At 41.9% G+C, this 72089-nt stretch overlaps 3 protein-coding genes across 4 annotated transcripts; 1 reads left to right on the top strand and 2 right to left on the bottom strand.

Annotated features, from left to right (window-relative positions):
- Window positions 1–14057: 14057 nt before the first annotated feature.
- On the bottom strand, window positions 14058–17450 carry LOC131218247 (uncharacterized). 2 transcript variants are annotated; one of them, XM_058212926.1, is made up of 3 exons: window positions 17178–17450; window positions 15800–15902; window positions 14058–14791 (listed from the first exon to the last, which is right to left on the bottom strand). In XM_058212926.1, the coding sequence occupies exons 1-3, from the start codon at window positions 17391–17393 to the stop codon at window positions 14754–14756; spliced, it is 357 nt and encodes a 118-aa protein (XP_058068909.1). In that variant the 5' UTR covers window positions 17394–17450; the 3' UTR covers window positions 14058–14753. The 2 variants fall into 2 exon arrangements, with proteins under 2 accessions (XP_058068909.1, XP_058068908.1); XM_058212925.1 differs by lacking the exon at window positions 14058–14791 and having other exon boundaries at window positions 15676–15902.
- Window positions 17451–25110: 7660 nt separating this feature from the next.
- Window positions 25111–26274, top strand: LOC131218618 (dof zinc finger protein DOF3.4-like). The gene has a single exon (XM_058213265.1). It carries the CDS (start codon window positions 25170–25172, stop codon window positions 25821–25823), a length of 654 nt encoding a protein of 217 aa, XP_058069248.1. The 5' UTR covers window positions 25111–25169; the 3' UTR covers window positions 25824–26274.
- A 13372-nt stretch (window positions 26275–39646) lies between these two features.
- On the bottom strand, window positions 39647–53053 carry LOC131218619 (lysine histidine transporter-like 8). Its single transcript, XM_058213266.1, has 5 exons — window positions 52607–53053; window positions 45933–46066; window positions 44340–44767; window positions 43908–44039; window positions 39647–40578 (listed from the first exon to the last, which is right to left on the bottom strand). The coding sequence occupies exons 1-5, from the start codon at window positions 52981–52983 to the stop codon at window positions 40093–40095; spliced, it is 1557 nt and encodes a 518-aa protein (XP_058069249.1). The 5' UTR covers window positions 52984–53053; the 3' UTR covers window positions 39647–40092.
- Window positions 53054–72089: the final 19036 nt, after the last annotated feature.

The raw sequence follows: 72089 nt of genomic DNA on the forward strand, positions 1-72089 counted from the left end.
ATCAAGCCTTGCGATTAGACTGTTCACCCATTCGTCCAACTTTGATCAGTTTTGTTTATCCTCGCATCATCATCATGCAACATTCATTCCCTTCTCCATCTCCTTGCTTACTTCATCCATCAGTATTACATATTACATGCATCACATCTGAGCACCTAGTCGGTTTGAATGTATGCTATATGACTTACCGAAAAATTGAATTATGTCCATCAAAAACTCGGATTGACTGGTTATTTAACTGCTTCATCAAGTGGGTGAGTCGGGGTAGAATTATCTGACCCAAGCCATCGCTTGTCGCGGGCATCTATTATCACACTGCATTATGCACACTTCCATCATTTGTGTGCAAGAACTACTTTGTTCCCTAAAAGTCTGTTTAGCCCATTAAAGCAAAGATTGTATAATTGTACATATAGAGAGGGTGTGTAAGACCCGTGTCTTAGCTCGTACCGTTTCGTAGGATTCTGCGGTCTTTTCGGTCGAATTCCGGCGACCCGTGATCTTTTACCGGCAGTTGCGTGCGACCCCGAATCGTATTTTGTATTCCAGAGTCGGCTCGACCCGAGACTTGTACCAGTGCGACCGCGCCGTCGTCACGGTTCCGACGTCGCGTCTCGCGCGCCGAGGCGATACCCGGGCCAGGAGATGTAGGCTCACGTTCAGTACGAGGAAAACGCCGCGCGTTGCAATCCCAAGATAATGTCCCATCAATCATATCAAAAGTCAAGTACTTCATCCCATCAAGTCAAGTACAAGCAACATCCCTTTCTTACATCACCCTTACCTAAAGTCAACTTTCCTATCACCTCACCATCTCTCTCCCATCACTTCTCTTACATCATTTCCTCTCTCATCTCCTTTCCTCTAAGCAATCCCTCCATGGAGCAACTCTCGTCCATGGCTCCCATGAGAGAGCTAGTGTGGCCCACCTCCCCATCTCCCATCTCCACCACCCAATGATCATCTCCACCATTGAAGTTGTTTCTTTGGGACTCTATCACGCATTGGCGGAAGAAGGAAGAAGAGATCTCGAGGTGGGTGATTTATTTTCTTGATTTGTGATTTAAGGGCCCACATATGTGGGACCCATCCTGATGTATGTGTTGTAGAGGGACCCATAGTGGCGGGGTCCCTCCGCTACTCCGATCTCCATCTCTCTCTTTCTCCCTCTCTCTCTATCTCTCTCCTTTGTGATGGCCTATGGCCTACCTAATATTTGATCTAGATCATCTACCCGTGGATCCCACCTTGCTGGATGTGATATATTCACACCGTCCAGACGGTGGAACCCACTTAATGTATGTGTATCTACACGGCCCAGGTGCGGCACCTCCGTGGGCTGCTCCATAGCAAGCAGCAGGACCGTCCATCCGCTGACCTGCTGGACGCAGGAAACCACAAATGTCAGCTTGATTCTATCTGGTGGGTCACTGATGTGGACCCCACCTTGATGTACGTGCCTTATATCTACACTATCCATCATCTGCCCACCGTCATCTTCAGCCGAACCAGCTGCTATCTTGCAGCTGGCACTGATGAAGAGGAAAACACAAATATCATCTAGATCTATGTGGGGTGGCCCACCATGTGGGACCCACCCCGCTATATGTGCTCCATCCATACCGTCCGGACCACGCCGTGTGTCCCACGTGAGGTATGTGTTGTACCCAGACGGTCCAGGCCATGGTGCCACATGATGTATCTGCTTTATCCAGTTGGTGGGGCCAGCTGCAATGTATACGACCGTCCACACTCACGTGAGCCCACCATGTCGTACGTGATTCATCCACACCGTCAGCGTCTGGATGGTGGGAACCACCTGGGATATGGATTTCATCCAGGCCCTCCAACCATGGGACCCCACGTGATGTATGGGAATTATCCTCACCGTCCGTCCCATTTCCAGATCATTTCAGGGCTAGGCCCATGAGATCCAGCAGGCTTGGACGGGCCAGCTGCTGGCACCGTCCAGCAGCCCTGGACAAAAAGGGAAAACGCAAATATTACTTGGTCTACGGGACCCACCCTATGTACATGTTGTATATCCAGTCCGTCCATCAAATGGACGTCCCTGGAATCACCGTGATTTATGTGTTTATCCCAACCGTCCATTTGGACGGTGGGGACCGCTCAGATATTCAGCTGATGTATTTACGTCAGCAAGTTCCTGTGGGTCCTACCGGCTGCACAACTAATGTATTGACGTCAGCAATTTCTGTGGGCTGACCTTGATGGCATGTGTGGTCCACACATACGTGGGCCCACCTTGATGGCACGTGTGGCCAATACATACGTGGGACCCACCTTGAATGTATGTGCATTGCATCCACCGTCAGTCCAGCACATCCAGAAGATCTGGACGCTGGACTGGATGGTGTAATATTATATTATATATATATATATTAATAATATAATATATATTTGGGTGGGCCACTTCCACGTGGACCCACCATGATTTATGTATTTCATCCACTGTCCATTCCAAGACAGTGGGACCTACCCTGATGTATCTGTTCAGTCCTCGCCGTCCATTGCATGGACGTGGGACTGTTTTATTCATGCCATCCGGTCCACGTGCGTGGGCCCCACACCATTGTGGGATGCATCCACACCGCCCATACAGTTTTCCAAATCATTTTAGGGCCAGGACTCACGGCAAGCGTGTGGGTCAGCGGACGGCAGGCCCACCACTGATGTATGTTTCATCCATGACCATCTATTTGTGCATGCTACTGGAGTGCCGTCCAACATCTGCAGGGCCACCTGATATGTGTTTTGATCGACCACCGTCCAGTGGAAGGACTGTGGGATCTACCATGATTTATGTATTTTATCTGGGCTGTCCAGATTGTATGTGACCCACTGCAATATATGTGTTTCATCACACCGTCCATCTCTGGACGGTGCAGAGAGGGGCCGACTTTGATGCATGTGTTTTATGCAAACCGTCCATCTGTCTTGGACATGGGACGTGTGGGACCCACATGTCGTATGGTTTGTATCCACACCTTTCGTCCATATCGTCCCACCTTGATGATGTGTTAATCCACCATCCAGCCCATGGACGGTGGGTCCCAACCTTGGCGTATGTATTCTATTCTCACCGTCCACCTGGAGTGGACGGTGATATGCAGGGCTTACCGTGATGAATTTTTTTTCAGACATGCCGCCCGTCCATCTGGTGGGACCCACCTCTGCTGTCTAAACCGTCCATGTGGACGGCGGGCCTAGCCAACTCACCAGCTACATAGTTGTGTTTTAACATCAGCAGGTCTGTAGGACCCCTGACCATGATGTATGTGTTTTTTTTATACGTCGTCCATCTGTTTTTGTTAAACCATGGGCGGCCCCATTAGGCCCGTGTAATGTATTTATGACCTTTGAATCAGGCCCATTATGATGTATATTCAAGGCCCATGGGATGCGGCCCACTTGATATGTATATACGCCCATTAGTGCGGCCCATTGATATGGCCCACTTGATGTATATGAGGCCTAATGGTGCGGCCCAATGATGTGGCCGACTTAATATATATGAGGCCCACCTGTTGTATGAGGCCCATGCGATATATTGGAGGCCCGTGTGATGAGGCCCACCTGTTTTATATTTGAGTCTCATGTGCGGGGCCCACTTATTGTGTATTTGAAGCCTATGGGTTGTGGCCCATTGTGATGTATTCGAGGCCCATGGTTAAGGCCCAATGCGATGTATGTAGGGCCCGTTATGTTGTGTATGAATCCTTTGTAGGGGCCACTTCTTGGGAGCAATGTTGGTTAAATGTCCACATTGATGGGCAATGATGGTTGGATGTCCCCATTGTGACCTTCCCTTAGGCCTTGTTAGGCCCATTCCGATTTCGATTGACTTGACCGATTTGCCGATTCTGATTATCTATTGATCCCGATTGCCGTAGCCGATTGCCGATTCCGATTGGCGTGACCGATTTGCCGGCTCTGATTATCAACCGATCTCGATTGTCGTGACCGATATGCTGACTCTGATTATCGATCGATCCCGATTGTCGTGACCGATATGCTGACTCTGATTATCGATCGATCCCGATTGTCGTGACCGATCTGCCGACTCTGATTATCGATCGATCCCGATTGTCGTGACCGATATGCTGACTCTGATTATCGATCGATCCCGATTGTCGTGACCGATCTGCCGACTCTGATTATCGATCGATCCCGATTGTCGTGACCGATATGCTGACTCTGATTATCGATCGATCCCGATTGTCGTGACCGATCTGCCGACTCTGATTTTCGATCGATCCCGATTGTCGTGACCGATTTGCCGACTCTGATTATCGATCGATCTCGATTGTCGTGACCGATTTGCCGATTCTGATTATCGATTGATCCCGATTGCCGTAGCCGATTGCCGATTCCGATTGGCGTGACCGATTTGCCGGCTCTGATCATCAACCGATCTCGATTGTCGTGACCGATTTACCGACTCTGATTATCGGTCGATCCCGATTATCGTGACCGATTTGCCGATTCTGATCGATCCTGATTGTCGTGACCGATTTACCGATTCCGATTGACGTGACCGATTTACCGATTCTGATTGTCGAGGTCGAGTATCGACTTCGATTTGTCAAGGCCGATTGTATAGGCCGATTCCGATTGTTGAGGCCAATTGTATAGGTCGATTCCGATTGCTGAGGCCGATTTCGATGGCCGAGGCCGATTGTCGAGACCTATATGAGGCCCATCGTGATGTGTATTAGGCCCTTGTGTGAGGCCACGGGTCCACTATATGTTAGGCTCTATGTGGGCCATTCCTTAGAGGCAATGTTGGTTAAATGTCCTTATTTTAGAGGTTGATTGTCGATGCCGGGTATTGATATCGATTATGAGTATTTGACAGCATAGCATCATGATACATGCCCATACGCATCATCTGCATGTTTGTTATGAGATGTGGTTGACCATTGCATATGTCATTGGGCAGGTTGTTATGAGACTCCCTGATAGGCAGAGATTGTCTCACCTGAGCGCATGGTATGCGTAGGAGTGATGCATGATTGGATTGTATGACTCATGCATTTTGCATTGTGATCACTATACGCCCTAGCGACATCAGGGTCGTAGCCTCTACATGTATTTTGTGGATGGCCAGATGGAACACCGGAAATCTGTTCTACATGGGGTGCTATAGATATCCCTGGGTGAAAGTCCCTAAACCCTCTTGGTTCCAGAGGTTGCTCCAACGTCTAGACCGAGTGGATGCATGAGCGCATGAGGGCCGTATACCGTTAGGCCGCGTCTCCCACTGTGTCGTGGTCGGTTGGAAGGGGGTACGGCCTTACCTGCCCGAGAGGAGGGGGCAATGCCAGGCTGAGTCTGACCAGCTCGAGGAATGAGTCCGCTATCGACGAGCCGGGCCCGATATTGGCAGGCGGATAGTGAGGTCTCTTCCACTCACCTTGTTGCGCGCGATGGGGCGGCAATTTGGTTTAGAGTGTAATAGACCCCGGTGATTTCCCAGAGAGGAATCGTACTGATATGTGGACTTATTGAGCAGGCGTTGCATACTCATTCATTCATTCATTCACTATCCACTCGGGCTGGTAGTGCGCAACTATTTGTTACGTGTACATTCGCATGACTAGGATTTCGGTTGGGCGCGCGACTAACCTGAGATCAGGAGTTTACCACATTGAGTCTGACTATCCAAATTTAGGTATGGGACTGGTTTGGATAGAAGTCCCTTGTGATGGACCCCGTGACCTGCGATACTACGTACTATCATCCCGACTTCACACTCCAGCATGGTCATTCCATTCGCACCACATATCGCATTACATCCGCCGCATATGGCATTTCGGGTTACTATGTTTATGCATTTATATGACCTAAATACAATTGACGGTATTCGTAGACTCATCAGGATTTGTATATTGCATTGTATCAGCGGCATCTGATATTTGGCTTATTGTCTCCGCATTGCATAGTTGATCTACATTGCTTCATCCGTATATGATATTGTTTTTATTATATTTCTGCGTCGCATAGCCTGGATAAGACTGATGGTATTTATGGGCCTATTAGTATGTCTTCGTATTACTCTGATTTCGTATGATTTATGGTCTTGCTAGTGTTTCTGATATTGTATGATTATGGGTTTTTCAGTATTTCCGCTTACTCTGATTACTTTGATATTGCTTACTTGGCACTTACGTTTTGCACACACTCTCACCACCCACTAAGCTTTCTATAAGCTTATGCACGATAGATGCGTGCAGGTGATGTTAGGTTGCAGCAGCCTTGAGCCTGGAGCGTGCAGCGGTCGTCTGGAGCCTTGATTTATTTTATATATGTATTCCCCTTTCAGTATTGTACTCAAACGATTATATTAGTGGATATGTGATGATGATGCTGCTTTTTGTGATTTTGGTGATCTTGTGGTTATGCTCATTACGAGATAAATATACGTTGGAAAATCCTCCTTGTAGGATCCCAGGATCGGAATCTGGCGTATATACGCTGGGAGCCGAGAATGGGGTACTACGGAGGCTGTCAGCACCGGATTCGGCGATTGAGAATTTTGTGAGCCCGGTTTCCGAGTTTGGGGCGTGACAGGGTGCCTAATACCTTCCCTATTTGTAACCAAGGTCCCTTACTTAGAATTTTCGATCGCAAATCAATGAGTCATTTTAGGACAAGTAATACAATGATTCATTCTCCAAAGTTTTCTATAGGGTTTACCTGACTGTGAAAATTTGAGTATTTGGCTACTGGCGACTCTGGTTAAATATAAAATCCCCACGCCTCAAATACACTGATGAAAGCCCTTAAAAAAAGACACCCGTGAGTGTGATCCGCCTACGATCGAGCATCCACAGTGTGTTGGTATTGTTGATGCTTAGGATATAGCAGAGCCGAGTACGACATGATTTGAGATGTGAAAGAGAAAATAGGAAATCATACACCCTTTTTTGAAAATAAAAATAAAAATGGATGGTCAAATATCTCAAATTCTAACCAAACTCATTGACTTCAATATTTTCTCGGCTTTAAGCTTCAACTAGATAGAGTAGCACTGCAGGGAAAATTCTTCAGAGATGGCAAAGGATCAAGTACATGCTACTTTAATAGTAGGGAGAGTATGTTGTGGCCAAAACTGACTTCAACATTAAACTAAGTCATTCTCTCGTGACAATCAAACCCTTGATAGCCTGTCTCATCCTCTGTTTTTTTCTTTTGTTTTCCATTCGTAGCAAGCTGCTTAAATAGACAATAGGGATCCTAATTATTGCCCTTTAAGGGCCGTATCTGGTAATATTTCTACCAATTGTGAATCAGAATAAAGTTATAAAGGGGTTAGAGCACCCGATTGGGACGTCTGTAGGCTATACGCAGAAATTGCAGTATATGGGCTATTGTTACTCCGTAATGACCATTCCCAGGCCGATCCTACGCAGAAACGAAGCTTGGCATGTTGTTTTATCTAGAAATAGACCTTTGTGGTCAGTTTTTAAGTAGATCATTGAAATAGGCTTTAGGTTTGGTGCTCCATGGGTGCTCTTAGGGACTGTACTCCTCTTTTGTTTTGCCACCTATGTGTTCCATAGGCAGCCAATTTGACCCGATACTTGTCTTCAAGGCTTGTCCTGTGCCATATGAATGTTTTGATTGGAGCTCAATTGAATTCACGTGGAATCCATATATGTAGAGTGCCAAACAACACAACGGATTCTAATTCACATAAATTTCGTGGTAATTGTGATTTGAATTCTAATTCACATAAAAGCCATGATGTCAAGCAACCCCCAAGTCACATCACCACATAGTTGCAAGAGCAAATATTCACTATCTATTTATAGTTTTTTGCAACTACAATTGGAAAACCAAATAAGCCCTTAAATTAGAACTTATTATTTTTAACTTTATTTTTATTTTTAGGGTTTTCATGACTATACTCCATCTTATATAACTCATTTAATGGTTGTCTATGAGATTGGGTATGTCTTTTAATAGTACTTTTTCATATTTTAAAAAAGTATCACATTTTAAGTTAAATTTGGAACGTAGGGCATCTCCATTCATGTAAACACAATAAAATACATTATAATCATTACTTTTATTTTTATTAATAATATTAATTTTATTTACTGTTTTTGTAAACTATATGCAGAATTGTAACGAACCGTGTTATGCATCAAATATAGAGATCAAATGAACTAAATAACGTACATGATTGGGACGCCATTGTTGTAAGCTTGATGCCATAGTATTTCGCACCTTACACCCTTAGAAAAACATTGGGATGGGAATGGAAGCTTATGTTGTTATGTATGTTTGGGGACCCATTCCTATTTATATAGGATAGAGGGTTGAGAAGTTTGAAACCGAACTCCTCTACCTAAGGCTCCACACCAATTTAGTAATCCCAATTCAACTAAAATATTGTGTGTGTCACAGTTGTAGCGCACTACCCCTTACACGATTTTAGATGTATCACAAATCTATTAGTACTCCCAATCACACTATCCAACCTTTAGGACGATATAAATTGTTAATCAATAAAGCCCACCTTATAGAATTATTAGTTTTTAGATATTTCTTTCCTTTGTTCCTTCGTAGATTCAAGAATTATTTTTAGAAAAAAAAAAATAGAATTATTTCTTTTCTTTTATCTATACATGCGTCATGTAATTTATGTGCACCGAAAATTTACCATATATGCACATAGTTGTGATTGGAGTTGCCATCATTCACATCACATAAGTCGTCCATCCATTAGATCTAATATAATCTTCTTTCATTATTATAAAAATAAAAAAATGCAATCGAATAGTCCTAAACATCATTGACTAGACCCATCGATAGTGAACCATATCGCCCATCAATTTTCATAAGCCACTGATCAGACGGTTTCAATACATTCAGACCGGACGTAATGGATGGTCAAGATAAGTGATGCAGATGTATACAAGTCAAAATGCAATTATATACAAGGTAAGGTAAGGTAAGGTTCTTGTTACCCTCAGACCACTCCATCATTGCTCCCCACATGGACAGATTACCGTTCAGAACGTGATATGCAATCAGGACTGTCCAATCTGTGGGCCAAATGCAGCCTAAAGAAGCAATCCCAATAATGTAAAAGGTGAGAAAATTGTCAGCCGTCTAAATTAAGGCCTTTAAAAATGGGCCCACAAATAGGAAGGTCCTAAATATACTTGATGAATCCACTAAAAAGTTATGTGGGGTCTAGTAATGTGAGACTGGCATCCAACCCCATCCCTTCATTTTTCGCCAGCTCATGTCAGGACTTGACCGGTGGTGGGAAACCTACCATATGAAAAGTAGTGAAGGAGGCACCTACCATTCAAACCTATCGGTGCCAAAGGAAGCTTTGGTGAGGTTGATATTTGGTTTTTTCCCTTCATCCTAATTAGACTAATCTAACGAACGTTTCTGATGGTATATAAACATCACGGTGGGCCCTGAGGAATGTTTCGCTGGATTGGAATGATTTCTGGGATGAAATCCTAAGGTGACTAAGCTGATGGACGGAGCGGATTTCACGTACTCCTCATGGTGGCCCCACAGAGCCTTCTCCAGCTGGGAACGGGCAGGAGCTTTGAGTGGCTGCCGTGATGTGTATGGGTATTATCCACACCGTCCATCCATTTTTTCCTATCATTTTAAGATATAAGCCCAAAATTGAGGCAGATCCCAGATAGATGTGGGCTACATAATGGGGATTAAACTCTTACCGTTGAAAACTTCTCTAGGGCCACGGAAGTTTTGGATGGAGCTTATATTTGTGTTTTTATTTTCATCCAGGTCTATCTAACTCTATGAATAGGTTGGATGGCAAATAAAAATCAAGTTGGGCCCTAGAAAAGTTTTGACGGTGAGAATCATTATCACCGCTGCTTCATGTAGTGTGGTCCACTTGAGCCTTGGATATTCCTCAGTTTTTTTATTTTTTCCCTAAAATGATACGAAAAAATGGATGGACGGTGTGGATAAGACCCATACATCACGGTGGCCACTCAAACCTCCGGACCGTTCCCAGCTGGAGACGGACGGGGGTAGGACGCAATCCGCGTCCCTTTTATTTTCTTGCGTTGCACGGGCTTCCTGCAATAGTTGTCGCAGGAAATTCGCGTGCGGAGGAAATTCAATGCTGGCATTTCCGAAATTATTTTGAAATGGGAGGGCGGTTCCAGGAACCACCGTCAAACCCAAAGACCGGAATTCAAACCCAAAGGTCGGTTGTGCGGCCTCAGAAAGCGACGGATGAGAGTCGCTGCTCCCTTCCCGCGCGTGCCAGTCGAATCCCACCCAAATCCATCCGTTCACCCATACATGATCGCCACGTGTCTCTGCATCGTCGGGCAGCAGATCCGAATCATCAGCAGCTGCCAGCCCTACCCTCTCTCTCTCCCTCTTCCGGTCAGGTCGGGCAGCCGGGCAGCAGCAGAGCCCCCTTCTCTCTCTCTCTCTTCCCCTCTGCTCATTGCCGCAGTTCACGGCGACCGAGAAAACCGGCTACGATTGTACGGACAAGGGAATCAGATGCGGACTATACGCGTTCTCACCGAGCGGGGGCAGCCCAATTATTGCCCCCCACGCTGCCCGACATAAATGATGCTGTCGGTACACTCTCTCTCCTCCCACTGACATTCCGGTTCGACTCGGCTCTCTTGACTCGTTACTGGGTCTCTCGACCCGGTCACCCGGTCAGAGAATTAATCTACGTACAACGTTGTATGTGAAATGGGTACCATGTTCGCCCGTCAGGTGGACCACATGCATACTTCGAGTCAGACCGTGTTTCTTTGGTGGGGCCCTTGTGATGAATGGACCATTCTGGTGCTATGGCCCATCTTTTGAACGGCTTACATATTATAGAGAAGTGACACGTGGCAGAGAATTGAGACGTTGTGCATGAGTTGTCTGATGAGAGAAATTTTGATACTCTGGCAGTGTGTGATGATAGACTAGGCACTGGGAAATTATTCAGGAATTGCATACATGCACACAATTTCTCAAATTTAACTGTACAAATTATAGGTACCAAGTTGGATGCATCATCAACGGATGCAGATTGCCTGCCATCCTTTTTCCCGGCCTAACCTAGGCATAGTTATCATGATGTTTGGGAGAAATCCATCCATTGATTATTTTGCAGCTCTTGTGGGACAACCAAAATATTAGTATGGTATGGGAAAAATTAAATTAGTCTGCTGGTGGTGCATAAATATGATCAACTCTCATTGTATATCCTGTGCTCACGAAGAAGACAAATGAGACCTAGCTAGCCATAGTAAGGGACCCTCTGATGCATATGTTAGAATCAAGCAAAACTTCGTCCAGTAGAGATGATGGCTCACTGGTGTATAAACTGGTGTATGTGTGCATATATTTCATCATTAGAGGAGTTTTTATTTATAACTTCACGTAATCAATTACGTGAGTAGAAACGCTCCTTAATCACGGGCGTGCATTCAAGGCCCTGTTTGGCCAACTGCATTAAGTGGGATTAAGGTGGATGAAATTGTAAAAGTAATGATAAATGTATATGTAAGGTATTGTTCCTGAATTGGGTGTATCCCATGTTTGGAATGTACGTAATTAAAAGTAAATTCTGGGATTTACTTTCAAATTACACCTGGGTAAAGGAAAAATTCTTCATCCATGGGATTTGGAAATCCCATTTCACACTTTCCAACACAAGGCTCATTTTCCAAAGCCTATAAAGTTAATTTTAATCCCATCTCACACTCCTTCCAAACATGCCATTCTCAATCTCAAAGTGGGATTAGCAATGCAATCCCATTTAATACAACTTAATACCACTAGCCAAACAGGCTTTCAATGTACGTTTCTCAACCGTTTCACGAGATCTCCGATGTAAATACGGTTAAGTAACCGAGATATGAAATCATGCGGTGGAAAACTAAGGCCGAGGCCGACCAGTTAAGTTGACCTGTGCAGTCGTTCTAGGGAGAAGATTTCCTACCCAGGCTTGTTGGTAGGTTGTAGTCTAGCTTTGAGAACATATAGTACGAGGTCGAGGTTGATCAGCCGAGCTCATCTTCACGGCCGTCCTGAGGAAGAGCTCCCAGTGTTGGGCCCTTTGGTTGACTATGATTGATCATGACTCCATTCCTTGGTGAAACAAGCGACATCTCGGATGACCATCCTCTTCATCTTATCATTCGAGATAGGACATCGGGAACGGCCGTGGAAGAGCTTGGTGCTCACACTCTTCAAAAGAAGGTAGAGGCACTTCATTTCTTGACAAACATGGTCGTCGGGTGGACAAATCACACATAGTAGATTACCGTTCTCTGGTCGTTGAGAAGCTCCTTGGTCATGACTGGCACTAACCGACCACGCGGGTGCTTAGATATTCGAGCCGACCTCATTCTTCTGACCAGTTTATTTTTACCCATAATATTTCTCATATGGGGAAGAGCAACAATTATCTACAAAGTTAAGGTATACCGACCAAATTCCAAGCAGAAAGGTCATCGATACATGACAAGTAGTTCCTCTGATGTAGAGATAAGTTATTATGTTGAACTGTCGAAGGATAGATCTCGGTGGGAGAGGACTCGCCTCAACATGAATGTTTGTTGTTGATGCAGAAATCTGGTTAACCCTCTTTTCACCCGTGTACCTGCACAAGGAACGAACAAGGAAGACCCATGACTAAAGCAGGGGACCCTCTGATGCCTAAGTCAAGAAAGGAACCTAAGTCTAATTGAGTGTTGAGAGTTTAGGACTAAAGATTATACATACGTTTCACCATTAGAGGTACCTTGTTTATAGCTTTAGAAGAGGCGGTGGCGTAGAGGGAATCTTCCTATTTAGTAAGTGTGTATTGGAGATGGATTTAGATCCCAGATTAGTAGGAGGATCTTCCGAGATTCAGGGGTCCGAGCGTATCACAGATATCCTCTGAGATCCTTAGAGAAAGCCTCGGACGGATCTCTCTTGGGGTAAGATCTGATTATCTTAAATTAGAGAAGATGTGCAATAGGAGGTCGAGGTGGCCTTGGCCGACCTGACCTGGGAGTGGCGTGCCGCTTTGAGTAATGCGGACCTGGGTCACGCTGACCTAGGTCATACCGATCTGGGCTAAGCCGACCCTCTCCTTAGACGAGTAGTGGGGCATGATGTTACTAATGAACTCAGGACACCACCAGAAATCTGGGTAAAGGCTACGGATAAAAGCCGTAGCTAAAGACCTATAACAATAGCTACAAATACAATTCGTAGCAATCATTTCTGTAGCTAAAAGTACTACAGCTACGGGTAGTATTTGTAGCTAAAAGTAGTGTTGGATCCATAACAATAGATTTGTCAGATTCCTAGCTACGTTCAATATCCGTAGCTATTGCCTACACTTAAATAAATTTATAATCATTCATTCATTCAATTACCACCTGCATAATCATTCATTCATTCAATTACAACCATTTATTCATTCATTCAATAATGAATCAATTACAATCTTTCATTCAATCAATTACAATTACAATTACAATAATGCTGAAAATACAAATCTTAGCAAGTCTATGTGCACTCGGATATAGTACCATAGTGAATTAATCACCTAGTGAGGATTTCGGTCTATGATCGACTGCTCCTTGAATTTTAGCTTACATAAATATTCAGAATTTCCTTCTATTCGCATGGTACCATAGTGATCACAGTAGAGCTTTCCCATAATAAGGTTATAAATGGAAGTTGTGACCTAAAGGAATAAAAAAGAAATACACATTTCAGCTTGAACCCTATGAGGAAACAAATGTGGCTATTTTCATTCATGATTTTCATAGCTTGCTCCACTGAAAAACTTCACCATCATCAAACTCGGGAGTTAGAAGACCAACAGGATCAAGCTGGATTGAACAACCCCAAAATTTGCTTTTCAGATCATTGTCTTCCCAAAATTTCCATCCTCTACCTTCACAGTGGCATGCAACAATCATTGGATGATGACTGGCCTGTCTCAAAGTAAAATATCAAGTTACCTCCTTGACTCAAACCAAGTCAACAATGTGCAGATACCTTGCACCTGAGTGTACAGAGAATGACATAGTTTCTGTAAGGACATGTTTAATTCATTTGGAATTGTTCTGTTGCAACTGATATCAGGACGCAATGTGATCAATGAAAATCAAGAAGAGCAAAGCCAGTCTCTACTTCAATGGGTATGAAATTTATGGATATTTGTTGGTCACAAACTCTAGATAACATAAGAAATGCATTCCCAATAAAAACTAATTGCAGATAACATAAAGTTCACACATTAATTCTTTGTTGTTCGACCTCTGTTCAGTCCCGGGTTCACACATTAACATTCATTCTCATTTGAAGAAGAGATACGCACAAGTTGAAGAAATATGCATGAGTTCAAATATGTAGCCGACCACTAAAACTTACACCATATTCATCTGCTCAGCTACATCCACACAAAACATTCTTTGTTTAGCCATTTCATCAAACAGTTAGCATGCATGAAATACAATAAGTATACACAAGGGGTTTTTTAGTTTTTATGAAAGGGGCCATTGTAGAAATGATGATATTATGGTCCATGCACCAAAAATCTGAAAGGGGGGCTAAAACTTCCCTCTGCTTAGTTACATCCACACAAGCGTGGCCAATTTTTAGTGACCTAAAATGATGATTGAAAAAAGAAAAGAAAAGAGCGTACCTTTCTCTTCTCATTAATACCACGGACAACCTTGATGGCTACCATCTCTTTTTTACCTGTCCCAGCATTCCAAAACCTGACCAAATGTCCCTGAAATCAATTATACAAAAGACGAAGCAGAATCAGGAAGATGACATTAGCATTTCTCAATCAGAAGGAAATAAAAAATAAACAAGTGAAACATCTGTAATGAAAGCCTTTGGGGAATCTTTAAAAAGAAAAAAAAAAAAAAAAAAAAGTGAAATATCTGTAGAAACTTTAAGCCATCTATGACACATATTTTTCTCCCATGACACAGATTATTTCCATTGAAGGGTAGCTTCTCTAATAGTACAAGTCCTCTTTCTCCTGATAACCATTGAAAGCTTGCATTGCAACCTATAGAGTATCAAGATTGATCATGCGCCCTAACTCAACAGGGATCCACCCTTTGAAATTGTTCGATAAGAAATTTCTACAGTTTAAAAGAAAATGCAGATCGGTAAAAATATAACTATACTAACGAAAACATGTGCACTTAATAACTGCAAGCCTTTCTACAAAGATAAAATTTCAGCACTCTTTGCATGTGCTGGTCATCGCACTCTCTGCTATGAGAAAAATGTCTGGAAATGAAAATTGTGATTAAAAAAATGAAAGTTATATATGCTAGAATTTGCTTGCTCAAAATTTATAAAAGAATCCAAAGCATATACTTATTAAGTTCCTAGGGCATTCGGTCCAAGTGTCTTAGATTAGTATCCTATAGATATGGGTCCAGCTGTGTATACAACTGTACATATCAGAAAATCATGGGTATTAAAGACTGCATTTAGTTGCAAATTTCAGCTGAGTTGGGAACACCAGTTCTGTTTTTTGGTAACTTTTGGGAATGCATGGTCCATTAAGCAAAAGAGCTTGTACAAGAAAGTTCAGTGATTGTAATGTATTAGTGCAGCATTGGTTAACTGCTTTAGCACAATAATAAAATGGAATTTGAGACCAGCAAATGCAATGACATGAATTTGAGACCATCCAAGTGCTAAAGCAGGCTTCAACCGTAACAAAGTGTTTCAAATAAATGCAGTTTTTTCATATTAAGATGGGGAACATGTATACCATAGGAGATGTAATGAGAAGAATAGCTCCTGTTACCGCCACGACCCTGCGTTGCAGGTGATCTCCACCTAATAGTCTCAGCAGGCTCCCTATTGCTAAGATTCTGCAAGAAAGAAGAAGAAGAAGAAGAAGAAGAATGAGAAGATACTTGTTAATAATTTCAGTCACTGAAAAGGAAAAAAATAAAATAGCCAAGCTAATATGATGCTTATGCATTTATCAACTTAAGGACTCAATGGCGAATGTCGATAGACTGAGACAATAAAACATTAAACAAGGTATTTCAATCTTACAAACAACAAATTCATAGGTAAAAACAGGGCCATCATCAAATATGTCTAAGAGATGACAATGAATGCAACAGAAATATGTTGTGCATTACACAGAACTCTAGCTTTTGGACACAGAGAACTCTAGCTTTTCGCAGGCATCAAGCGCAGTCCTGAAGAAAGGATGACTGTTCAACAGAAATAGAATGGAACAGCCATGTTTCCAAATTTAACAGCCTAGGGGGAGTGAGCTTATATACACTTGTATAAGTAAGAAAAGGATTCAAATGAACATATCCAATAAACGAGAACTGAGAAAAAAAAAAAAAAAGCAAACACAGAAGGCTAAATTCATACATTTTGACATAGTTGTCATGGAGATGAGTCCTGTGCAGACCTGGCGCCCGCAGTCCAAACTTGGTCAGTTTTAAGCTTGCAGGTCAAACACTGACCTATGTTTAAGTGCACCAAATGAACGGGACAGGCCCAGTCCAAGTTTGACAACCTTTTGAATTGCGGTCTAGCCCAAGATGGGATTCAGGCCCAGGCGGGTTTGGCCTGAATCATGGATCAGATGATTAAATGGGCTGGGCCATGGCCTCAATTTTAGTGAGGGTGGGTAAACAGACTAGGCTACTAATCCATTATGCACATGGCACTCTAATGACACCCCAAAATAATCAAATTATCAACTGCATCACTAAAATTACATTAATAGAAGGATCCAAACAGTCCAAACATTGGCTATGTAAATGGACAACAAAAAACATTGGTGGGTCGCTTGCTTGTGGCCTACTCAAGGCTTGGGGTTTCATTATTTTTTACCGAAGTATATATTTCAATGGGCTTATTAAAACTATGTCAAATATTACAAAAATCTGGGCCCAATAATGTCCACTTCACTTCTTATAATAGGCATCAGGTACTGCAATACCAATAGATAAGACACCTCACAAATGAAAAACAAAATGAAAAGAATAATATCTAAGAGCTTTTCTCAGAGTGAAATTCTCCACAAGAAAGTGCATAGTTCTTTCAATTTCCTATCAAATGGGAGGCCAAAGAACTGAATTAAATTTATTTGAGATACAACAGAAACATAATATCACCTGTTTGATAGAGGCATCTTCCCAGCTTGTGAAGATATATGATGTCCTTAAAACAGAGAAACTCCTAAATGGGTCTTGCTGCACAGAATTCGTAGGGTGTAGGTCCCTTGCTTTTGGTGACCCTCCAAGGAGTGGACTCGCCTGATTTTTGAGCTGTGGCATCAACAAGTAGGGACCCACCTGATGGACAGCTTGGATCTTGCACATCTCTTCCATCCAGGCCTGTGTTGGCTTGTAGAGAAGTTAGGTTGCACACGCTTGAGACTTTCCGATCTCAACTCATCTGTGTAAGCATTGGAGATATCCTGAATCTGTCTTCAACAAGGAATGAAAGCCTGTCTTTAATTGTCAGTCTCCACAACAAATGACATTTCTCCATCTCAATATTTATCTTCAAAACAGCTTCAGCATATTTCAGTGGAAGGTGTTCCTCATTAAACAATAGCTTCAACATATGTTGCTCGAGCTTGCATAAGCTGGTACTTCTGTCATTCTCTGTGGGGATTTTTCAATAGGATGCTTAATGTCGATGGAGGATATGTGTTGAATCTTATGCCAATCCACTCCCCCTACACCAAGCCCATTGATTAAACTCTGAGGCATAAAACTTAGCTCCGAATTCCTGAGTGCAGTCACATGCTCCAATCCTTCTGGAAGCATCTTCATTTGTAGGCATCGGAAAATATGTAAATGTAAAAGACTCAGCATCGCTCCTTCCTCAACTATCCACCGCTCTAAATTATTAAATTCAGCAACCATCAAGGACTGAAGTCGAGGAAACCCTCAAGCAACCATCAAGGACTAAAAATCACTAGCATTTAGTTGCAAATTTCAGCTGAGTTGGGAACACCGGTTCTGTTTTTTGGTAACTTTTGGGAATGCATGGTCCATTAAGCAAAAGAGCTTGTATAAGAAAGTTCAGTGATTGTAATGTATTACCGCAGCATTGATTTACTGCTTTAGCACAAAAATAAAAAAGAAACAACACAAATTCTAATCTCTAGAAGGAAACAACAAAATTCTAACACCAATGAATCAATACATGAGAAACTACTATCTTACAACATCTGGAAATGCAAACTTGTGGGATGTAGATACCTAGTGAGAAAAGAGACGAACCCTTGAGAGGAAATAGAGCAAGATCTCACTGTTGAACTCTTTTATTTCTTTCTACATCTGCATAACAAAAGGTCAAGTCATCTATGTTTAGGCCATAGAAACTTTGGCTCTCTAAATGCCAAACAATTTTGAATCCAAAAATCAAAAATTGGATTTGGGTTTTGAATTTCTGCAGTTGAGGCCCTAAGAATTTAAAAACCTAGGATGAAAGTTACCATTTTCTAGCATTGGAGAGCCAGATTCAAAGAAACAAAACAACCAAATGCGATTTCAGAGTCATCTTCCAGAAAGAAAGGAAAAAAGGAAAAGAAAAGAAAAATCCACTTGAGTTCTTTGAAATCCGTACCATAAAGCTTGAGTTGTGTTTCAAGATCATGGATCCCACTCGAATCACCTCCGCTATTGCCATCGGGCTGTTTATCAATTAACCGCCTCCTTTTCTTGGTCATCGTTTCTTCAAGAATTCAACTCAACAAACATCAAAATACTATCAAACAGATCCTAAACCAATTTCCAAAGAAACCCAACTTCAATTCAATGAAATCATCAATGAAAGCAGAGCATTCTGCGTGAAAAAAACACTAAAAAATAAACCTTTTTCTATGGCACTCTTGCTTTGCACCAAGGCCTCAACTCTTTCGGTAAGCTTCCACGTCAAATTAATGTGTATGATAACCATCAATCATTTTTCAACAATGATCCAGAATAAGAAAGAAAGAACAACCAACATACAAAGGTGAAAGAGAAGGAATAAACATACACAGGTGTAAGACATGCAAAGTCGTAGGGTATAGAAAAAAAAGAATCATGAGATAACGGATAGTGAATTGACATACCTTCTGCGAGAAGTTTATACAACTTTCTTTGGTATAATGCTAGCAAATGTCTTCTTTACACACACAACACAATTAGATAATGATATTCACACAATCACTGTAAGAGTATCTCTAATTACAGCTACAAGAACATTTGTGTCTGGGTCCCATAAAGTGACAACATCTTTTGCAGCACATGTCGGCGAACATTGTTATAAAAGAGAGATTGATGCATAGATATACCAAATTATATAATGTATATATGGAAATGCTTGTAAAAGGACCTAGGACCACCTTGACCATCATCCTCATCAACAAGAGTAATCAGAAAAAATCATTACTGATTAATATACTAGACTAAAAAAACAATAATAGAAACAATGGAAGAACAGATACTTATATCATACTAATGAATGTCCATTTGAGTTCCTAATCAGGATGATATCTAGCTGATGGAGAAGATACAAAACGCAAGTAAGCCACATAATAGGAAAAAACAAAAATGGAGATTGAACATCCACCATTGAAACATTCATGAGGACATACAAATTTTGAACCAGGCTAGTATTTGTGTTTTCAGTTTAGAAAAGAAGACATCTCAAAAATCTAGTTTGCTAAGTGCCAAAGGCACAAATCATAGTACTGGACATAGCAATAGCTGGTTCGGATCAATGTGATTGGACCTTTTGTCTGTAAATGCTCTTCATCATCTAAAGCTACATCACTACTAGTTGGAGGTGGCTACACGAATCCTGTTCTGCTAACCAGAACAATTCTGATTCCTAATCATCCATTTAGGCCATTGACTGGAAGATACGAACCATCCAATTGGTGCATTTTTGCTTGGCTTGAATACTCCCTTCCTTGGGATTGGCATTTTGACAAGCATCTGGCATGCAAACGGAGGGAAGTTGTTGACATTTTTTTCCTTGTAAAGAAATTCAATACAAAAATAGATCTATCATCACACACCTGAGCAAAGAAGAAATTGCAATCAGATGATTGTTAAATGCCTGGAACTTCTAACCAGCTGGGACTCCTTGGAGGATCAAGCAGACACGAATAGGGGCGGTGGCTGCGGACGAAGGTTGTGGTCACGGGGGCTGCGGCTGGTGGATGAGTCGGGGCAGTGAAGAGGGTTGGATGAAAGGGGTTTCGAAAACCCTAGCACAGGACGTGCTCACAGATTAATGGTGAGTTTGCAACGAAAGGGGGTTTTGAAAACCCTAGCGAGAGAGACAGAGAGGTTGGGAAACAGAGAGAGAGAGAAAGAAATGGGGCTGAGAGACAGAGAGAGGGTGAGGGAGCGCGTGAGATCGAGAGAGGGCGAGGGAGGGTGAGTGCGAGAAGGGGTTTTGGTTTTGGGAATTTGGGTGCGCGCGGGAGAGGAGCGCGGACGGGATTCAGTCTGGGGGGTGATGGACATCACCATCGTGATTTATTTTAGGATTTGTGGGGCCCACTGTTGTGTAGGTTAATTATCCACTTTGTCCATTCATTTTAACGGCTCATTTTTAGGGTTGATCTAAAAATTGAGTCAGATTGAAGATGTAAGTGGACCACACCACATATTAATGATATAAATTTATTTTTTATTGTTTCTTATGGTGTGGTCCACTTAGACTTTTGATCTTTCTACTTTTTGAGTTCATGCATTGAAATAATATTTCAAAATTTATGGACGGATTAGATAAAACACATATATTATAATGGCTCCATGGAGCCCCTTAAGCATCGTCGGTCTCTAATAAGGTCATATGGAGATGTGTATTATACATATTAAGTAGGACTTTGCTGTTGATTAAATCCGTAGTTATATAGCTTCAGTTTATATCCGTAGTCAAAAAGATACATAATCCGTAGCTTTTTCTCTTTTGCAGTGATTATAAATTTTAAAAATGAAACCGTGTACGTTTTCCACTGTTTATAACAAAAACTCTGTTAACAATCGTACATGAAAGAGGGACCATTTTCTAGATAGTTAAGATTGTATTATATATAATAAAATTATAAATATTAAACATTTTCAACTAGACAAATTATTTCAGTGGTCTGGATAACTTTATATCATTGCCACTATTTTCATGAACAAGTCACCACTATTTTACACTATGTACAAAAATCACAGATTTTCTACGTAACAATAAAACGCTAAACAAAGCTTTGGAAAGGGGAGGGCTCTCTGGGCCCCACCATGATGGATATGTTTCATCCACTCTGTCCATCCATTTATAAACATTATTTTGGGATTGATCCCCAGAACTCATCCCTAATTGAATCTTGGATAGACCACAAACTGAGAAAACATCAGACGGTTGGACGTCGACCATTCAAAACATGGGGAGGGAGACCGATAAATTGGGTTTCGCCGACGGATTTTAGCTGTCGGTAATGCCGACGTATTTACCCATAGCTAAATACACCCCCAGTCCGTCGGATTTGCCCAATTTTTTGGTAGTGGGAAATCTTGGAATTGACAGAAATAGTGTTCTTTTAAGTGTTTGGGCAAGTCGGTAGGTGTTTCGATCTGGTGATGAGATGTCAATCTCGATCTTACTTCTTGTTCGGGTTCTGAGTATGATCAGACCTATTATCATGTCTGACTTGGGAAAGTGTGCAAAGTTCCAACCTAACTTTTCATCATTGGTCGGCTTATTTCCCTTATAATATCTGCAATGCAAGTTAGGAACCCATAAGGAAATGATCCCAAGCCCCTGAGCTGACCAAATCAACCATTGCCTTTCAAGAAACCTTAAGGGGACCTTGACCCAGGCCTAGAGGAAGAGGGCTCGACCTAATCTCGGCTGAATGACAGAGACAAACTCAACTACATCTTAGGAGGTAGTTTCTCATTAAAGCATAGAATCTCAAGCGCATCTCATTAATGCATGACAATTTCATAATTGACTTACAAACATCCAAAACTATAAGGGGGTAAGATAAACACACTCTAGCGTGTACCATTTATTAGAGCGACTACATCTTCCTTGTCTTTTGCAGGTCTATAAAAAAAATGCACTTTTACATCGACTGTATCCATTGGCCAAAATTGGACGGCAACAAAGTAGATACAGAACTTAAATGAGCCGCACCATAGGAAAATGTGGAGTAATATACCTTCGATTAAGGTAGCCACCATCCAAACTATTCATGATATCATCCTCACTGGGATGAACTAAAAACCCAAAAATATTAACCAAGTTGGCCCCATAAATATTCAACAGTAATGTACAATCCTACTATTTCTTATAAATGTGGCCCACCTAAATTATAGGTTTACCTTATTTTTGGCTTATGTCTTGTAAAATAGATGGACATGATGAATTTCTCACATATATCATGGTGGTCCCCACCCAAGTTTCGACTTCATGTACGGGTTGCAGGACATCCACATCCACCGTGAATAAAAAATTACTCTTCTTTGATTATGTTCCTATATAATTGATGGACATTAGTTGTACCGTTAAAATGAACAATATCCAGAGGTCTTATTGCAATAAAATAGTGTCCATGAATCTATGCCACGCGCACAGTTTCTGAGTATCAATCCAGACCGTTAAAATCCTAGGAGCTCATTTAGATGGCCCCACTACCTCTTTTTTTTTTTTGGATTTTTGTTGATGCTGTGTGCCTTGGAATGAATGGTTATACACATCTGCAACCAACCCACTTGTAACAACATCCGAGTCATTCATCAGGAGATCTAGGGCTGAAAGTTGGGTGGGTTCAACCCGACGTACCCGTGACCGACCCGACATTGGCTTGGGCTTGGGCAGGATGTATCGAGTCTGATCTCAAGCTTGGGCTATACAAACACCAACCCGATAAAACTTGGGTCGGGCTAGGGTTGAGGTCTCGGGTTGCCCAACCCAAACCCAATCCCAATCCCAATCCCAATCTTGATTAATATGTAAGTTACTTATAAATTATAATTGAGTGTGGATCATCGGTGCTGAAGGCACTAGAAATTCTATTGCCGTTGAGTTTCATTAGTATATATAGTTTGCATGCCACACAACATGTCTTTTAAAGGAGTTGTCTTATATTTTAGCTTGTTTGTTTAGAAAAAAAAATGCAATTCTTTAAAATAAATAACTACATATATAATTAATAAAATCATATATACAAAAAGTAAGAGTGCATTGAAATATAATAGACTAACGTAATAATGAACCACTCAGCTAACCCAACCAAGCCTGCTTGGGTTAGGCTTGGGTTAAGAATTTCCAACCCGAGGTTGGGTTGGATTAGGTTAGGGTTGAGGTACATGAACCTTCACCAGCCCGCCCCACTTTCAGCCCTAAGGAGATCCCTACGGTGGATATTGCCTCCACGTAACTCAGTCTGGCCAGCTAGTCAAGTGGGCCAGAAGTACATGTGGTTGAAAAAGGATAACCAGACATGAGGGACCCAGCAGTGAAACGGCCTGATTTTAGACTGGGATATTTTCAATAGCTCTGGATTTTGCACACGTGTGCCGTTTGGTACACGTGGACGGTGAAAAAGGGTTTGAAATATTGGATACAAAAAAACATCGAGGTTTGGTGTGGTTCCTTTTATTAGAAGGCGGCAACCATCCCCGTCTAAACACATGCACGTACATCCATCCAGACCGTTCCAGGCCAACTATGGACGGCTATGATCGATGTTTGAGTGGGGGCGTTAATGCACTTACTTAATCCTCTTCCGGCCACTAATTGGACGGTTAAGATTTCTCTGTACCAGATATGTTTGGTTTATGGGCCATCGCATGTACGCCTTACAACGTCAGAGGTTTGGAGGGAGATGGACCCCACCTGTCCAAAATCAAATCCCGAGGGTACGTTCGTTGTCTAACCGAGCCTCCTGCGAAATCGTCTCGTACCAATTCCGAGCCTAGGATCCGAACCTTCCGTACTTCCCAAGCACGAATCTGCGAACATAATCAGAATGTCTCTCTTGAGAGAAGTGCTACCGCGATCCGCGGCATGCCTGTTAGATCTGGACCACTCATCGGGTGGGTCCCATCATGTACATGCACTGATCCCAAAAAAAAACTAACGCACGCTTATCATTTGCGCCACACTTCTACAGCGAATATGAACGGTTAGCTAGGACGACGAACGGTGAATGCTCAACGTACATACGTGGCCCACCTAATTACCGCACCTTCGTCGTGGGACCTACCTGATGTCAGCTTACGAAGCGTCGGACACCGACTGTCCGTGCCCCTGCAACATGATTTTGCAGTAGGCGGAGGCTATATGGGGCCGCTACGAAGTCCGTGTGACATCCTCTCCGTCCATCAGTTTAGCCGGCATGTGTTAGGACATAAGTCCAAAAATGAGGCAGATCAAAGAAGCAAGTGGACCACGCCACTGGAAAAAATGTGGATTGAGCACTATCATTGAAATGTTCGCTGGTCAGGTCGGTCAAGGATCAGTCTAATGTCTGTGGTTTTACTTAATCCCAGTGCGAGTAAGCTTATGAACGGTTTGGATGTCATATAAACTCAAGGTGGGACCAGGAAATAATCAATGGTGGGTGTTTCCAACATCACTGTTTTTTGTGGTGTGGCCCAAAAGCTTTGGTTTTGCCTGATTTTTAGTTCATTTTTAGGTGGACATGAGCAGGAGAAACTGATGGACGGATTGGATCTATCATGGACACTGCGATGAGCTCCCAGGGCACAGGAAAGTGGCGTCCGGCATGGTTCTCAAGGAGGCATCTCAGCCGTCAATCACCTGTCCTGCTGTCCATTCATTAAGTGGGCCACACGAATGAGAAATTAGAAGGTTAGAAGCATATCGGCACCGACCTATAATCGGATGCCCGCCCTAGGAGCTTACCGTCCTAACATTTTGCCAGGGTATGTCCGTTGTGGGGCCCAGCTGATGGATTTGTTTGGATATGGTAGCGCATGCCACGTCTGCACATGTACGGAAACTCACCTATTCAATTTCTCCTCGCGCGAGTCTCTCTCTTATAAAATCCCGCTTCACTCCCCCATTTCACACTCTATCCTTCTTCTCCCTCACCATCCCCACCCGCAGAGAGAGAGAGAGAGAGAGAGAGAGAGATGCAGTCAGATTCCGGCGATCGCCGCTCGGCCCGACCGACGCAGATTCCGGGGACGGAACAACAGGAGCAGCCGCCGCTACCCTGCCCACGCTGCGAGTCTACTCACACGAAGTTCTGCTACTACAACAACTACAACCTCTCCCAGCCCCGGCACTTCTGCAAATCCTGCCGTCGTTACTGGACCCAAGGTGGGACCCTCCGCAACATCCCCGTCGGTGGTGGGACCCGCAGCAAGGCCCACCACCCCAACAAGCGCTCCCGCACCGCCCCCGCTACCGACACGTCAGCATCTCCCTCGCCCGCCTCCTTACCGCCCGCATCCGCCCCCGTTTCGGCCTCCGAATCCGACATGTCGCCCCCGATGATCCCCGCCGACATGGGCGTGCCTGGCAGCTTCAGCTCCCTGCTCGCCACGTCATCGCCCGGGTATTTGGCGCTCGGCGACCCGTTCATGAACCGTGCCGGGTTCGGGCTCGGTCTCGGGCTCGGGTTGGATGGGATGGCGATGGGGCGGGGGGTTTGGCCTGTCGGAGAGGTTGGAGAGAATGGCGGGAACCCGTGGCAGGTCGGGATTGGCGAGGGATTGGTCGACGCAGATTGCTTTTCATGGCCGGACCTTGCGATCTCGACGCCGGGAACGGGTTTGCAGTGATCGGCTGGTTTTGGTGGCGCAGTGGCATTCTCGTGAATATGCTGGATTTTGAGGTCCTTTTCTTCTCATTTCAGGAAAGGTCGTTGTCGTCGGTGTACGTATTGAAGGATAGGTTTTTTTTTTTTTTTTTTTTTTGTTTTTTTTGGGGCTACTGGACTCTAGAAGCAGCCGTACACGTGGCATACCTGCACGGCTATCCGGACCAGCCACATTATGGATGGAAGAAGAGTCCAGTGTTTGGACGGTCTAGATTGAAGTGTACGGGTGCCACGTGTACGGTAATGAGACACGGAGTGCTGGTTTGGTAGGGATTTGATGATTTCTCAGGTTTTCAGAGGATTGATTTGATGGAATGACTATAATGCCCTTGGTATTGATGCAAATTTGCGGCCATACACGTGAGGTCTTTTTCAAGCGAAATCGATGAAATGTCTCCGATGGGTTTCTGTCATTTCCAACGGTTCGCTTTAAGTTCGGGAAATTTCGGTGTGAATAAGGGAATGTCTCTCAGGGGTACTTTTGTCATTTTGACGGGCCATCGGTGGGGTTTGATATTGGACGGAGGAGAATGGTCGGACCTTCATATGGAAAGTCCAGATTGAAATGGTTGAACCGTTCAGTCTCCGTTTTTTCTTGAAGTTAGTCATATCGAATCATGGTATTGTGGGACCCACATGGTATGTGGGAAATCCGAATCGTCCAGGTGGTGTGCCCCACCATATAGGTAGGATGTCCTGAAAATCGTGAGGGTCCAACCGATAGAAGGGACGTGGCATAAAAAGCAATGGAAGAACTGCACGAAAACCTCCAAATTCAAGCTGTGGGGCCCACTGATAACTCGATTGGGCATGATTTTTGGGGCGTCGCATCACCGTTCGTGGGCTCGCATTTTGCACGGATTGGATTCCGTACACATGCTAGATGCGTGCCACTATTTGAATTTGGGGCTTTTGGCCCACGTGATGATTGGCCTGGGCTGCTTTTTGAGCTACGTGCACATCACGGTGGGCCCCACCATTTGAGCGGATTGGATCTTCCCCCACACGCCACGTCACATAACAGCCCGTTCGGATCTGCTCGAAATCTGATGGGCCCGCCCGGAAGCATCTATTCCAAATCCGGAAGCGGATTGGCTGGTGTAGTACACACCAGCTATATAGCTGCTGTAGGTACGTGTCGTGCGAGGACGAGCCCTAACGCTCCTCCAGCTGCGAGTTGTACGAACGGTTCAAATGAGATCAAAATTACGGGGCCCCATGTATTTATTATATCTACACCGTTTATCTATTTTTAGAGATCATTTTAATATATTATATAAAAAATAATCATATCTAAAATCATTTGGACCACACTACGGATGGGGGGAGATAATGATTTTCATCGTTAACCAATTCGCAGGCCCACCCTAACGTTTATTTTCCATCCAATCTGTTCATAAGGTGGTTGATTCAAAATTTCTGTGACCCCAAAAGAGGGTTTCAATGGCAGACGTTCAATCTCCACGGCTTTTTGCAGTGTGGTCCACTTGATTGTTAGATGTATCTTATTTTTCGCCTCAAGCCTTCGAGTACCCGTAGGTGGTAAAATTCTACCAGCGGGTGCGCGCGCGTGTATAAAATTAAATAAAACTAATTTTTTTTTTAAAAAGCTCCCCAAATGGATGGACGGCTTGGATACAACACATACTTCTTAATCAGACGACCGAACCTGCCTACCTCAGTACACCAGCTGGTGTGAGGTACACCAGCCAATCCGCTTCCTCCAAATCCAGGCCCCTCCCCTTGAAATGGCCCACCCATTACTGTCAGGGACGCTCCTGCCCCCGACCGTCTCTAGCCTCAAACGGGCAGTTCTGTGGGTGGGCCCACCGTGATATATCCGTTTCTCCAAGCCGTTCATCCCTTTTCTCATGTCATTTTAAGGCATTGACACAAAACTGAGCCAGATCTAACGCTAAAATGAACTACACCACAGATGGCTTATGCGTTTAATGCAACTGGCATTTAACGCTCAGTGCATTTAATGCAACCAAGTCCACTTGAGCGTTGGATCTGTATCATTTTTTCGTCATGCCTTAAAATGATATTAGAAAAGGGACGGATGGCTTGGATAGACAGATACATCACAGTGGGCCCACCCAGAAAACTGCCCGTTCAGGGCGAGAGACGTGCTGGGTAGGACGCAATGCGCGTTCCAGGAATAGAGAAGACCAGTTACGACTAACGAGGAACTTGCAGCTTCTTTGTAACCGGAGGACGTGGATTGCATCCTTCACCGCCCGTCTCTGGCCACCGGTGGGGCCCACCCTAATGTATCTGTTTATCCATGGGAACGGATTGGCTACTCCCCCTGCCACCAGCCACGTGGCTGGTGGACGGTGCTCCATGGGCCCCACCATGATTTGTGTTTTCTCCATTCTGTTCATACATTGTAAAGATCATTTTAAGGCTTGAACACAAAAATGAGAGGAATATAAATCTCAGGTGGACCACACCACAGGAAAATAATATTGATTTTGGATATCTACAATTAAAATCCTCCTAAGGCCCACTGTACTTTTTATTTGACATCCAATCTGTTGATTAGGTCATACAGACCCAGATGAAGGGTAAAAACAAATATCAGCTTGATACAAAGCTTTTATGGCCCTCAAAAAAATTTTAATGGTCAAAATTCATTAAACACTGTTTCCTGTAATGTGGTCCACTTGAGATGGGAATATAACTCATTTTTGGTCTAATACGATAAAATGATCTAGAAAACTAGATGAACGGCATGGATGAAATACAAACATCATGGTGCGGCCCACAGTGCACAGAACACCAGCCAATCCATGCCATCCATTCTTTTCTTTCATTTTAAGAAATGAATACAAAACTAAGGCAGCTTTAAGGTTTCTTTCAATTTAAGAAATGAATACAAAAATAAGACAGATTTAAGGTATGAGTACAACAATGAGGTAAATATACTACACTGACGGAGACTTTTGCATTTCATGCAACCAGTTTTTTTTTTGTTTTTTTTTTAAGCTTTAATGAGCTTGGTTATTAAGCATAGTTGCATTAGATGCAAAAGTTATATGTCACTCTGATCCACTTAGGGCGTGTTTGGCTGGGTGGATTGGAAGGGATTGAATGGTATTAGGATGCGTGGCATGGATCCTTAACTCTTGCTCGGATGGTAGACTCTCAGGAGTTTCAACACCCGGTCAAGGGTTCGAGTGTCCATAGGTGGTGAAATTCCACTAGCGTGAGTGTGTGGGGTGTGTATGCGTATGTTGTAAAAATAAAATAAAATAAAATAAAAAAGGATGCATGGCATGGATTTCAAGGTAACGATGGTGTTGTCAGTGGATTGTCTTAAGATCCATGGGATTGCTATATCGAGTCTGTTTAGCACACCGGGCCAATCGCGGGATTAAACCCTCCTATCCCTCGAACCAAACACGTCCCATGCAAATTTGAACAAATTAGGGTGGATTGGATGGGATTTAAAGCTAATGATGGTGTTGTCAGTGGGTTGTCGTAAGATCTATGGTATTGCTATATCCTGGGATCAATCACCCAGCTTGTTTGGCAGGCCCGGCTAATCTCGGGATTTAACTTCCAATCCCTTCCAATCCGCCCAGTGAAACAGGCCCTTAGGATTCGTTTGGCACGGTGGATTGGAGGGGATGGGAGTGGGTTTCAAATCCGTTTGGTTGTTTGCGTATAAAGTAATTGGGGGATCCAAATCGAGGGGATTTGCAATCCACGATGAGAGCTCGGATTACACCTAAAATCATTTCAATAGTTGCAGTTGTGACATGTGTGTCACTGTACACTATCATTCTATTGGGCATATGACCCACTAATGATGATCAACATCGTCTAAACATTGTCCATGTAAATCAGCACCGTCCACTCATCCAAACATTATCAATATTAATCAATGATTAAAAATCGTTGGTTAGTCACTTAGACATGATCTTGTGCTTGCGGTCCATTAGAGACTTGGAATTTCATCGTTTTCAGGCAAAGCATATATTTTAGTGGGCTTATCACAACCATAGTGTCAAAAATTATATATCTCACTAATTAGAGATATTAAAGTTGATTTAGTAATTAAATTGAAACCCTTGTAAATATACCATGCACAGGTTTTTTTTATTAAAGTTGATTCACACTTGTGGGTACTAAACACACCGTGAGGATTACAAATCGAGGGGGTTTCCAATCCTATGGGTTTGAATCCAAGGGGTTCCAAATCCATGCACCCAAACAGGCCCTTAAGCTTTGGATTTGCCTCTGTTTTTACTCATACATTAAAATGATAAAAATGACAGAAGAAAAGGGATACTCTCACCTTAGAAGGATCTAAGAAAAGGGATGGACAGCGTAGACAGATACATCACAATGGGCAACTGGCTTGAGAGTGCTCTGTGGCCTCCCATGAATGTGTTTTATCCATGTGTCCCTTTATTTTAAACATATCATTTTAAGGCATGAGCTCAGAACTGAAGTGTGAGTGTGTGGGGTGTGTGTGCGTGCGTTAAATAATTTATTTATTATTATTATTTTAAAAAAAAAAAGGCTCAGAACTGAGGCAGATCTTTCGTCGATGTATGTGTTTTATCTGTATGTCCATTTATTTTAACGTATCATTTAAAGGCATGCGCTCAGAACTAAGGCAGATCTTTCATCCACCCCTCTTTTAATTTTTTTAAGTTCATTTTAGGGTATTATTCTAAAAACCAGTTAAATTCAAATATCAAGCAGACCATATCACAGTGGGGATTAAATGCCTGCCATCCAAAACTTCCTCTGCCTTATGGAAATTTTGGATAAGCTGATTTTTATTTTTTTCCTCCATGGATGTCCGTGCAACTTTGAGAACAGGTTTGATGGCAAATAAACAAATAACACAGTGAGCCCCACGAAGGATTTAGCAGTTGGAGTTTAATCCCCACTACCGCATGGTGATTAACTTATTACGCTTATTAGCTTACTGAATAAACTCTATGAGGTCCACATAATTTATGTACTTTATCCACTCGGTCTATTCATTTTACTAAATAAGTTTAGGGCTTAGCCTAAAAATGAAGCATATACAATGTTCAAATGAACCACACCATAGGAAACAATTGAATTGAACATCTACGGTTGAAAAATTCTTAGGGGCAATAGAAGTTTTGGATCAAGATTATATTTGTATTTTCCCTTCATTCATGTCTTTATGATCTTATGAACAAGTTTGATGACAAATAAACATCACTGTCCGGCCTAGAATGGTTTTAATGGTGAAAATCATTATCCCTACTGTTTCCTGTGTTATGATCCACTTAATCTTTGGATATGCTTGAATTTTGAGTTCAACTCCTTAAATTAGATGGAAAAGTGGTTAGACGGTATGGATAGACACATACATTTAAGGTGGGCCTAACTGAGTGATAAGAGCATACTGAGTTACTCAGCACGCAATCCGATTTCACTACTTCCTGGGAAGCAGTGTGGTCCAATTGAGCTTTGGATCTGTTGTCCTAAAATAAGTTCGAAACATGAATAAAGGACGTGGATTAAACAAATACATCACGGTGCGGCCCACAGAGCATTCTAGTACCGGCCAGTACCAAGCTCGTACTGGAAGGGTCACTACCGAATCCGAGTCCCGCTGCTGGTACCTTCGCGTTGTGGGACCCACATGGTCCGTGGGAAATCCGAATCGTCGAGAGGTATGCCCCACCATGTTGGTAGGATGTCCCGAAAACCGTGAGGATCCAACCGACAGGTGTGACAGCGCATGGAAAGCAATGAAAGAACCGCACGAAAACCTCCAAATTCAAGCTGCGGGGCCCACTGATAACTCGATTGGCATGATTTTCGGGGTGTCCCATCACCGCACGTGGGCTCGTATTTTGCACGGATTGGACTCCGTACACGTGCCAGATGCATGCACCACTTGAATTTCGGGTTTTGGCCCACGTGATGATTGGATTGGGCGGCTTTTTAAGTTAAGTGTACACCATGGTGGGCCCCACTATTTGGACGGATTGGATTTTCTACGCACTACGTGGGTCCCATAACAGCCCGTTAGGATCTAATCGGATCCGATGGACCCGCAAGGAAGCATCTTATTCCAAATCCAAGCCCCGCCTTTTGAAAGGGTGACCGGATTGGGTACCACACCCGCCCGTCCCCAGCTAGGAACCGACAAGGGCTCTGAGGGGCCACCGTGATGTATGGATTTTATCCACACCGTCCATACATTTTTTCCATGTCATTTTATCATATACCGTTAAAATAAGGCAGTTCGAAGTCCTAAGTGGACCACACAGTGCAGATTAAACATCTACCGTTAAAAAATTTTGGGGGCTACAGAAGTTTTGGATCAAGCTGGTATTTGAGTTATCCCTTCATCCATGTCAATGTGGTATAACGAACAGGTTTGATGGAAATAAACCATCATGGTGGGCCAAGGAAGGTTTCAATAGTGGGTGTCATTGCCACTGCTGCTTCCTGTGGTGTGGTCCACTTGCACTTTGGAACTGCCTCATTTTTGGGCTTGTATACTAAAATGATATGAAAAAATGGATAGACCGTGTAGATAAAACCCATACATTACAGTGACCTCTCACAACCCCTCTACGTTCCTAGCAAGGTACGTGTCAGGTAGTACGCAATCCACGCTCCTTGAAATGGCCCACCCATTTCGGTCAGGAATGGATGGAAGATCAATCATGACTTACGAGGAGCTTTCAGCTTCTCTTGGAGCGTTTGGATCGTAATCTGCTTAAAGATAAGCTACTTATTCCATAAGTGCTTATCTTAGTTTTTACTATTAATAAGATAAATATGTTTAGTAGATAATATAGTTAACAGCTTCTCCTCTCTTTCGTTCCTCTCTTCGGAGACTTATGAAAAAGTAGAAAAGTCGAAAATTTTAACTGAAATAGATAAGTACTTTTAAGTAAACATAATTACTTATAACTAATTTGATGGTATCCAAGCAGGGCCATTGCAACTGGTCCGTTGCCACTCCTATGTACAGTTGATTGGGTGAATCTGGACCATCCACATACTGTTCCCTTCCTGGGATTATATGATCCGTGGATGTTGGATCCTGTGGTCGATATCCACACCGTTGATATGAAGAAATGACAAGGATTGGATGGTTAGTATCATCCACTCCGGGAGAAGATGATACTAGCCATCCGAATCATCCAATCCTCAAGGGAATGAATTAAGATTAGTTCGTCGCGCTGGAGGCTGGAATTAGCCTCATGGGAAAAAAAAAAAAACTTTGATACTCCGATCGAGTGTGATGCTCCATGCTCATGCACGCAGAAATAGCGCATGGGACGTGCACGAAACGCAAAGAAAAATATCCGAACCGTGGGCCCAAAGAGATGGACCATAACCCGATTATTACCACTGAACGTACGATTGACGGATGTCTAATCAACGGCCAAAATGAAAACTAGCGTACAGTTCAAATTCCCACTAATCAGGGTCGAGAACAGTTCAATCAATCTGAATTTAGAAACAGGACCTTTGTTCAGTGGGACCCACCATTTGGACGGTTCAATTACTGAGTGCATGCGTGTGGACCACGACACTGACATGGTACATAAAATGACGGTGCGACTGAGGCGAGACAGGTGGACCTAATGGCCTAAAATGGTTCGAGATTGTTGTAACAGAATGGTCTGGTGGGGTCCATTGGTGGAATGCAATATCATACTTACATATAGTAGTTGGGTGGGACCCACTTTATTAATCGAGTGGTTCCCTAGGTTGGAGGTAGATGAATTTACGTGACATTGACTACTTTGGGATCCGAGGTCTAGGTTAGCCACTAGGGAAATGGCCTAGTACATGACCCACTACCAACCGTTGCTGTAGAGAGTCCGTGCAACGAAAAGCTATGTGGGGCCCAATGCGATGTGTGGTTAGGATCTACTCCGGCCATCGGTTGTGCCCGCTCATGGTAGGACGTCAGATCAGAAATCAGGTAGATATTAAGCTTAATAAGATCTCACCACAGGAAAAAGTGGGATACGAGGCTCTGAGAAGATTTTCAATGGTGGATTCCTGATGCGTACTTTTTCATGTAGTGTGGTCCACTTGAGTTTTTAATATGCCTAGATTTTGAGCTTAGAAGGTAGCAGGAGATTAATTAATTGATGGACGGAGTAGATTCTCCAGAGATACCACAGTGGGACCCATAGATATTTTTTCTTCAGGGGCATTCTGTATAACAGTGTTGTACGAAATTCAAAATCCGGGCCGAGAGTTACCCCAGGCCCGGCCGTAAGAGAAGGGGAGAGGATTACGTGTTACCCGGGTAACACATAATGATGACCCGACCGGGGACCACCTTGACGTATATGTTGTATATCCACACCGTCCATCATATTCTATAGATTATTTTATGAAATTTTCCGAAAAATGAGATAGAAATATATCTCAGGTGGACCACACCACAGGAAACAACGGTGATTAAACTCCTACCATTAAAACCTTCCTAGCGCCCATCGTAACGTTTATTCACCATCCAACCTGTTGATACGGTCACACATCCCAGGATGACGGGAAAACAAAAATATCAGCTTGATCCAAAACTTTTGTGACCCTTCAAGTTTTGAACGGTGAGGATTCAATTCCACTGCATGGTCCACGTGAAAGTTGAATCTACCTCGTTTTTTTGTGCCATGCCCTAAAATGAGCAACTGACGGCTAGCGTGGATACACATCACATGCAACAATGTGGGCCCCACGGTCAGGGCAACACCCACTAACGTATTACACGGGTAAAACCTAGGGAAAGGGCTAGTACATGACCCACTACCAACCGTCAGGATCGAGTTAGTTTGAATTTGAATGACCAACCAACAAGATTGCCTGAGTGGGCCACGAGATTCACGTCCACCTGGATGGATGAGATTCAAAGCGCATGGGCCATTTCTAGATGAGTGGATGAGTATTAACATTGAGATTTGCAGGAGTAGAGGTGAAGAGCGACAGCCTATATGCACAGCAACCTCACCATAGGACACGTGGCAGTACACGTGAAAATCAGGCCCTCCCATATGCAGGACCACAGCATGGATGGCTCATATCTCAGAAAACACTCCTATTAGACAACGCCATCCATCTGATCTGTGTCCATTTATAAGTGACGGTGGAAAACAAAAACGGTTAATGGTCAAATTTGAAGTGGGATAAACTGTATAAAAGTAATGGATAGGATTATGTCATGTGATTTTTTTTTTTATGGACGGACCCGATCTATTATATCACAATGCCACGTGTCCTGTGGAGAGATGGTTCCACCGTATTACGGTTCTTACTGCTTTACCGTATCATATCTCATTCTCAATTCATGATGCGATGTGAAAGAAAATTGCTACTATACAACGGACGCTGCATCGAATGTCAATACATTTCCATCATCAATCTTCGTACAGAAACTTCGGAGTGATCAGGACGGTTGAATATTTTATTAACACTGTTTTGGGCCATAAAATAAAATTTTACTTGCATTTATATAACTCTGACTATCATTTGTTATTATCTTTCACAACTGTCATTTAAAATTTTTTGACCTGATCCAATTATGGATCCGTATCAAGTGCTAAATTCCTTCACCTCTCAAACCGTCAAGAAACAAAGTAAAATGCGGGAGGTGGTTCAATCTGGACCGTCCAACACCTTGATTGGAGCTGCAGGAGGTAGGATACTAGATGAGTGGCCACCATCAACTTTGAGTCCAAGAGCAGCCTCGATTTCCATCACCAGCACTTAATCTTGATCTGGGTGTCTTCATCAGAGAAATCTTGACTTTTTTGAAAATGATCTTAAATTCTATTAGTGGGCCACAAACATCTACCAGCATACAGACTAGCTATGAGAAAAAGATCTGCCAACTATTTTGAATCTGGAGACTTTTTTTATCCGGAAATCATTCTAGCATGCAAAGAATTTAAAATCAATAAGGAAATTCATCTACGATTTTACTGCCTCAACAAATCATAATACGAGCACACGGATAAGAGCCTGATGTCCTGTACTAAAAATATCTATCTACTTTTCAATTTATATTAGCATAATCTACATTAATTTTAGCATATATCGCTATTACTCAATGGGTTTCGCTACAGTACCTAGTAGTAAGGTTAAATATATGTGACCTTAAATTATAAGATCATGATTAATGAACTTTCAAGTTAGCTGATCATATCATTTCGATCACATTTTGCTGACCATCAGCATCGATTGTCTGTTCCGATAGATGAATCAAGTATTTATCTCTCGTTTATTTTATTTATGTAGCTATTCGATTAATTGACAACAGTAATTTACCAACATTCAGATATTAATAAAATTAACATTATTCAACCTTCTTTTTATTTATCTATTTATCTTTATTTTTTTGAAAAATATTAAGCTAAAATATCAGGGTAAAAGAATAAGTCTTTTTAAGTCCGTGGACATAAGTTTATTATCACAGGGCAAAAAAAATTCCATTTGGAACCAACAACCCTTACCATTTCCCACAAATCGTAAAAATGCTAAGCCCAACCTATGATTGATAGGATAGCTGAATCACGCGTCCAATATCTAATTAGTTTGACTCAACGTGGGACACAAGCGGTTCAATCAAACCTTGATTAAGATAGACTCTGGTATACCCAAGCATCATACCCACGGTATGAAAACCAAACACAAGCTTTAGTCACACGTGTAGGCTTTTGTTTGATTGATCTGGTCTTTCTCTCTACAAAGAAGAGCCCTGTGCCTTTGTTACACTCTCGTAATCCAAACTTTCCCATTCCCATTGCTTAGCTACATGCACTCGCCTCACACGTGAAAGATAGGCACACGTGTGAGAGATCAGTGTCGCTCATATGGCCATCCCAACCACCATGCGAGCCAGATGTGCACAGAAAAATGAACGGCTAAGAGAAATGGACCACGTTATGATCATAGTTTCCTAATATAGATGCATCGAATCTACCCACTTGGATCTCCAGAAGAGCCCCGTTCTAGCTCACACACATGAGAGTTGTTTGCACGTGCGATCCAAATCCGCTTTCAGAGTACACACGAGATGTGCAATTTTAGCATTCTCTTGATATGGTGGTCCACTCATTTAGTCGGGTCTGTCTTCTTACGGATTGTCCAATGGGCTGAAAGTGGGCCCACAAATGGGCCTAACTGTACGGTGACCCATCTCAAAAATCAAACAGTTCCACCAGAATGGGGGGTAAGACACCTTTTATTTTGAATCTGGAACATTTATTTGCCAGTCTTTCTAGACCGTCCATTGTTTTCTTCCGAAAATGGGCCCACCTCATGAGTGCACTGGCCCAGTTCCTGCCACGTCCATGTAAAATGTCGGTACCTTCCTCGCGTGCTGTATGATTGATCATGGATATGACATCCCAAAGTGATGGGCCCAACTGTCTATATTAGTCTTGGAATGATAATTTAGACTGGGCCCCACTATCTATATTAGTCTTGTAATGATAATTTAGACTGGGCCCCACCCTAGCCTCCTATGCCCTGGCCCAGTGTTATATATATATATGTGGGAAAAGGTTCTGTGCGGTCCAGCTCATGGGAACTTCCCATGAGGTCGAGCTGTGTGGGCCCACCGTGATGCTTGTCAAACATCTACCCCATCAGTCAGATGCACCATTCCATGATGGACCTAAGGCTTAAAAATCAAGTAAATCCATGACTTGTGTGTGCCACACCACATACAAAAGTTGAGAGGGGTTAGCCTCCATTAAAACATTCATATTCATTTGTTGGGCCCACAGAGGTGTGGTTCACAAATCCAGCCCATCCATCACATGGGGAATGCCTGGGCCAGCCCTTGGGCCGAAATTGCCACGAACTTTTAGGTACAGGTGGCAATGTGCTGGGCCTAAACCAGCCTGTAGTCCGTTGGGTCTAGCCCTCCAAGGTGGGCCATTTAAGGGAAAGATTTAAATGATCAAAGGTTTGAAACTAGCCCAATATAAAAATATTATTGAATCTACTCCATCTGAAACTGAGTCCATGATGACCCATCATATAAATGGTAGAGATCATTGAAACATGACCCCAGCTGGCTGGGCTTTCACATACTGGCCCATTGATAACCCTAATGCTCATCCAAGTCTTCTAAGACTGGGGCCTGGTGGGACCCAATCCAATTTTGACACTACGAATGGCTGTCGGAAAAAATGGAGATGGATGTTCCCTTTTTTTCTTCTTCTTCTTCTTCTTCTTTTAGATAGTATAAAGCTGGTTTGTGGGTGTCAGATTCTTCAATCTGTTGTACTTCCATTATTCATGAGGTTGTTTTGACAGGACTCTTGAGAAGTTCTATCTGTAGAGGGAGGCCTCATTAAGGACTCTTGACAAGTTCTATCTGGAGAGGGAGGCCTCATTACACAACCCACATTTCCTTTGTGCTTCTAGAGAATTCAGTGATTTGAAATGTGGTGAGCCCCTTTTGTAAGGGAATTTGATATCTACACACACCCTGATTGAATTTCATACCCCAATTTTCCTACTTTGGAAAATGAATAAATCAATAAGAGTGGGTGGAATTAGTAGTCCACTGTTAGAATACTCCAATCAGTGAGATGGGAAGCTAAATGTTCTTCAACTCTAGCACTGTCATTCATTCCTCCGGTTATTCATGCATCAGCAATCAAGGGTAGGGGGATGTCCATCTTTGGCCGAATCGTGGCCGAGTAATCTCCTTCCCAGCCCATGGATGTGTGGCCTATTTTCAGTTGAATGCAGATTGTTGTTGTACATTTTTCTTTATTGTCTACTTGTGGGCCATAGAATGGTCAGGATCTAATCGGAGGATTTTGGGGCACTCCCATGTAGGACTTCTGTTACGTGGGCCCCACATGATCATCGCACTAGATCATACTATTGGATTACCGTGATGAGCATACCGGTGAGCCCCACTATGTTTGTGATTAGAGTTGGGCATCAAGTCGAGTCGGACCGAGTTAGGGCTGACCCGACTTGATCCGGTTTTGAAATATGCCTAACCCAAACTCGACCTGACTCGGTACCGAATCCAGCATGCCTGACCTGATTCGAGTCCAGTATACCCTATGTTTGAGTTCGGATTGGGCGAAGCCTACTCAGTTTGGACTGACTCACCCATTCCGAGTCAAGACAGGTCCGAACAAGTTGGATGAGTCGAGTTAGTCGAGTCGAGTTGTCCCTCGCCCAGCTCTATTTGTGATTGTTACATATACGTTTCCCATTGCGTTTCCTATCCATGGCATTTGAATAGACATGGATCGTTATCCATGTGGAAACTCCAGAAAGTATAGTTATGATGGGTTAAACTATCATCCTCTTGGCTCCCTCACCAACACATACCCTCACCAACACATACGGAACCTGTATTTCCTAAAGGGTGTAAGGTGCAGAAAGATACAAGTACCACATCCACATCAAAGGCTTTCAGGTCAGGTATGATTTAAGTTTATTCAGTAGTTTGTTCGATTTCCATTATTGTACAAGTAGGTTGTTTAATTCTGCAATTTAGTCCAACATCCCAATCCAAGGTAGGACCCACTAGATCAACTATCTAGATTAACAAGGCATTGGGCCCACAGCCACAGAGGAGGTTCCATTTTAAAGAAAGATGGTAAAGACCCAGAGACGTCTGTCGTGTAAGGCAGTAGGGGCAATTCGGCAACAATGGGGTAACACTGACTATGAATAGCTGGGATGAGGATATGATGATCATGATGATGGCCAACCTTGCAGTTTTTCATCAACCAACACCCAAAAAATCCCAAGTACCAGAAGCATTCCACATGTTCTAATAACTGATTTGATTGAATAAACATTCCATTACATCAAAAAACATCTTAAGAAACCAAGACATGATTACACACGAGGTTTGAAGTTCTATAAAACTGTAGGAATTACATAACAACAATCCTATTGTATATATACTTCTTATCCTATTGTCTTCTAGGACTACAATGACGACGACGACGACCTAATTGGTTGCAACTCATGTGCCTTACATACAGCATAAACGTAAATCAATCCAGACTGTCCATCGGACCCCAATTATTTTCAATCCTCACCATGAAAATGGTGGCCATCAAAATGGGTTTGTGATTTTTCCCAATATGGTCCATCCACGATGGGGCCCATGATTTGGACAGTCTGGATTGCTTACAAGCACGCCGCATGTATGGAAGACAAGTCGGCAGAATTGAAGAAAATGGTATGTCTTTTTTTCTCGGCCTTAGCTAGGCAGGCTTAAAGAATTTGAGCTTAAGGCCATTGTTCACCATACTCCACACACCCCCAACAGAAAAAGCCAAGCTGAATGCAATCCCCAACACCCCAAGAGTCCAATTCAAATACCAGTTGAAGCTGAACCTTTGAGGCTTCTTGATCAGGACCCACATGAAACAAGGGTAGGCAAATGTCACTGGGAGAGTGAGGCCTCCCAACAGGCCAGCCAGGCTAGACAGGAATGGAAGTGCGACACCGATGAAGAAGGAAACAAATCCATAGAAGACCCGGAAACCAGACCGCACCCAGATCGAGCAAGGGCGGTTGGTCCGGCTGGTGTAGCCAGCTTCAAAGCTGTCAAAGACAGGCATCGAGTATATCTGGAAACTGCTCAGGCAATTGAACACGACTAGGAGGAATGTGGTGGCCAAGAGTCCCCTCGGGATGTCGTGGTTGTGGAAGCGGTACAAGGCACTCAAAATCCCACCTGGAGGCATCTACAACAAGGTGCAACAGAAGCTTGAAATTCAGATATATGCATGCATTGATATGAACCCATTGACTCAAGTGCGTTTGCAAGCTTGTATATAAGAGTTACTGCATAATATGCAGTTGAACATGGATAAATTAAAGTACGAGAGCCGTATCACGTATACGCATCGAAGTACATAACACATACATAACTGCATGTTTAAATATACATATTTTTGGATTTCATCGTCATCATCATCTATGCCTCATCACAATTAATCTACGCCTCATCACAATTAATTGGGAACCAATTAATTGTGATGAGGCGTAGAAGATGATGAACTCCGACAATATGTAAATATAAACATGCAATTATGTATGTATGTACTTGGATATACATGATATTGATATATGTATGAGTACATATGCATCTTTACATATTGTTGGCGTGGTCTAAAAAACCAATGCGGATCTTATTCATGGATGATGTTATGGGTAAAAATGGACTAGCCACTAACGAAAAACCAGCTTGGACATATATGCACAACGCGAGGAGGTCGGCCAACGCTAGTCATGACCAAGGAGCTCCTTAACAGCTAGGGAGAAACACTCTGTTATACTTCACTAAACAACCCCAAGTTCGGCCATCAGGAGATGGAGTCTCTCTGTTTCCGTCAGACACCAAGCCCTTCAACGAACCCATACATTTCCGACCTAATGCTCGGAACATCTCCTGGAAAACGATCCCGAAATATGACCCCACACCGCACGACTAAATGAAGAGGATGGTCATCCGTCTATATTTTATTAAGGAAAGGAACTCGGTCATGACCCTCTGACACGACTCCCAAAGGCAGGTCGGTAATCTACTTAACGCCAAGGGAAACTTCAACCACAACTCGCTAGAAAATCCAAGTCGGCAAAACTCTCTCTTCGGAACGACCGTTCACCTCGGACTCTCACCACGTGCCTCTATTAATTCCGACTGTAACTACCCAAGATCCCAGCCGAGAATCTCGGAAGACGGTCACAACACGGATCCGCCTGAGATCTCTGCCGAGGATCTCGGGAGATACCCGCGACATGCATAGAATCCGAATCCCTGTATGACACGCTCCTGCTAAATAGGGAGAATGTCCTCTACACTACCACCTTCTCTCAAGTATAACAAGAGCATCCCTAATGGTGAAAGGTACACACAATTCAACCCACGAATCACACCCAAAAACCTTACAGTTTACTAGACCTAGCTTGCTTGTCTAACTTTGGCATCAGAGGGTCCCCTGCTGCAATCAAGGTTTCCATCCTTGTCTTCTCTTGCAGGTCTCGAGTGGTCTAAGATGGACAGATGACATGGATGTGATATTGATGATCTTGTTCGTGGATCATGATGACCATGGCCCTATATGGACAGGTTATTACCTTCAACATGTATGAACATGGGTTAAAGGAGAGATTCCTTTGGTTGTCATTAAGGCACTTGTGAGTGGATACAATGATCACTGACTAAGGGAGATTATGGGACATAGAATCAGTACCCTATTGTTCCATGACCACCTAATAGGTTGTAGGAGAGACCTATGGTTACTATTGTTATCATGTAGTCAACATACGTGAGGAAACTAATGATGAGTCAGGATGGAAGGTCTTCACCATCAGGTACGATGACGAGTCAATGTGCCTTGCCCTACCCTGCATAGAAGTGTCAGTGTGCCACTGCTGTTGGACATTTACATTGGTGGATCGAGTTCTAGTCTCTAGACCAAAAGGCCCATCATGCCTAGACTATAATCGACTTGAAAATGTACCAGATTTCATTAATCCTTAGACTTAAGAACAAGTGAGGAGTTCAAGGTCTTGATTACATGTATTTTAGCTTACTTTACAAGTTATCATGTGGCTAACTAAAGTGGGTGAAGTTGGGCCCGTACATTAAGGTTTGATTGAGGCTCACATAGGCCTACAAGGGATCCATTTGTTGCCTAAGAACTTGCATATGGCTTAGATCTTGGGATTAAACATTCATCAAGTGGGTTTTTTGTTCGGTCCAATGTTCAAAAGGCTTTACAAATGTTTTCAACCATTGAACTTTGATTTTAACCACACTTGATGATACTTTGATGGTTTAGATCTGGGGGTCCTCAACTTAGTTTGCATAAATATTGGATGAATGTTAGATGGCCATGATAGTGGAGGGATTGGATAAAATACTAGGTATATGGGAAAACATGATCACAAACTTCATATGTAGTAGGGCATATGGAAGGTTGAAGAGTGGTAAAATATTATAATTGGTGTCCCTCTGAAACCTTAACTCCTCCTTATATATAAATCCTATCCAAAAGGGAGAGGTTGCAATAGAGAGCCTTGGACACCCATACCCCTAGGGCATCACCAATAGAGAGAGAATGGGGGAGGGTCTAACCTCTCTCCTTCCCTCCTTCAATAACATGTTCACATCTGTGAGGTCCACCTTGGACGACTTTGTACGTCTTCCTTGGCCCTACACCAAGGGTTGACATGTTAGCTCTCACCTTCTCCTTCATTTGCGATAGATCGAGGAGAAACCTTCAGGTTTGAAGAATTGGCATTAGTCATCAACGTTTCTTTTTTTTCCCATCATCAATGTCAAACAGGGATATCCTTACAACCGTAAATCTAAAATATGGGATTTTGAGAACTTTCATATTCTATTGTGATTTGACAACACATGTATAAGTGCATCTTTCTAATTCCACTAGTGGGAGTTTGTTCTCTTATGTCTGGTACAAAGTCCAAATAAAGGAGGGTTGTGCCAGGTTGACAGAGAGCGTGAAACTTTGGCCACGACTTCTTTCCATGAACATTAATAATCTAACATTTTAATGGTCCTTGATAGAGTGGAATAGCATAATAGGTTTCATGTAGCCGATCACAATTAGTTGGGATCATTGTTCAAAAACCTGAAAATGCGACAACTCTTCAGATGGGTTGGGTTGACTCGACCCGACTCGACTCGATATTTTAATTATTGTGAGTTGAAGATATTAGGAATATAAATAGATAATAAAATGTTAAACTTAGTATGTGTAATATAAAATGCAACCCAAATCAACAATGTCTCTTCGAGTCAAGCCCAGTACCAAGTTTCCCAGTGACTCGGATCGTAATCTTGTCGAGATGACTCAGCTGAGCTTCGAGTGGAGTCAGTGAGTTTTGGAACTATGGTTGGGATAACGTTTAGATGATGACGATGACGTGTGCATATATCTACTTGCATATGAAATAGAAGTAACTTGCACGGGCCTTAAATTATATGGTTTAACTATGGCATGTTATAACATAAACACAATGATATCAGATAGTAACAACTTACAAGGTTTCCGTAAGCCCAAAAACCACCAATAGCAATGGGGAACACACACATCGCAATGAAGAAATAGGCGACCTTTGCTCCTCTCCACATTGGCACATGAGCTGGATGTTTAAAAGTCGATGGCATTGTTGCCTAAAAAAAAAAATCCAATCCCCACAACATCTTCATTAGAAAATGGCAACGGATAAATATAACAGCAGACTGCAGCATGAAGGCCATTAATACAGAATCAAGAACACTTTAAGAGGCCGCTTGGAAGCACCCAAATCAACATTTGAAGAATATACCGGTGGGGTGACTACAAAACATTTTGACCAAAATGGAAACAATTTTCCACTTCTCCATCTAAAATAGAATTCCATTCATTTCATGTAGTTAAAGAGAGAAATGTCAGCTTGTGTTCCATCAAGCTTAGAGTTCCATGGCATATACCTGAATCTCCATTGCTAGATTGTGTCCTCTAAATGCGAAAGCGATGATTCCGAGAGCGTTCAGGACAGAGAAAACCGAGGCGGAGTAGGAAGGGGATCTAAGCGGCTCATAAGATATGGGAGGTGGCCGTGGTTGGCTAACAGAGAGGACCCACACCATCGTAGAGTAAGTGATGGCTGTTATCGCTCCTATTAGAGAGAGCCCCGCGATCGAATTGAGGTTTGGGAGCTGAGAGAGAACAATGCATAAAGAAGTGAATACTAGATACCACTCGACTGTCGAAAGAGGATTTGACGAGCAAAGCGGGCCACAGACTATCTGGAAGAAAAGCTTCATGGTCTCTCCTCCAATAAGAATCAAGGCCGTTGCAGTCCCAGCTGATAGATAAACAGTTGGGAACAGAGCTAGCCAGACACCTAACCTTTCCCCTGAAGCAAGAAACATCATGGAAGCAAAATTATGAAGAGTACTAAGTACAATATATTCTTTTAAAATCACAAACATCTTTCATTGCCTTACTTTTTCAACAATTTTCTAAGCCAGCATCCACAGTTTAGGGTGTGTTTGGGCACATAGCAAATTGTGTTTTGCAGGGCTCACCAATTGTACTTGATACACATCATGTTTGGGGTGGCATGGAAAATGGAAGTGATCATAAACTCTAGTTTTGTAATTGATCTCAATTTTCATTTTATAATATTATAGGTGGTGCACCCCCACCTTTTGCGACAAAAAGAAGAAGAAGAAGGTAATAGGTCATAAGTTCAAATGAAGCTTATAAAATGGGCAGCTTGGCCTAACGAACATGGTGTGCAGTAATGGCCATTACATAAAGGTAAACTGTGTCAACCGTTACACATTATAGGATCGTAACAACTGTTATAGAAAAAAATGACCCATAACAGTCCTCTACGCCCTCCTGTAAAGACCGTAACAATCCCCCCTCCCCCACGCACACGCGCACGTAAAGACCGTAACAGCCCCATAATGGTCCATTATGGGCCAACACAATTTTTTTGGGATTTTCTTTTTTCTTTTTAAGGACACCGCGTAACGGCCATTACAGGAGCCGTAAAGGCCGTTACAGCCCGTATCATAAAGGTAACGATGGTGGCCGTTATGGCCACCATTACCATTATGGGATACCTTGCTAACAAGGAGCCCCGCTCCATTTACAAGGAATGACCACATACAATTGGTTTGTATGCTACAACCCCTTTTTTTATTGTGCGGAATTTTCCTCTCCAATTTTACTCTTGAGATATTGAATTTTCAAGGGCAAATTGGTGATAAATGGGTTTTAGGTTGCTCATCTGCATTTGATTAAGTCCTGAAAGATCTCATGAAAGTCACGATACCCTCAATTTGTTTTACAGCCGAACACACCCTCAATTTTCACATTTCAATTTGCTTGTGCATCTAAACATGGCCTAAACTACTGAGTTTGAGAGAGATACTGCTAACATCAAGCTATGCATTGAACATCCAATGCATTAGTTCATGTTTTGGACAAGCAACTTGGTATGCATCAGCACATCTACACATCAGATTTACAAATCATTTCTACAATATAGAAGACAGAAATAATCTTACCAAATGCTGCTTGTGCAAGCTCTACATATCTGTTGTACCGCCTCCCAGGAACAGCTTCATGCAGCTTAACTAGAATCCACAAAGTGTAGAGTTGCCAAAAGTAAGCAATTGTCAAGCAGATTATCCCCCAACTCCTGCAATGTACCCAAAAAAGAAAAAACATTATCGTTACTAGTTACTCTCCCAAATGAAATGCTGTTTTAGGAAATGACCATAACACATGACTGAATTCTGATTTTTTTTAAGGTTACAATTTAAAAAGAAAATGAAAAAAATATAAAAAATAAAAAAAGGAATGGTAGTGGAATGTCATGTTTATATCGAACAGATTTCTCATCCTTCTCCATATCGACTTGACAGACTGATTGTTTTCCTTTCACTAAACTAAAATACTGAAACTGTAGCAAACGAAAACTGTTTTGATCTTGAGTAACACCAGTAAGGACCAGAATCCTCTACAACACCTATCATAGGCAGCATGTACAACACCCAGGATCTGTGGGGCCCACCTTATTTCGTGGTTGCGTGACATCCACACTGTTGTCTTCGTCCATTAGGTGTGCCTTACCAGGATGAAGGAACAATCCAAAAAAATCAGCCTGACCCAAAGCTCAAGCGAGTAACGTCACGTGAATTTAGAGGACTTAAAGCATTGTTGATGTCTTACATCTGTCAATAACAGGGTCTGTCGATGGCATCGACAGACTACTCAATGCCATCGAGCAGAGGTTGATGCCATCGACAGATGCTCGATTCCATCGAGAAAATCTGGAAAATCTCGTGTTAGTTATTGGAACATTTTAGTGTTGCTACTCGATGTCATCGAAGTAAGTTCAATGACATCAAGGATCGTCGATGCATCGAAGATGTGCGCAGAATTGCATAAGTGCGGAATTTGTTTCCTATTCCGGTTATGATAGTATATATATTGGGTGTAATCGGGATTAGGGTAATAGAAAGGACTTTCTAATTCGTTCTTAAGGGTTTCAAGGGCATAGCTAGGGCTTGTGAAGTGGATTCGAGGCTTGTTCAAATCAGTAACACTATCTCTTGTAATTTCTGCTTTCATAGTGCATTACCCGTCGCTTTGTGCCATGGTTTTTTTTTTCCGCAAGAGTTTTTCCACGTAAAATTCGGATTGTTCTTGTTTGGATTTGGTTGTGCGATTGTGAGTACTTTGATTGATTCGTCTCGGTGTGCTTCTGCGGTTCCCCAACATTAAGCATGATTTTACATTGTTCCCCATGGTGTGGCCCGCCTGAGTTTTGGATCAGGCTGATTTTTAGATGCGCTGTGAACATGATTTCCTTTGTTCTTATTAACTTTTACAAAAGACATACAACTTGGACAATTTCTGTTATGAAAACTCAATAATACCAAGGATCTCAACACTATGGAAATTCAAGTTTAAACCCAGCTACCCATGAACAGGATAGATTACACAGGTGTTTGCCATAGTTGGCCTACATGCATGTCAATTCAAACCATCCAAATCATGGGCCCCATAGTGGGTGGAATGCAGACAGAAACCACAGGGATTCAATGATCCTAACCATTCAATTGGTGACCGTCAAAAAAATGTTTAGTGGTCCAAATTCAATGTGTGAAACCAATGGTTAATATCACCCAATCAGTGCAATTCTTGTGCTACTTGTCTATAATGGAGCTCACAGTTTGGACGCTCTGGATTGGCCTGCATGTATATCATGTGTACCAAGGATAAGTTGCCACAGTTCAGTACATTGCGGCAATGGCATATTGTAATATAACCCCTAGAAAAGTTAATTGGTACAAACATAATACTGTGGTTTTGTGGTTATATAAAATAAAAATAAAAATAAAAATAAAATAAAACAGCATCTTTTACTTTGTGAAATGTTGTCCCACATTGAATAGAGAGAAGCATTTAAACACCTTTATAAATATAAGAACCCACTTAAGGGCGTGAGCCCCTTTTAAGAGTCTATGCAATGAGAGGCATGGGAGCGGTTGTGCCACATGCATGCATGCCATGGCATGTGAACCATTGGTTAAATAAACCTACTCTGCTTGAGCCTCACAAAAACATCTATAACTTGCTATATGCATGAGACGTCCAACCCCTTCAATAGATTGGCCCCACCATGGAAAACACTTCATGCAAAAATAAGCCCCATCTACTCCCTAAATGGACCACACTTGTATTTTTCTATTTATCAATAGCTATACATTGTTTTACTATGGTGTGACTTACTTGATGATTGGATAGGGCTGATTTTTGTACTAGGTGATCCTCATGGTGGCACCAACCTATATAAGAGGATTGGATGTCACAAGCACTTAACAGGTTTCCATTGGGCGGACTCTAAACTGTCGAGACCTTCTCTCTCTCTCTCTATTTGTGTCTGTGAGCTCCAGTTTTCTGTTTCTCTTGTTCTCAGCCATATATTCAACCAACATAATAAAGGGTGGGTACATAGCTTGGCGATCTAGAACGTTGAAACAATGGTCCCCAGATAGGAAGATCTAGAACATTGAAACAATGGGCCCCACATTTACATACTATATGATTGAGGGTATTTTGAAAGAAAAAAAAAATGCATATCCTCATCACTGGGATTGGTTATATTATTCCACTTTCAAACTCAAGGATTATATTATTCCACTTTGAAAAAGAGGAAAGTAATGATATTTATTTTCATCACTTGGCTCGAGAAATTACAGGGTGTCAGCCTCATCAAATGTACAGTTTGCTGATGCTCTGCCAATAGCCTGCTGATCCAGACTGTTGATCTGATGGGCCCCACCACCAATGGAAGATGCCCAAAATCTCCCATACTATAGGATCTTCACATGTCGGTACTTGACCCTTTTTGTTGAATGTGGACAACTGTTACATTTTTTATTGACTTTCTATCTTCATTCCATGAAATCGATGCATCCCTCACCAATGGTCGTTCCCATCAGATCAACGGTCTTGATCATTGAGGCATGGGCCCCACATGTATAGAATTAGGAGAACCAGCAAAATGTACATTTGATGAGGCTCAGGACCCTGTGATCCCTCCATGATAAGATCAATCCCAAACTTAGGGACCCAAGGTTCCATAAAATCAAATGTAAGTATCTTAGAATTCATTCCAACTATTGCAACGAGATATGTGAAGACCTCAGCCGTTGGAAACAGGGCTATCTTTCAATGATCCAAACAGTTTATATGATGGACCTCACTTAGATAGGGATACCATCATCAAATAGAAGATATTGGATTAGAATATTTTACCCATTTGTTGACTTGATTCTTTTCCTTTAAACATAGACCATCTTCTTAACCATCGAATAATCAGAGGGTCAAATACATCAACCTGAGAGGTTTTGTGTATATCCCACATCCAACGTGAGGCCCATCATATTAACGGTTTGGATCATTGAAAAGGACCTGATCCAATGGCAAAGTCCTGATATATCCTAGTGCAAGACATGGGAATGTATACTATCAAACCTCAACAAGATACATTTGAAAAGGATAAAGGAAAGAGGGCCCACATAAAAAAGTACAGACAAGATGAAACCCAATCTTCTAAAGCAGGGAACTTTGATTTTGAAAAGCGAAAAGATGAAATTAAAATAGGCATGCCTTAGATAACATCATGATTTCAAAATATTCGAAACCCAGATCCCAAATGGCAAACATGTGCAGTATCCAAACGGTCCATCAGGTGGGCCATCAGGTGGGGCACATTGTGTAGATGATCTGGCCCCAAAATCAGGTCAGTCCATTCATCAGGAGGCCATGGGTTATGAAATAAATGGACTGATAAAAACAAGTTTTTCCTAGCCGTTCATTTGTTTTATGCATTGAGGCCTATTTGATAAGATGGTGACCCTGCCACTACGGATATCACTGATGGCAAGTGGTGTGGGGCCCACCCTGATGCATTTGTTTTATATCCACATCATCCATCCGTTTTTCCAGCTTATTTTAGGACATGAGCCCAAAAATGAAGCAGATCCAAAGCTCAAGTGGACCACGCCAAAGGAAACAGTGGGGATAGTAACATCCCCTGCTGAAATCTTCCTAGGGCCTACTGTGATGTTTATTTGCCATCCAAAATCTGTTGAGTACGGTCACAGAGACATGGATGAAGGGAAAACACAAATATCAGCTTTTGATCCAAAAACTTCCGTAGCACCCAAGAAGTTTTTAATGGTGGGGTTGGATCACCACTGTTCCTCTGATGTGGTCCACTAGAGTTTTGGATCTGCTTCATTTTTGGGCTCATGCCTTGAAATGAGCTGACAAAACAGATGGACTGCATGGATGAACCCCGCAGCACCTAAGACCAGCGATATTCTAATAATCTGCTTCCGGAATTGGCAGTGTGACTGACCCAATGGACCGTCCAGATATAACACGTGTGCCATAGTTAGCATGTTCATTACCAGGTAGGTGGACACATACAGGCGCATAATAAGCTATGTTACAGCCACTTTGTTCTAACTGTCACGTGTATAGAATATCTAATCCCTACAAAATGTGACCCACACCATTATGATCACATGGTTTGAAAATCAAGCCGTTTGATTGGATGGGCCACACCAGTACCCTAACACATCATCAGCTATACCGGAGCGGATTGCCTGTGACACTGTGGGGTCCATAGATATGTCTGTGGAAAATCCACTCCGTCCATCAGTTTTGAAAGACCACAATAGAACAGGATTCCAAAAGTCAGGCAGATCCAAAACTCATGTGGGCCATACCACACGAAACAGTGGGGATTGAATGCCCTGCGGGACAGAAGTTTTGTATCAGGATGATATTTGTTCCTACAGTTTATCTGAGTGGTAGTAATTCTAGGAAAGGTTTAGATGGCATATAAATATCATGGTCAGCTCCAGGAAGGTTTCAACGGTAGACGTTGATGTTCCCACTGTTTTTTTCGTGTGGCCCCCCTGAGTTTTGGATCTGACTGATTTTTAGAATCCTGTACTAATGTGGTATTTTAAAACAGATGGACCGAGTGGATTTGTCACGGATATCTCTGCGGGCCCCACAGCCCACACATCCCTGGGCACAGAGATATCCCTGTGCCTTGGGTCACAGGCAATCCTCTCCCCAGCTATCCCAAGATACTGAAGTTGTATCCTGCTGTATGTATGGATTGGTGGTAAAAAAAAAAAATACCGTTGATTGAACGGCTACAATCTTCCAATTTGAGAGATTTTGGGCAATCGCCCATCAAAGAGGGTCATCAGAACAATGACCAGAGAAATTCCTAAAAAATAACTAATATTTTAAATTTTGGAAAAAAAAAAAACTATACAGAAAAATAGTAGTACCCAAAAGTAGAAAAATGGGGCGCATATGCACAAAACATAGGGTGTATATATCAAAAAGTTATAGGAAAGAAATTTGCAAGAAAAACATTACCCAAAATTCGAAAAAGGATAAAAAAAAAAAAAAAGACTATTTACAAAAAGGTTTCTAAAAATCTGGTTCGCAATAATAATATAATAAGAAAGTAGAGATCGGAACCATTCATCAGCCGATTCTCACTGTGAAGATTTCATATGTCTAAAATAAGACTAATCTGATCATCAGGTGCGCCACGTGTATACACATTAATTGGGACCGCTGGTTGATGCAATTTCACCTGCAGACGTCACCTCACAAGCAAGTACAACATGCCGGAATCAATCTATAAAAGAGTCGCTATTTACACCTTCCTTGATTGACAGACATACCCATCCTCTCTACTTATGGTAATACAATAGTACAAAATATGGCAAGAACGACGTCAGCGATGTAGAAACGCAAAAAAGGAAAAAAGAAAAACAAGCAACGCAAACAACGTGAATAGTGTCCTGATGCATTAGTTGGTGATCCAAACCACTCATCTGATGGAAACCATCGTAGATGTGGGACCCACAAATTATTTTCACATTTGGAAGATCCTAACCCTTTCATCAGTTTCCTATAAACAGACGGTTAAAAGAAATAAAACAACGGTCCAGAAAAAAGGACAAATATTGGATAGACAGGATCTTCGGATCTAGAGTTCGTTCCTGAAGATTGTTCACCATCCATGAAGCGGCTAATCAGCACGACGGACCTGATCATCCATGTAATGGACCCACTTTACCAAATGGACGCATGAGGACAGTCTAATTTAGGATTTTTACGGCAAAATCCGTCAGGATTTCTGATTTTACCAGACATGTTTTGAGTGTGAAATGACCAACATGCTCTTTTTTATGGAGTCTAGAATTGGGGGCCCACGTCTTGTATATGACATCCAAACCGTCCAAACGATGAAAACCAACATGGTGATCGGACCCAACAAAAAATAAAGCCGATCAAATATCAGGTAGGACACAAAATAACAAACAATGTCCACCATCCAAAATCCTCCAAATTCATATGTGGCCCACCTAGTGATCTAAGCCGATTTTTTGTCCATTTAGTCATCATGGTGGGCTTCACCCATTGGACGGATTGGATGTCATACAAACACACCAAGTGGGCCCCACAATGCTTTCCTTCACAACTTTTTAGAGGAAAAAGAGATGAGAGCATGTTCGTCATTTCACATCCAAAGCACTTCCCTCCTTCCATAGTAAAAAAGCTTCTTCAACACAAGAACATACACGCAAGCTGCATGTATGTACTTTCATCACACATACATACATACCATCCGAGAAATGCGAATGCAACGGGCAAGACGAGCGCTTGGAAGCCAACACCAGCATTGAGATTGTGGAAAGCGGCGTAGTGGGCATTCCCATTGCGAGATTCGGTGATGGGAAGCCACGCGTCCTGAGGGTTGAGCTTTGTCAGGTGGCCCACCTCCTCCAGGTACCCTTTCATGTTGATCAGGACCCTCTTCATCGGCGTCCCTATGGGACTCAGGAACCTCGGCGATATCAAAGATGTCGGCGTCCAGGCCGTTGATTTTGGATTGGACGGTGGTCGTGGTGACCGCTGCCCTGATGGTGTCAGGATCTCGGGCGTTGAAGCTCGTGGGGTGGCTGGGATTGAGACCAGCTCCATTTCTGGCCGTTCATCCATGGCCCAAACTCTCTCTCTCCCTCTCTGTCTCTCTCTCTCTGTCGTTTTGGTTTCGGTTGTTGGTTTTGTAGCAGAGCGCGCGTGTACGTGAAATAATGGAGGGGAGTGTTCTGTTACTTGTGTCAGTGTAGAGGGGAAGAAAAACTTCGATACTCTGGAGGACTTGATAGTTGGTACGCAGGCACTTAGATATTAGTTATAAATTGCACACTTCGCATGCAAGTATGCCATGTTAAATTTTCAGATTATGAGTCCAACTTCAGATGTATCATGAACCAAACGGAAAGGGATTGGCTACTCCCCCTACCACTAGCCAATGGCTAGTGGTCTGTGCTCTATGGGCCCCACCATGATGTATGTGTTTCATCCCCACCCATTCTTTCAAATTATTTTTTGGCATGAGCCCAAAAATGAGGTTGGTCCAAATCTCATGTGGACCACATAGTATTGATTGAACGCCTACCATTGAAAACTTCTCGCGAGCCATGAAAGTTTTGGATTAAGCTTATATATATTTTTTACTTTCATCCAAGTTCGTATGATCTAATCGGCAGGTTAGATGTCAAATAACCGTTACAATGGGCCCTATGAGATTTTTAATGGTGGACATACAATTACTACTGTTTTCCCATGGTGTGGTGCAATTGAGATTTAGATCTACCTCATTTTTAGGATCAAGTCCTAAAATTATCTTTTCAAAACAGATGGACGGCGTGGATAAAACACATACATCATGGTGGGGTCCACATAGTACCGACTAGGGGTGTACACGAACCGATCTAGCTCAGTTAGCTTGCTTGTCTCCACTCAAAAAAGCTTGATTTAACTCAGTTTGAAGTTCGAGTTCGAGCTGAGTCTAGCTATTTTTTTAGCTTAAAAATGAGTTTAAGCTGAGTTCGAACAGGCCCCAGCTCGACTCAACTTGAATTGAACTCGGATCAAACCAATTCAGTGACTTAGTTACTTTGCCATTGAAGTTGCTCACCAACTATTTGATAAAATGATTCAATCAAATATGACTGGTGGCAAGAAAGGTTTGCTAGTGGCAGGAAAGGTTTAGCCGATGGCAAGCAAAATATGTACATTAAATAAATACATTTTTTCTCTTTTTTTTTTCTTTTTTCTTTAGTTTTTATGTTACTTAAAAGTGTTTGATAAAACACATATGAAACTACTGCCTCTATTTTACAAATAATAGAATTGTAAAGTTATAGTTTAGGTGTTTGTGGAAATGCCTTAATGACGGACTTAGCTCGAATTCGGTTCGAGCTAGCCGAGTTGTTGACAGAACCAAGCCGAGCCGGCCAATTAGGCTTGAGGACTGAGCTGAGCTGATCCGAATTTGAGCTGAGGTGAGCCAGTGATCGAGCCGAGTCAAGCTGAGACCAGCTGGACTGGTTCGACCCGATGTACAACCCTGGTACTGACCACCAGTCACTGGCTGGGAGCTGCGACACTAGCCAAACCGCGTCCGAACTGCGGCTGTACACGAACCGACCGAACCAAACTTGTGGTGACTTGCTGATCTGACTTTGGGATTTGTTGGATCTTAGCTGTACTTGAAAAATATCAAATGGTTCTATTTCAACAATTTGGGTTTCACAATTTAAACGGTTTATTTTGAGTTAACGTATGTCACGTGTTTGATTTCTGAATGCCTGAGTATCAAGATCATACCTTGCCCGAGTATCTTATCTATGGGGAAGGTGACAGAGAGAAAGAGACAAAATGCCAAAATGCCCTCGCGTGACTACATACTTACCGTGTTGGCATGTTCTGGTAGATCCAAACCGCTCATCAGGAGGAGATGTATGCGCTGACTAGACTCTTAAGATAAAATCAGGCTCATATTTTTTGTTATTGGGTCGTTTATGTATGTTGAATCTACGACGTTGGTTAATTTCCTATGACTTTATATTATTTTTTGCATTTGTGGCCCAGCTTAATATCTCTTTTTTATTATTAGAACCCGATGAACGGATTGGATCCCACACTCCTCCTTTGTGTGGTGCGTGAGTGTAGGAAAAGTTCACTCGCGCGACTGCCCTAGCATTCGGCTATGAGAGAGAAGCTGGTATCTGGACAAAGAGAACTCAAATCAAAGCGACGGGTTGGCGTGAGGCAAGCGAAAACAGGAACTGCGTTCTTTTATTGAAAGGACGAAAGTACCCTTGAATTATGGGGAATTATTTGATTCTCCGGCTGTGTATGACGTTTGATACGCAGGAACTAAGAGATTGTACACGTGGCAATAATAACTCAAATTAAACCGACTGATTTGTCGAATACGTTGTATCTAAGTTTACGGTCTAAAATATAGTGTTTTTGGACAATCCTTACCTTTGATTCATGGAAATTGTTCGTTGAAACACGGCCGTTGGATACTTTCATTTCTAACCGTTAAATTAGAAAGTCGTCCAATCTGGTAGTTTATGGCAAAATAATCGTAATTTTTGTTCACGATGCATGTGTACTGTTCCATATAAATTGGACGGTTTAATTTGAATTAGTTATAAGCGAAGTATACGATTTTAAGCAAATTTTAAGTGCCTGTGCATCATCCAACACACTGCCAGAGTATCAAAGTTGTCTCTTGAATTATTATATTGGGTCAAGGATCAATCAGTGTTCGACGCAGATTTCCGACAACACATGCTGTAGGGAGTCCGTGCAACAGAAAGCTCTGTGGGGCCCACCCTGACGTCTGCGTGACATCCACTCCGTTCATCAGTATCTCCATTGCATGATAAGACGTGACCAAAAAAATCATGCAGATCCAACTCAAGCGGACCATACCTCATGAAAAAAGTGGGAATGGGGACAATTTACCATTGACACCTTATTGGGGCCCACAGATGTTTTATCTTGGGCTGATTTTCAATTTCCGGTCATGATGGTACTACCTTATCATCGGGTTGGATGACTTGTAAAATCACGGTGGGCCACTAGAAGATTTCAAGGGAGGGCACTGTCATCCCACTGTTTCGGGTGGGGTGGCCCACTTAGCCTTTAGATCTGCCTATATTTCGAACTGGCCTACTAACATGATCTGGCAAAGCTGATGTACGGAGTGGATGTCACACAGACATAATGGTGGGCCCCAAAGAGCATTTAATTGCTCAGGCTCCTTACTAAAACATGAATCCCATCTTATGGCCTTGTGGGCCATGTTACAAACACCATACATGAGAAATTGCTCATATCAGAGGATCCTGACCGATTGATCAGTGCCCACTAGGGACGTACACGAACCAAGCTACCTCGCTTGATTCGGAAAATAACGATTCAACATGGTTCGAGGTCGAGCCAAGTTGAGCTGATGTTTTTAGCTAGAAAATAAGTCCGAGCAAACCCCAGTTCGGCTCGACTCCTATTGAATTGAACTCATATTTACTTTGCCATTTGATGTTGCTAACCGACAATTTGATAAAATGATTCAATGAAATATTGTTGTTATTATGAAAGGTTTGGTTGGTGGCAAGGAAAGTACATACATGAAATAAATACTTTTTTCTCTTTAGTTTTTTCTTAAAAAAATATGTTACTTAGAAAGTATTTAAAAAAATACTTGTAAAACTATTGCCTTTGTTTGTAAAACAGTGAAATTTTAAAGTTGTAATTCAGGTATTTGTAGAAATGCCTCAATAGCAAACTTGGCTCAATCTTGGCTTGAACTCAGCTTGAGTTGGCTCGAGCTGTTAACTAAACTGAGTTGAGATAGCTAATGGAGTTTGAGGTTTGAGGATTGAGCTGAGCTGAGTTCAAGCTGGGGTCAGCTACTGTTCAAGCCAAGCTAAGCCAAGTTAAGGCCAGCTCAACTCGGTCCGACTCGCTGTACACCCCCGTGCCCACGTATTGAAAGGGTCCAGAAACGGAAGACGAAGAATGTCAGCGAGAAGTCCTCAATCAAATGCCTAAGGATGCACTGTTAAAGCAGCTTTCAGGTTATGGGCCGTCCATGGTGGGGCCCACCGCATGAATGGCCGATCATGCACGGACCATGTCGGCAGGCTGGTCCCACTAAGGGTGACTTTTTGGACCCTTTTTCTGTCAAGATAGTTTCCACTTTGACCGGGCAACTGTACAGTTATCTAAGTCGTTCATCTGGCTGCAGCTCAATCATAAATGTACAACGCCCAAGCTTGTCAGAGGATCATTCCCGTCCAATTGGTGACATGTGAATGGATGGTTACAACCTATGATCAAGACCGTTGAAATTCGGTTTCGCTGAAAGTATTATTATCTAAAGAGGACGTCTCACCTCAGACTCTACTTAAAGCTAGAGCATCAGTTGCCCAACTTGCCCTATTAGCCGTGGGATTAAAGAAATAATTTGGGATTAACCGGTTTTAGCAGTTGCTAAACATGCTCACGACAAAAAGTAAAAAAGTGGTAAAAATAAATTAAATTAAATTAAATAAATTCATGTCTATAATTTCTCATATGGTCTGCCACTGCTAGAACTGCCTTATATGAATGCAGGCAATAATGAATTCAGATCCTCTGCTTGCCCAGGACTGAAATTTTTTATTTGTTGTAATCTAATTAGGTCACATCATCATGTACTGCATTTAATTAAGTAGTTTCCTCACCTCATTTAATGAGTAACTTAAAGCACCCAGTTATATGTTGCCAGCCAATTTTATTAGTAAAATTCACTCCATCCATAAGGTTTTGTCCTCAATTTCAAGTTCTCATCCACAATACACCTTATCCATAGCTCAAGTGGTAGACGGAGTGAAAGATACATTGTTTCAACACTGAGGTCTTAGTTATCTTTCCCTAGTGAGTTAGCTAATAGTGAAGTGTGAATTAAAAGCAGGGTATACTAACAAGCTAACCAAAAATAAATAAAAAGGTACTCATCCATAATTAAGGTGAGCCCCACTAATGGAAACTTTCAGTTCGAATGTGGGGTCACCATAGTGTGTGACTCTTAATCAGGTGTAACTCACCGGTAGAGGTGGGCATGTTGGACCCGATCCGGCGGATCCGACCCGACTCGGTACCATTTCGAACAGAACCGACGATCTAGATCGGCCTGATCGAGTTTGTCCATCTAGATCCGATCGTTTTTCGGATCAAGTTCGGATAGTGGTGTATTTGGACAGAACCGATCCGAAAATCCGGACTGAAAGGGTCCGACCCGACCCGACCCGGGATGTAAATATCTCTTTATTTTAGAAAATATCCTTGTATTTTGGCTTTTCGTTTGGCGCAAAAAAAAAACCCGCCCAACATACACTTTAGCCCCCAACTCTCTCTCTATCTCTCTTTATATTTGTCTCTCTCTCTTTATACCTGTCTCCCATTTTTTGTTGAAGATAAAGGTGAGTAGAAGATTAGTTAGATATGCGGTAGATCAAATACCTCTTACTGCCGTTAGATTTTGGAGATGAAATATACACCAAGATATGTTGGATAGCGGTGGATTGAAGAGAGAAAGAGGAAGAGACTGGTAGGATGGAAGAAGGTTAGCATACCGCGTTTGCAGCGTCGTCTTGACAGAGAGACTCATAGACGGAAGCGGATTAGCTAGTGTAATATTAGCAAGTTCTGTGGCTCTAATCATGAGGTATGTGTTATATCCAAATCGTCCATCTATTTGGCCATATCATATTAAGGGTTGGGACAAAAATGAAACAGATCTAACCATTAAGTGGACCACACCACAGAAAGCGGCGAGGTATTGAACGTCTACCATTGAAACCCTTTTTTGGTTCACAGAAGTTTTGGATTAACATGAAATTTGTTTTTCTACTTCATTCAGGTCTTTTTGACCTTAAGAACAGATCAAATTGGATGGAAAATAAACATTATGGTGGCCCTACAAATTGCTTAACGGTGAAAATCATCATCCCCGCTACATTTAATGTGTGGTCCACCGCTGCAATTTATGGTGTGGTCTAGATGATCTTTGGATTTGATTCATTTTTTCGGATAATGCTCTAAAATGATCTATAAAACTAGATGAACAGTATAGATATGATAAATACATCACTGTGGGGCCATGTAACTTTGATCTCATTTGGACCGTTCGTGCAACTCGGAGCTCAAAGAGCGTCAGTGCTCGTTTTCGAGCGACACGTACCTAGAGCAGGTACGTATAGATGGGTGAGCTATATAACCCATATTAGGTGGTACTTCTTGGAGCGCACTGAGTTACTACGCTCTTATCGCACTGAGTAAACTCAGTTGGGGCCACCATGAATGCATGTAGTTCATCCACGTTGTCCATTCGTTTTGCCAGATCATTTTATGGTTCAACCCGAAATTGATGCATATACATAGCTCAAGTGGACCATACCACGGGAAAAGGTGGAAGTATTGATTTCAACCGTTGAAAATTTTCTAAGGCCCTTAATGATGTTTATTTGTCATCTAACCTATTCATAAGATCAGAAAGACATGGATGAAGGGAAAACACAAATATCAGCTTGATCTAAACCAGATGTTGTCACCAAGAATTTTTCAATGGTAGACGTTCAATTCACACTGCTTTCGGTGGTGTGGTCCATTTGAGGTTTGGATATACTCCATTTTTGGGATAATGCCCTAAAATTATGTTTCAAAAGAGATGGACGGGGTGGATACAATGCATGAATGCCACTGGGGCCCACAATGCATAAAAACTTTTATGGCCTACATAACGATTTTGATGGTCAAAATTCATTTAACATTGTTTTCTATAATGTGGTCCACTTGAGATTTCAATATACTTTTTTTTTTCTAATGACTTAAAATGATCTATAAAAATAGATGGAGGGCATGGATGAAACACATACATCATGGTGGGGCCCACTGAGCACGAACGTTCGGTGGCAAGGGGAGTAGCCAGTTCATTTCCAGACTCCAGTACAGAGTACAGCTGTACTACATCCGCCCTCTCGAGCTACAGGTGCTCGGTGCTCCTCAAGCTCCTTGTTGTACGGACAGTTCAAAGGAGATCAAAGGTATGGGCCCCACAGTGATGTATTTATCATATCTACACCGTTCATATACTTTTAGAGATAATTATAGAGTATTATTCCAAAAATATATAATATCCAAACATCATGTGGCCCACACCACAAATAGCAGCATAGAATGATTTTCACTGTTAAACCATTCGTGTGGTCCACTCGATAGTTAGATCCATCTTATTTTTCGTCTCAAGCCTTAAGACAAGCTTGGAAAATAGATGAACGGTTTTGATATAACACATACCCTATGATTAGATCTATAGGTCTTGCTCACTTGGCTTAAGAAACCTCTCTGTAGAGCTCTGCTTACGTTAAAGGCAAGGTGTTTGATTTTGTGCATTGCACATTAAAGATTCAATTCAATAAAAACGCTGGACACAATTGATTGAAAGTTTTTTCATAGCCATGTAAGGCCCACCTTGATGTGTATATTTTATCTAAGCCGTTCATCAATTTTTACATATTATTTTAGCCATTGAGTATAAAAGTAGTAAGTATATTAAAGGTTAAAGTAGACCACACCACATGAAACAATTTAATTAAATTTATATATTCGAATTCTACCCAACCGGATCAGACTCGGTTTTCCTAACCGAGTCAGATACTGTTCGAGTCACAGAAACCCTGCATCGGATCTGTCCGAATCATGTGGGCTAGATCCGGGCACGGATTGGATCGGATTCGGGTCAAGCATGTGGAATTTCAGATCTGATCGAGTTGAACCTAATCCGATCCAAATAGGACCTGTGCCCAACTCTACTCACCAGGTTGAAGTAAAGAGCTTAAAATCTGCTTGATAAAAAGCTAGGTAAACAACACTACATGTACTTGGAAGTTTTAGTAGCAATTTTACAATTTTACATCACGTGTTACCGTAGCATCTAAATCCCTGATAGAGGTTCGACCACTAGTAAAATGATCCATGGCTTAATGCAGCTGGGGAAAAACTAAGCAAGGTCTAATTTCTAACCTGTCCATTTATTTATGGTATGGTGGGCCACCTCTCAAGTGGACCAGTTTTGTTGATGGCCGGGTGCTGATTGAGTATTACTTGAAGAAAACATTAGTGGGTATACCCTACTTTAATGAATATGCTGTATATTTACGTGGTCCATCCGTTTTTTAATTATTATCTCGTTTTGAGACTTATTCCAAAACTAAAGTAGATTCAAATTTTAGGTGGACCACACCACCGGAAATTGTGGTGATTGACCATTAAAAACTCAGTGGGTAATAAAAGTTTTAGATCAAGCTAATCTTTGTATTTTCCTTCATTTAGGGGACCTTAACATTATGATGGCCCCTAGGTAGCTTTTAATAGTGGGCATTTAATCACCATTGTTTCATATTGTGTGGTCCACCCAAGATTTGGGTTTGCTTAATTTTTTAGACAACATCCTAAAATGATCTAAGAAAATGGATGGATGGTGTGGATATATAACACATTGATTAAGGTGGACCCCATGGTCAAGGTAACACCTACTAATCAGCGGCAATAGCAGGTAGCGGATTGCAGTCACTGTGATATATGTTTTATATCCTCACTGTCCAATTATTTTGCAAGATCATTTTAAAGCATGGGATAAAAAAATGAGCCAAATCCAAATTTCAAATAGACCACACCACAAAAAAATAATGGGGATTGAATGCCTATTATTGAAAACTTTTTAAGGGCCACGAAAATTTTAGATGAAGCTGATATTTGTGTAATCCCTTCCTTCAGGTACATGTGACCTTATAAAAAGGTTAAGTGGCAAATAAATATAATAGTAGGCCCTAGAAAGGTTCCAACAGCGGGCCTCAGTATCCCACTTCTACTATCTATGGTGTGGTCCACTATAGATTTGGATCTGCCGAATTAGTTCTCCAATGGCATGATCTCACAAAATGGATGGCCAGTATGGATATATGATGGCCCATATAATTAGATGACATAAACACACCACCGAGGTTGGTGGTGTGTGGCACACCACGCAATCCGCTTCTGCATAAGAAGATTGGCTGGTGTACCACACAACACTGGATGTGGCTGGTGTGTTGACATCACCAAGTTATGAGGATCCCATCAACAGGTTTGAGTTATATCCAAGCCGTCCGTCCACTTGGTAAGCTCTTAGTAAGGCTTGAGCAGAAAAATAAGACAAATCTAAAAATCAAGTGGACCACACTGTAAAAAGTAGTGGGGATTGAACGCCTGCCGTTAAAACTTTTTTAGGGTCATGGATCAATATGATATTTATTGTTTCTCTTCATATAAGTCCATGTGACCTTATTAATAAATTGGATGGAAAGTAGCCCTACAAATGTTTTAACTTTGAGAATCACTGTACCACTGCTATTCTTGGTGTGGTCCATTGAGCCTTGGAAATTAATCATTTTTGGGATCTAGATCTAAAATGATCTTTCCAAATAAATGAACGGTGTAGATATGATAAATACATCATTGTGGGGGCCATGTAACTTTGATCTCGTTTAAACCGTTCCTAAAACTTTGATCTAAGTTGTTGGTGTTTGGTACACCAGCCAATCCGCTTCCTTACGCAACGCCATGCAATGGATTGCGCGTCCCCACGAAACTTTTTGTCCGAATCCAAACAGGCCCTACGTATGGCCTGGATACTAGACGTGTCAGCCACATTGTCACGTGCGGTTGCTTGCATGTGGTATGCTCTCTAACCGAGACATTGTAGAGCGTCTCTCTGTACTGCACACGTGTCTAGTTGAATTATCATCAGAACCGTCCATCTAGTTTCCACGACCATCGATGTAGAATTGTTAAAATCATAGATAGATCAGATGCCTTCTATTCATCTGATAATTGGGATCCAAAACGACAGTTGAAAGAAATCTTTTTAACGGTCAAGCACTGAGTGAGAAAAGCGAATAAAATTAAGAAATAAAAACTTTATTAGTTGTGATTTTTTAAACATAAATCATCCATGCTACATCACTCTAGATGGACGGATCAGATTGACAGGTTAATGTGTAGAGATCGCCCTACAATGTTCTGGTTCCTCAAGCTCTACGGTAACATTTCCTGCCGCGACATATTGATGGCAAATATCACGTGTGAATTATGACGCTTCGTTTTCTTAGGATTCTCTCCTCAACTGCAAAGTCCAAGACATTGACTGAATTACTTCAAGGCAGTTGATATCTACACCCACTTCATTGATTATTTAGACCATTTTACAATTTTTAAGAATTACCATAGTATATTTTTGTAATACTTCAATTCCCAAAGTTAAAAAATGGGTGTAACGAATGGACTTACAGTAGTCCGCGGAGCACTGAAGTGAATTTGTAACCCGCCATTTTGGACTATGCTTATGGATGATCGGGACCGTTCAAGGGGTAGGTTCTGCCATGTATCAAATACTTGAAATTTTCAAGAAAAAAAATAATAAAGATACAATCTGTGGACGTATAAAAAACCAAAGAACCGTCATTGGTGTATAAACATGTCCATTTTCTGATAGAAAAAGAGGGCCGTCCATGGCCTAATCATGGTGGGGCACTGATCCACGTGGCCCAGCTGGCGGACTACGTTTCAGTTCGCTGGTCCGAGGACTACATGCCTTTACCATCGTTTAATTTCATTTGTTCAGGCAGCCTATTGAATGTGGTCCAGAGTCCATCAGTCAGCTGCCACCTGCCAATGGCAAGGGAGAGGGAAGCGGATTTTGTCCGATCCCCGGTCGGACATGGCAACGTCCGACCAGATCTTTGTGGGATCCCACCTTGATGTATCTGTTTATCCGCTCCGTCCATCACTTTTCAAAGATCATGTTAAGATATGGACACAAAAACGAAGCAGTTCCAACAGTCTAATTGACCACACCAAATAGTAAGCTTGGTTGCATTAAATGCACGAAGCATTAAATGCAAGAGTCATCTCTGGTATGGTCCACTAGAGCCTTGGACCTGACTCATTTTTGGGCCCACGCCTTACCCTGATATGATAAAATGGATGGACGGCGTGGATAAACAGATAAATCACGGTTGGCCCCCACGCAGATCTGGTTGGACGTTGGTAGGTCCGGCCGGGGATCGGACGCGATCTGCTTGGGAGAGAAGGTGCACTTTGGGAGGAGTTCGTTTTACGTCTGCGGCCACACAGTGTCCAGCATTTGTTGTCGGCCTTGGGACCCATATATGCATTGCCTTGATGATGATCGAACGGTCCATATTAATGAATATATGCAATGACAACCACCTCTATCCGCAGATGAATTTAGAACATTGAAAAGAGAATTTTCAATGGCTCTCATTCAGATCTAAAAATCAAAGCTTGTGATAATCACTGAAGTGAGATTATACAAAAATAGATTATTTACATTAGTACGTAGAACATGGACGGTTCGAATCATCAGAAAACCTCATCATATGGGCCCCAGTGTTTGGCGACGCAAACTGGCTCATACACTGCGACAGACGGAAAAACGAACTCCACCTTCGATATAAATCGCTCAAATTTTCAATCAAACAGAGGCCGCCCTGTGTGAGGGGCATTACTTGTAACGGTTGACGCTGTATCAAAAGTTACCATACAGCCATTAATTCCTCCCAGCATTGCATATCTACAATATCCAATCCGTACAATATGTGGGCCACCCAATGATGGTCGCCTGGTATGAAAATCAGTCAGATCCACCCATAAAGCAGGACACAACAACAATATCAATGAACACCGGATGCTATGACTTAGTGTACTGCTGTGGCCCACCCAATGAGTGGATCGGAATGATTTTTATTTTAGTTATGCGGCCCAGCTTTTGTAAAAGATAAGACATACTACATGTGTGACACTTTGGTGGAAAAAAAATCGCTGCGTTATCGAGGGACAATCCTAGCCTTTGGATATTTTATTTCCAAAAGAAGATCAACAACAGAAACATAACAACCGTCCACGGAATATGGTTCACCAACACCGAACCAAATGGATCAATGGCCTGGATAAGTGCACCATGGGCGCCACTTGTCACATTCGAAAAACCGAGTACATTGTCCAAAGCCCAGGGTCGAACACCGTACAATAGTTACTATTCACTACCCTATGTTTTTTTCTAATCCACCCCTATTTCATACTTTTTACAATACAATAGCAAAACATAGGAAGAAAGTTGATGTACCTATCATCAGGATGGGAATTGATGTCAATTCCATTTATCTTCTCATACAACCGTCTGTATAATAAATTAGTATACATCACCAGTTCTTCTACCATAGTGACGCTTATGTGGAGTATCAGATCCATGTAAACGGTGGATCCCGTTATTACAATTAATTTTTATTGAAAATTAAGCCGACCCACATATTAATCACGCGACGGTGTAGAAATCAATTGATGACCGTTGATCATACTTGTGCTGGCGTACGGCCCACTTAATGATCTGATCAACCTGATTGAGAGAGTGATCTTCATGGTAGGTTTATATGGCTCGAAAATTTAGATGGGTCTGCATATGATCAATTCTCTTTAAAGATGGACTGGGTACAATGTCCAGTCCTGCACCTGTGTGGTGAGGAGTTATTTGATACTCTTGCAGACCATGATATTTAATACGCCTGTGCTCAGAAAGCGTACACGAGGGGATCATGTGTAACTCAAATATAACCGTCCAAATCCTCGAGATTAGACTGATAGATTGATCATAGCCTTTGATTTATGGCGCATTCTCTTTTTTAAAATTTGGGCTGTTAACCTTTTTTATTTGACCGTCCATCTACATCCGCTTGGTATAACTTGTGCCAACGATATAAATCTAAATTGGGGCCCACCATTTGAATGGTTGAGTTTGAGTTATCATACTATCATCTCCCATGATAAGATGTCAGGAATCTTCTTATCATGGAAGATGATAGTATAATACGGCGAGCGCGTATAACTGAAGTATGGTAGAGCCATCTCTCCGTATTATACGTTTCTGAGTAGCCGACCATTTACTACCGTTCATTTGGCTGACCCTGTTGCTAGTAGAAAGTTTCTTAAAATATACACAGATCAGATGATCATTGCCGTCGGATTGGTGACCTTCAAAGCGACGGTAGAAAAAACAATGGATAACGGCTAAACACATGTTATGGAACTGTAGATATCTGACATACAGGATTGTTTCGTCAGTGTGTTTTTTGAAATTTCAACTGTCCACGACAGGGGTCACTATATAAACGGCCCCGATTGAGACGTCATACTGCCACGTGTGCTGTAGCGAGGGCGCAGATTAGCTGGGTAAATTTTGGATGAGTCCCCTGAAAGTGAGGCACATATTAATTTATGTGTTATATATCCACACCGTCCATCCGTTATTCCAGATATTTCTAGCCCATGGGTCCAAAAATAAAGTAGATCCAAATATCAGGTGGACCACACCACAGGAAACAGTGGTGATTGAACGGCCACATCATCTCTCTCGGTCATGAGTCCGTTTTGCTTCTATCGCGACTCAAATCCAGTGTGTATCGCGGCCCACCGTGGGCCACATGTTAATATTTTAGTATGATCTGAACTGTACATTTTATCTTTTACATTACTACATACACATAAGTCAGAGATGATCTTATTCTTTTAATTTTACGATTGAATATGAGCCACTGAATTTTTGCTTTCAAAGATAGTAATGTTTCCAATCGTCCCCTCAAATAAAATTCATTGGTGGACCTTAAAGATTTGATTTAACAACATGGACTGTTCCGATCATCCGAGACTACTCATGTGGACCCATTGGCAGCGACATACGCTGAATCCCGAGTCGTGACGGATGAAAAAAGAACTCCTCAGTAATTAAGGGTGTAAACTGTAAACTAAGGATAACAGAGTCATTTTCCAATCCGAGAATTCCTGTCGAGTAACAAATTTCCTGAAAATCACCGCTCATTTTCCATTAATTACCTTTCTACCCTTTTGTTGCTTCCTTTTGTTTTGGTGTAGAAACGAAGTTTGTCGTTTTTACCCTTTTGTCAATGCTGGGAATTACCGCACTCGGCGTCCTCTGAAAGGGGGCGGTAACTTTCACAGCAAAAGGCTGCGAGGTTTGCGAGAATACATCTCGACGTATTAGAATAGTATACGTCGGGATTATAACCGTTCGATCTAGGTCATGTTGCGTGATCGAAACCGTTTAAAAGATGGACCTCAGTGTACAAGGATAAATGGAAAGGTCTTATCTTTGATTATCAAGCGTTTTTTTAATATATTTGGACCGTCCGCTTGACGGTTGCTTTGTAGGCCATTGATTCAGATGTCCGGGACTTTCCAATCCTGACGATTTTTGAAGAAGCCACCTTCATTGTTGTATTTAGTCAGATCAACAGCTCTGATCACTGAACATGACATGGATCCAACGGCTATAGTCCCGACGTAAAATAATGCAAATAGGACGGCATGTACTTTGGTAAAACGTAAAAAGCTGTTTTCTCTTCCGACACAAGCACGTGCGTCACACCTCGCGCATGCTGCGGAATCTATATCTATCGAAGAGGTGGAGTTCGTTTTGCGTCTGTCGCGGCTTCTGATCCAGTGTGTGTCGCGGGCCACAGGGGCCCACTTGCTGATTTGTTCTCTTATAACCGTCCATTCTGTGGATATATTGTATAAGATCTACTGTTAAAAATATTAAGTAAATTAAAGTGAAACTTATGATTATAAGCATCATATATTTAGACGAATTTATTAAAATTGATAGAAACTTTTCAATGGCTCAAATTCAACACAAAAAATCAAATTATGAAATAATTAACGAATATTTATTATGGAAAAAATAGTTTTTACTACTAGGAATGAAAATATGAACGGTTCAAATAATCGGATCATCTCAGAATGTGGGCCCCAGTGGGTGGAGACACACACTTGATTCTCAGTCGCGACAGACGCAAAAAGAACTCTTGGAAGAATTCTGCAATACTCGGGCGTCGTATAGTAAATTCGAGCAAGTCCGTGCAGGTGCGGTCAAAACTGAAGTTATCCAAACCATTGATATAACTCTTCCCATGGAACATGGCTCATGCACGAAAAATTACTCAGATGTAGAAATCCTAACCCTTCAGGAAGTGACCTAAGAATTTGTGGTTAGCATTCAACAAGAAAAAGGTAAATGTTGCACGGCTAATATCTTCGAAAAGTCTAAAAATTTAGATCATAGATCATCCAGAGTGGTAAGAAGAATATCAACGGTTTGGATTACCGAACCATGGTTCCACTTATACAAACTGAAAACCTTAGCAAACAGTACAAACTCTCCACCCGAACAGTATAATACTTCGGTCGTGGTAGGGCTTCCGCTTCACCAAGGTGCGCTTTTTGAGCCGTTCAAGTCACGAGGCGTCTTGGGTGGGGACCGTAAAAAGCGAGGGTTGGGGGGGACCGGAATCTGGGACGTTGTGAGGAGCGAGGTGGCTACTGGACGGTGATCTGTGGACCCCACCATGATGTATGTATTTTATCCAGGCCGTCCATCTATTTTTTCCATATCATTTTAGGGTATGTGTCAAAAAATGAGACAGATCCAAATATCAAGTGGACCACACCACAAACGCCCACCGTTAAAAACATCCTAGGGCCCGCTGTAATGTTTATTTTTCATCCAACCGGTTGATCAGCTCACACAGGCCAGGTCTGGATGAAGGGAAAATACAAATATCAGCTTTATCCAAAACTTCTGTGGCCCCGAGAAGTTTTTAATAGTGGGCGTTCAATCACCACTGTTTCCTGTGGTGTTGTTCACATGAGATTTGGATCCGAATCATTTTTAGTCTAATGTCCTAAAATGAGCTGTAAAAATGGATGGACGGAGTAGATAAAACAAATACATCATGGTGGAGCCCACAGAGCTTTGACACCAGCTGGCTGGCTGGTGTTGAGGTCATCAGCGAACCGGTCTGGCACAACAGTTGGTGGGCTGGATCGAGGTTAGGCTGGACTTGGGCCTTCTTTTAGCCCGGCCCTTTGACAGGCAAGATGAAATGACCACAATACCCCGCAAGGTGGGGCCCAGGAAATGGATGCATTTGCTGTCAAATCAATCTAGCCATTCGTTCATGGATTCATGATCTGACGGTTTAGCTTGAAAGATCATACGGACCATAGTCGAAAGACACGGATCCTCTCATCTGGCCCTGAGTCGAGTCACTACTCTCCTGAGTCGGTGCTGAATCTGGGCGACTCGCCCGGGTCAGGGGTCACTCACAGTATCGAACCAGATCAGGTAGTGTTGAATCCGAGTCGACTCAGACTCGTTCGAGTCTTAAAACCTTGATCAGATGGTCACATCTGTGGAACCCATCTTTGATTGATCACGTATTTTAACAATCACGTTGATCAAGTGATCTAAACCGTTCAATCCACCGTGGCCAAATTAAAAGGTTTAAATGATTAGTAATGGAAAACATCCAACCATTCAATCGAACTAAAATGGATCCTATCACAATAACCGGCCACGTCACTTAGCAACCCATTTTCATCAAGGACCATTCAACCCATGGGGTCAATTGACCCAGGAGCCCATGTGGGGCCATGATCTATCAGGTCAGGTCTAGGGCTATCAACAAGCTGGGCCTGGGTTGGGCTCGGCCCAGATTTTGAACTGTTCTGGCTGGGCCCATTAAAAGCCCTAGTCTCCTGACCATGATACCCAAGCAGCTGGGCCCACCTGCGTGATGGGCCAGAATCACACATTGCCTTAATGGCATGTCTTGGGTTGATTTCAGACCTTAGATGAAACCATCTGAGTACTAAATCATACCATCCTGCCTAAAAATGAGGGCCATTAATTAAATGGGCTGAATGAGTGGAGCTTGGGCCTATTAATTTGTGTGATCCTCACCGTACATTGAGTGGTCGCTGATGTGTCCTACTTCACAATTTCGTTGAGTTCAATATTTAGATGGCATTTATGTATTAAATATCAGAGCATGTCATAGAACTTTCATATTTATCTTATACACCAACAGCAATTTTTTGTGGACTACTTGTACTATGATGTACCAAAATCAGTAGATGGTGGCATTTAGGGCCCGTTTGGATACCATCAAATGAGTTATTTTTTTTACTTACAGCAGTAGGTAAGTGACTTATTTCATATAAGTAAGTTTGGTTTATGACTAATTATGAGTAACTTTTTTTTACTGAAGTACTTAATTACTTCGATTAATTTTGCTTTTTTACTTTTCATAAGTTGTTGAAGAAAGGCACTGGGAGAGACCAAACAGAGGAAAAGTTGATAAGTATGTTGTTTACCCAGCATACTTATCTTCTTAGTAAGTAGAAATTAAGATAAGCTACTTGTGACATAAATATATCCAAACACCTCTTAGTGAAATAGGTGGCTTTCATAGGATACCATCACCGCCGAGCATTTAAGGAGCGTTTAGATTATAAGTTACTTAACTTACTAATCACTCAAGTAACTTATCTTGGTTTCTACTTATTAAGTCGGATTGATTAAGTATTTTTAAGTAAAAAAAGTTACTTATAATTGATCTTTAACCAAATTTATTCCATATAAGTTACTTATCTACTGTTGCAGATAAAAAAAAAGTAACTTATTTGGTGGTATCCAAATGGGCTCTTAAAAAACAATATTATTGGTAGAAACTAGTTTATTAAAAAGATTAAAAAAAAGAAGTATAAATAGAGAATTTTTATATGTACTTTATATACAAATTATCTAACCCTTATATAGAATATGACTCTTTATTTCCTAATCTTAAATATCATAATTCTAATAATGAAAATTTTCAACTAAATTTATTTATTTTTTACTCATACAAACTGCTTAATAGCTAAGTATTCTAATTAGATTAGAATCTATCAATGATTTTCAACACTCCCTCATTTTCAAATCTTAATTGCATCTATTATTCTCAAACTTTATTGAAAAAGATAAAATTTATTTATGCTTAATGCTTTGATGAAAATATTCACCGATCAGTTACCTGTGGAAACTTGAATTAACTCTAGCTCTTTGCTCATAATCTTTTCACAAATAAGGTGGTAACATACCTCCACATTGCTTGTATGGACATGAAATGTTGATTTTGATGTTGCCATGACTAAATTAACATTGTCACTCGTGATAGAAAGAAGATGATCCGGTTTTTTCTTTAAAGTCTTTTGGTGGTAATTTAAACTACACACTTTCCCATGCAACTATCATCATATCTTGATATTCGACCTTTGTAGCAGATAATGTAACAGTGCATCATTTCTCGATTCTTTATAACATGCTTCACAAACCACTATTGAAGCAGATTCTCGATGCCAAACAACATGTAAATGAATATCTAACCTCATATGCATTGTAATAGTTTATAAATTTAATTGATACACTATACTTGTAAAACAAGAAATCATTAATGGTCGCCTTTATACATCTCGAGATACACTTTGCTACGTCCATATTTCCTTGCATTTGATATTCTAACGAAGTATCCAAGGCAATATTGTGATGGGGTAGAATCTCTTACAACTAATACTCTTAATTGATTCATTGCAGGGATTCACCTAGGTGGGTATTCTATGGGATATAGACAATGATATACCTATAGGCTTAATGTCTAATATATATAAAATGAAGTCCATGCACATCTTCATAATTGAGCTTAAAATGCTCGTTAGAGTGGTTATTCACATGAAAGATGGCATGAAACTCTTTGGTTTAGAGTTTATAAGATAAATATTGGGTGAGAAATCACTTAGGCTCTACTTGTACCCAAACCCATCAAGATGCCTCAAAACTATATACCCTTTGTAAAAGAAAGTTCACAAAAGCTAAAAAAATGGGCAAAAAATGACTAGTTCAATAGATACTTCAACCAACCGAACTAATTCGATTAGAGGCAGGGAACTTGTTGGACGTTTCTGGCCACCATTGATTAATCGATTGAGCTTTGATCGATTTCTCCCAAGAGTCTATTGTATTGGGTTGCCGTTTTACATGAACTTTGAATCTCTTTTAGCCAGTTTTATCACGTTCCAATTGGATTTTTAAGGCTATATGATGATCAAGCAAATGTCCACCTATTTGGAAACAAATCATTTAAAGGTTATGTTATTTTCGGTTTAAGCTTAGGATCACAAGCATGCCTTAATTTATTTGTTCATTCGCTTATTGATACTTCATGTCGTTAAGTGTCTTTCAGTCTTTG

The sequence above is a fragment of the Magnolia sinica genome, chromosome 11 (genome assembly GCF_029962835.1).
Source record: "Magnolia sinica isolate HGM2019 chromosome 11, MsV1, whole genome shotgun sequence".
NCBI lineage: Eukaryota > Viridiplantae > Streptophyta > Magnoliopsida > Magnoliales > Magnoliaceae > Magnolia > Magnolia sinica.

What these genes read in the sequence shown, in the direction of transcription:
- LOC131218618 (XM_058213265.1), top strand. Translation starts at nt 25,170, where the DNA reads ATGCAGTCAGATTCCGGCGATCGCCGCTCGGCCCGACCGACGCAGATT.
- LOC131218619 (XM_058213266.1), bottom strand. Translation starts at nt 52,983, where the DNA reads ATGGATGAACGGCCAGAAATGGAGCTGGTCTCAATCCCAGCCACCCCA. An exon ending in ATCTAGCAATGGAGATTCAG is followed by an intron (nt 44,040 to 44,339) that starts GTATATGCCATG and finishes TTTTTTTTTTAG; the next exon opens with GCAACAATGCCATCGACTTT. An exon ending in TTTGGGCTTACGGAAACCTT is followed by an intron (nt 40,579 to 43,907) that starts GTAAGTTGTTAC and finishes ACCTTGTTGTAG; the next exon opens with ATGCCTCCAGGTGGGATTTT.
- LOC131218247 (XM_058212925.1), bottom strand. Translation starts at nt 17,393, where the DNA reads ATGGAAGAGATGTGCAAGATCCAAGCTGTCCATCAGGTGGGTCCCTAC. An exon ending in AAGATGCCTCTATCAAACAG is followed by an intron (nt 15,903 to 17,177) that starts GTGATATTATGT and finishes TCTTTCTTGCAG; the next exon opens with AATCTTAGCAATAGGGAGCC.